Source organism: Rhinopithecus roxellana, chromosome 4 (genome assembly GCF_007565055.1).
Source record: "Rhinopithecus roxellana isolate Shanxi Qingling chromosome 4, ASM756505v1, whole genome shotgun sequence".
In the NCBI taxonomy this organism is placed as follows: Eukaryota; Metazoa; Chordata; class Mammalia; order Primates; family Cercopithecidae; genus Rhinopithecus; species Rhinopithecus roxellana.
Genome location: NC_044552.1, coordinates 7,935,917 through 8,008,005, shown reverse-complemented (window position 1 = coordinate 8,008,005; position 72,089 = coordinate 7,935,917). Strand labels below are relative to the sequence as shown.

The window sequence follows — 72,089 nt, the reverse complement described above, 5'->3', positions numbered from 1 at the left end:
CACTCCAATTCAGCATAGTGTTGGAAATTTTGGCCAGGGCAATCAGGCAAGAGAAAGAAATAAAGGTATTCAAATAGGAAGAGAGGAAGTCAAATTGTCCCTGTTTGCAGATGACATGATTGTATATTTAGAAAACCCCATCTTCTCAGCCCAAAATCTCCTTAAGCTGATAAGCAACTTCAGCGAAGTCTCAGGGTAGAAAATCAATGTGCAAAAATCATAAGAATTCCTATACACCAATAATAGACAGAGAGCCAAATCATGAGTGAATTCCCATTCATAATTGCTACAAAGAGAATAAAATAACTAGGAATACAACTTACAAGGGATGTGAAGGACCTCCTCAAAGAGAACTACAAATCACTGCTTGAGGAAATAAGAGAGGGCAGAAACAAATGGGAAAACATTTCGTGCTCATGGACAGGAAGAATTAATATCGCAAAAATGGCCATACTGCCCAAAGTAATTTATAGAGTCAATGCTATCCCCATCAAGCTACCATTAACTTTCTTCACAGAGTTAGAAAAAACTACTTTAAATTTCATATGGAACCAGAAAAGAGCTCATATAGCAAAGAGAATCCTAAGCCAAAAGAACAAAACTAGAGGCATCATGCTACCTGACTTCAAACTATGCTACAAAGCTACAGTAACCAAAACAGCTTGGTACTAGTGCCAAAACAGATATATAGACCAATGGAACAGAACAGAGGCCTCAGAAATAACACCACACATCTACAACCATCTGATCTTTGACGAACCTGACAAAAACAAGCAATAAGGAAAGGATTCCCTATTTAGTAAATGGTGTTGGGAAAACTGGCTAGCCATATGCAGAAGACTGAAACTGGGCCCCTTCCTTATACCTTATACAAAAATTAACTCAAGGTGGATTAAAGGCTTAAATGTAAGACATAAAACCATAAAATCCCTAGAAGAAAACTTAGGTAATACCATTCAGGACATAGGCATGGGCAAAGACTTCATGACTAAAACACCAAAAGCAATGGCAACAAAAGCCAAAATTGACAAATGGGACCTGATTAAACTTAAGAGCTTCTGCACAGCAAAAGAAACTATCACCAGAGTGAACAGGCAACCTACAGAATGGGAGTAAATTTTTGCAATCTGTCTATCTAACAAAGGGCTAATATCCAGAATCTACAGGGAACTTAAACAAATGTATAAGAAAAATCAAACAACCCCATCCAAAAGTGGGTGAAGGGTATGAACAGACACTTCTCGAAAGAAGACATTTATGTGGCCAAAAAACATATAAAAAAAAAAGATCATCATCACTGGTCATTAGAAAAATGCAAATTAAAACCACAATGAGATACCATCTCACACCTCACATTCTAACATTCAGTTAGAATGGTGATCATTAAAAAGTCAGGAAACAACAGTTGCTGGAGAGGATGTGGAGAAATGGGAACAATTTTACACTGTTGGAGGGAGTGTAAATTAGTTCAACCATTGTGGAAGACAGTGTGGCGATTCCTCAAGGATCTAGAACCAGAAATACCATCTGACCTGGCAATCCCATTACTGGGTATATATCCAAAGATTTATAAATCGTTCTACTATAAAGACACATGTACACGTATGTTTATTGCAGCACTATTCACAATAGCAAAGACTTAGAACCAACCCAAATGCCCATCAAAGATAGACTGGATAAAGAAAATGTAGCACATATACACCATGGAATACTATGCAGCCATAAAGAAGGATGAGTTCATTTCCTTTGCAGGACATGGATGAAGCTGGAAACCATCATTCTCAGCAAACTAACACAGGAACAGAAAACCAGCACGTTCTGACTCATAAGTGGAAGTTGAACAATGATAACACATGGACACAGGGAGGGGAATATCACACACTAGGGTCTGTCAGGGAGTGGGGATCTAGGGGAGAGAGAGCATTAGGAGATATACCTAATGTAGATGAAGGGTTGATGGGTGCAGCAAACTGCCATGGCACGTAACATGTAACAAAACTGCAGGTTCTGCATATGTGTCCTAGAACTTAAAGTATAATAAAAAAAATTAGGTCAGGCACGGTGGCTCAAGCCTGTAATCCCAGCACTCTGGGAGGCTGAGACGGGTGGATCACGAGGTCAGGAGATCGAGACCATCCTGGCTAACACGGTGAAACCCCGTCTCTACTAAAAAAAAAATACAAAAAACTAGCCGGGCGAGGTGGTGGGCGCCTGTAGTCCCAGCTACTCGGGAGGCTGAGGCGGGAGAATGGCGTAAACCTGGGAGGCAGAGCTTGCAGTGAGCTGAGATCTGGCCACTGCACACAAGCCGGGGCAACAGAACGAGACTCCATCTCAAAAAAAAAAAAAAAAAAAAAAAAAATTTGAAAATTAAAAAAATGCCCCCAGCATCTCCCAAACTACCTGTCCCCCAAGATCTCTGCCCTCTCTAGTGGCTTCTCACAGCATCCCAGGCTGCTCCATCAAAGCCCACGCCTCATGAATTGTTTTTCCCTATTTGAGCGTCTGTTTCCAAGTCAGTTTCATGAGAGCCCAGACTATGCTCCTCTCTTTCTCAGTTTCATCTCCAGTTTTAGCACATTTTCTGGCAGTGTCAATGCTCAATAAATATTTGTTGAATCTGTGATCAAAAGATTAAAGTATACAGTAATGAATAAACAAACAGGAGCCCAAGATCTCTGCCATTAAAATCATTTCTATGGGTTAAGACACTGTTTCATGTATAAATGCAAAAAGACCTGGGAGAGAATGACAAAAATATTATCACAGCATCTCAAACTGCTTTTTAGAGCCATGAAATAAGAAAGTTTTAAAGGGAGACTGGGAGAGGGGAATCAGGGTGGGGGGGGATGCTGCCATGTTTGTGTTTGTTGGGCAGAGTGGAGAAAAGTGGCTCTCAATAGGAAACCCGCAGGTATCCCAAATAATATCCCATTACTTCTCACTTTGTCAGAAGCTGGCACTACTTGAAGCCATTTCACCATCAAGAACGGTTTTCTTCACTACTGATTAGTCATACAGACACATGAGAATTAGGGTTGTGCCTTCTTTCCCACTGTCAATGAAAACAATTAAAACTGTCCATTAAAAACCATTCCTATTATCAATTAAAACTCTCTGGAGAAATCATCACATCCTTTACTTTGTTTGGTTTCTTTGTACCTTTGCGAGACTAGAGGCAGAAGATACTATCTTCTTGCCTGAAAACTGAGGTGGGGAGCTGGTCTTCAGCCTCATAATCCTGTGCTCTAAACCACTAAAGAAAACTGTAACTTTCTTCCATTTGTTAAGACTAATGCTAACATTTTAAAAATATATTTTTATTTATTGCAGGCAAATTTTTTTTGGAAAATAGTTCCAATTTTTATTGATGAAGGCGTACACTATAACAATCCTACAAATCTATCTTGCAATCTAAATTGTTGCTGTAAAAATGTAACTGTCATTATGGCAAAATTCCCCAGAGGGGCTAAACAGAAGAGGGAAAAAGGTGAAGCCATACATGGAATTTCATGATGTCAATATCACACTGCCAGTGCCTACACAGTTTATATTTTCTTTCTAAAGTGAAAATTATATCTTTACCAAATAGATAAATAACAGAAGAGTAATATTAGAGTGAGAATACCATATTTGTTGCTGCCTTTCTGTTTTACTTGTGTAAGTTGTATTTCTTTACTTTTTGTTTGCAGTGACCTAGATATTTGTGACAGATGTGTACAGCTCCCATCATTTTATATAAACTAGCTGTTATTTTTAAATGTTAAGTCCTGGGATGACTCTGTCACCATCAACTCCCTCCCTCCACCCCACCATGCAACAGATGAAAGACATTATGAAAGGTTAGAAGATGGACAGAGTTGGAAACAGCCTTTCCTCGAAGATATTTTTTTTCAAGATCAAAATCAGAACCCAACCTTTTAAAGAACAGTCCTGCATTTAATTTCCTTCCCTTTGTTCTTATTTTAATTTCCCCCCAAACTGCACTTGAGCTTCCAATGATCTTCTTTCCTATCTAATGCCAGTAATTTGTACTTCTGTCATCCTTTTCATCTGGGGAATCATAAGGACATCTGAAACTTTCTCTTGTGAACTTCAGAGAGCTGCCCTAACAGGTAAGTCCTTTGGTAACATTTTCAGAATGTGTAGTGAGACTAAACTTTGCAGTACAGTTGAGTATTCCTCATCTGAAATGCTTAGAACCAGACATACTTTGAATTTTTATTTGTTTTTCAGATTTTGGAATATTTCCATATATATAGTGAGATATCTTGGGGATAGGACCCAAGAAAAATTCACTTATGCTTTAGATAGCCTGAAGGTAATTTTATATAATATGTTTAATAATTTTGTGCATAAAAGAAAGTTTTAACTGCATTTTGACGTGATCTATCACATGAGGTCGGGTGTGGAATTTTCCACTTGTGGCATCATTTTGGGGTTCAAACAGTTTCAGATTTGGGAGCATTTTGGATTTTGAATTTGGGGATTGGAGATGATCAACTGTAATGAAAATTCCTTCTGGAGCCCAGCGTAGGTGATATGAAATGGTGACTGCGCTTTAGTGGATGGAGGTAGTCACATGGGATGTGGGTATTGCATGCACTTATGGCAGAGTTCATGAAGACTTATGTGCCTGCAATGGCACAATCCCATCTTTAAGGAAATGGCCCTAAATCCTTTGATCTTCCTCAGTAGACCCTGTGACTTGCACAGGCTGCTGAGTTTGGGAGGTAAAATCAGTTATCATGTTTACTCTGGACATAACAGATTGGAATTGGAAAAGAACTGCTATCCTACCCAGCGCCACTGGGCTAGAGAGAGATTTACCCCTTATAGGCAGGCATTGACTAGCCAATGGAAATGCTTGGCAATGAGGTCATCTTATCTGATTATTTCTTTTGGAAAGGGTAAGTGTTAGCTGAACACAAAAAGATCTAGTCACTTGAGCTCGAGTTCGTTTCCTAAGGGACCCTGAGATTTTTTTCTTGGTAGAATCAAAAATATGTCACAGATTCCAGGACAAGAAGGTCTAAAATCCAAGGTGATGGTGAGATGAAAAACAATCCTCCTACTCCACATTTTCATAAACACTTAAAATCAATTTTCATTTTACAGTTACATGATCTGTAGGTGCATTGTCCTCACAACCCCGAAGAATTTGACTGGCAGGACCAATTCTGTTGAGAAAGAACTAAGGAATGCAATCATTTCACAGGTTCAGGCTATGTGGGCACAGATCTGGGGCAGCCTCCTGGAAAACCTGCAGCTAAGGAAAAACCGGCCCTTAGCTCTCCAGTGAGTAAAGCAAGCTTGAAGCCCTAAATGACCAATGTGAATGGTGTTGTCCTTTTATTACATATACACTTGAAAAACAAACTATTGTATTGCAACCCTTTATCAATGTGGCTCGCGACTTCTGGTGTCTGTCCCCCACGTCTGTGGCTGTCCTTGTCAAATAACCTTTGGCTAGGCAATGAGCCACCAACAGAACAGAAAATAAGACTTGAGGGTTCTGGTTTCCACCTTTCACTCTTAATTTCAGACTACTGCCTCTAATACCAAACGACATACAGCAAGAACATTCTAGGTTAACATTAGTTGGGGTGAAGGAGAGTAGTAGAGGTACATTCCTCCCTCCCCAAACATAGATCATTCCTCATATTGGAGAGTCACTCCTATTCTGTTTCAGTTGCCCTAGGGAGGAAAAAATTAAACAGTGGAAATTCAGTGGCCGCTATCTGTTCTGCAGATAGTACATAGAGATGCTGTTACAAGCGCAGTGTTTCCTGGTCCTACAAGAATCCTCCAATGTCTCAGAGGGAGAATGTTTTAAAACACATGACCACCTGTAAGTTCCCTGGCACCATATTCCAGGGCTCCATCTGCACTTTGCATCTAGGCCCTCCAGGGCCCTGATGGTAGATCTCCTCAATGGCATGGCCAACTCACAGGTACTACATCCTCAGTCACTTACAACCTCCCTTCAGGTAGATGGGCTGGTGTCTTCTTTCAGATGGCATTCTTTCTTCTTAGGAACAGTTCCTGGAAGCCACCCTTGCATTCTAATTAGGGGTGATGGCTCATTTGTCAGCTCTCAAACTACAATCAATGATGATGACAGGTGATATGGTTTGACTGTGTCCCCACCCAAATCTCATCTTGAATTAATTATAGCTCCCATAATCCCCACGTGTCATGGGAGGGACCCAGTGGGAGGTAATTGAATTATGGGGGCAGGTTTTCCCATGCTATTCTCATGATAGTGAATAAGTGTCACAAGATTTGACGTTTGTGTAAAGGGAAGATCCCCTGTACATGGTGTCTTGCCTGCTGCCATGTAAGACATGCCTCTGCTCCTCCTTTGCCTTTCGCCATGATTGTGAGGCCTCCCCAGCCATGTGGAACTGTGAGTTCATTAAACCTCTTTTTCTTTATAAATTACCCAGTCTTGGGTATTTCTTCATAGCTGTATGAAAATGAACTGATATAAAAGGCCAGATTGTGGTACATGGATCAACTTATATTTCACCCCATCTGCTCATGGCTCAGGGGCTTCTATGAACAGCTTTTCCAGGCACAGAGTCTATGTGACCACTCTCAGAGAAACATGGCCCTCTCTCTATTGGAGCTCTTTTTCTTTATTTTATTATTTTATTTTCTCTTACTACAAGACATAATTGGTGCACTGCTTTCAAGGAGCAGTTGTGAAAAGGGACTTTCTGGAATTCACCTGAAATAGACCCGACCACAAAGGGGTGGTTTGAGTTTAGAGATGAGCAAGAAGAACAACTTGAGCTTTGTTAGATGACACTTTCTTTTAGGTTTGCTACTGAACTAGATAAGGCAGTGCAAAAGCAAATGTACATAGTTAGTGACACAGCAAGTGAACACAGCTCCTTGATGCTGCTGTGAATTTTCAGAGACCTATCCAGTAGTCAAGGTAGCCCCTGGGAAGTAAAGAAGCTGTTGCATCAAAGATCCCCAGAGCTGTGGGCTGTTTAAGCTAAAGGATGTAGTTGAAACTCCATCCATACCCAAGGGTCTCCTATTACTATATAAGGACATCTTCACGGCCTCTCAGGATTACATACTTCCGTGTCATACCCTCTGTGCGTCATTGGACTCCTGCAGTGCTGCAAGTGGAATATTCTAAATTCTTTACTTAAGTCCTAGTGTCTGACTTCCTACCAAGTGAAAAACTTAATACAAATTCTGGCTAAAATCAGGAGACATATGTTCTAGCCCTGGCTCTGTCCCTAATTCACCAGGCATACAATCTTATGCAAATCACATCATCTCCCCGGACTTTGGTTTCCTTACCTGCAAAACAAGCATTAGGTGGACTCTCGAGTCCCTTCTAGGCCAAAAATTCTGCAAGCATGATTCAATGTCTCTCTCAGATACATACATGGTAGGATTATATCCTACAGACTTCTTGGCCAGATGTAGGGAATGGATAATGTGCTTTTGAAATAAATCATAAAACTGGCACACAAAAGCAAGAAATAGAAGTGAGTGATCATGGACTCTGCATCGAGATACCGATTCTGAATCTCATTCAGCAAAAATGAAGAGTACTGAAGAAATTCTAGACTGACTCTCAATCATTTCATGTCCTAGATAGTAAGTGGGGGAGGTAATCTAGATCTGATATAGATTTAGAGAAATTCACCAGGGAACTGAATTCAATGGGCACTTCAGGAAAAAGTAAATTTTCAGTACCAGGGTAGCACATGGTCAAGTGGCAGACAGGCTTTAAATGTCTAAGGAAAACACTGCAGTGTCTCATCTGCATGGTATACTAAAAGGGCAAAGCATTCAGGAGCTTGAGTGGGCATCCTAGACTTTTTTCATCTGATTATACCATCACAATAGACACTAAATAGTGAGATAAACAGAAACATAGGGAAATAATTGTAATTACATAGAAAATTCTCAAAAGAATCCAAATGTAATAAAATACTGTGTAACTTAAAAACCAATAATTTATTTCCTGTCTCAGTAAATGTACAGCCATCTATCTAACTGACAGAGCCAGAACTAAGGAGAACTATCCTATAATCTTGTTTTTTACTTCCATCTCATTTAATCAATTGCCCAAACCTTTCCATTCCTACGTGTATTTCATAGCTAAATACATCTCATTTTCATCTCCACTTCTGCTGCCTTAGTTCAGTTCTATGCTTTGTGTCTCTTAGTTTATTGCAGAAACCTCATAATTTACACCCTTACACCATTCTCCAAATTCCTTCTAGAGAGATCTATTTAACCCACAAATTTGATTATGTCACTTTCCTACTTGAAACTAGTCGTCAGATCCCCACTGTGTATAGAAGAATTCTAAACTCTAAAGCATGGTATAAAAAGCAATTATCTGGCTTTATTTCTAGGCATGCTCATTCCCAAATGGGCCTCCAGCCAAAACAAACTCTTTGAAACTCCCACAGGCACTGTCTGAGTATGCCAACCTCATGTGTCTACCTCCACATCTTACTGAAGTCACCATCTGCCTTCCTGGATATTCACCCTGAACAAGGTGCTCCTCTGAGTTTCTACAGAACCCCAAACATATCTCCACAACATCATGTTTGTTTTTGTTGCAAACCCCAGTTAACTTTTTTATCTTCTTGACTAGAATATAAACTCTTTGATAGTTCTATCAACAAGGCCCAGGGCCATGGTTAGATAACCTCCCGCATACACATCATAGCGTGTATGTTGGCCTGTATCCCACACAAATCACACACTAACACCCACCAAATACTCTCAGAGACCCACACCCACAGCACGTGTTCTCTCATCTTTAAGCAAGATGTCAACATCGCACCCAAATGTGGTATTAACATCACCCATACAGTGGGGTATACATGACAACATCCCTCATAGACGGAATGTCAGTGTCACTCACAGACAGTGTCAACATCCTACACAGACTTAATTTTTGTCCATATTTATCCCCAGTGTCTCTCAGTGCATATGACATAGTAGATGTTTAATAAAGGCACATTGAATGAAGAGCTACGGGCTACTGCAGGAGGAATGGATTTGTATGAGGGTTTGATGTCTGAGCTAAGCAAAAGGTGCATATAGTTTATTAATGAGCATCGGTAGGTCTGCTGGCCAAGGGGAGTAACATCCCAGGAGATGGCGAGAAAACTGACTGCAGAGTCATCTCAACCCACTGTCAGTGTTCTTAGGGGAATAAACTAAGGGCACAGAAAAAAACATGAGGAATTCAGAAGAGATAGGTACTATGGTTTTCAATACAGACTGGTTAGATTCATGCCAACCTCAGAAATAACGATAATAACATTTTGTAACTATTTAGTAAAAGGTAGTTGTTTTCACCAGGAATACTGGAATCTCACTTCTTGTGGGACAGGTTAATTAGTCTATTGAATCGGAAAAATGAGACAGGCTCCATGTACATAGACTTTAGTGGTCCATTTGACAAGGTCTACACAACTCTGTTCTAAATGAGGTGAGCACAGAAAAGCAAGAGGATGTTGTCTTGGTGCCAGTTAGCGGGAAATGCAAATAGGTTTCTAGTGGTTAGTCCTAGAGTTTTGTTCTCAACCTTGTCCTATTTAATAATTTTTCCAACACTTGAATGAAGATCCAGGAGGCACATGGAGTGGATTCATATATAACACCTGTCATCAAAACACTTTGCAAGCCAATATAAGGAACCTGAGAGGATTCAAAAATAAGAGAAAATGGTATGCATGTTGTCAGATGAAATTTGACAAGAATAAAATATAAGGCTCTGTAACATCTTCTCAAACAACATCTGTGTGTAGGTTGAGGGAACTTGTGGCTCCCCACACTATAAGTTAACAGTGTGATTTAAGGCTTCCCTAAAGGAAGTAAGGAACAGATAATGAAGGAAATGGTAGTCCCTTTTTCTGCATGCTGACGGATCACACTTGGAATATTGCTTTTGACTCAGGTAGGTACCAGACTTTCTAGGTGGAACAAAGGTAGAAAAGAGCAAGTGGAGTATTTAAGAGTCCTGTAACCATATCTGAGGAGAAATAGTGGAAGGATCTGGGATGAACAGCATGCAGAAGGGATGGTCCAAGGGCCAAGGCAGTCGTCCTACATATCAGAAGGGCTGTTACATGGAAGTGAGATCTTGTTGGTCTGTGTGACTGGTCCCACAGGTAGAACTGAGACCAACAACTGCAAGTTGTGTGGTTATAGTCACATTTTTTATTATAAGCAAGGGACTTATAATAGTCATAGCAATAGTTAGAAAGACATTTACCAATACGTCGTTGGTTCAATCTTCAGATGGGAGATCAGCCTGAATGAACTTCTAATGTGTATTCTTCCCTCCATGTAAAAAATATGCCATTAGCCTTGTATGGTCGATTGTGAAAATAACCCCAAATGCGTCCCATACCTTTATGCACACTCCTTTGCAATGTGATGTGGTAGCATCTCCCAGCAAGAGTTTATTTCTCAGTGTCTTGAATCTCGGCTTGGCCCTGTGACTTTGTTTTTTGGCTAATGCGGCATCAACAAATGTGACTCATTTGTGAAGTAGATGCTTCAAAAGTATTTGTGTATCAGGGCTTTCCCTAATACTGCCCCTGGGAATCGTGAAACTACCGTGAACCTAGACTAGCTGGCTGGAGACTCTTAACTCAGCCAGCTGTCTCACTCTAGTTAACAACCAACACCAACAGCCAAACATGTGAGTAAGGACATTGTAAACCAAGCCGATCCCAGATGACTGACCCACTGACCACAGGTGGATGAGTGAGCCCAGGCAAGACCAGCAGAACTGCTCTGCTAAGCCCAGTTCCAATGCTGTATCAGAATAATTAACTAATAAATGATTGTTATTTTCAGCCACCATGCTTTGGGGTAGTTTATAACACAGCAAAAATGGATACATCATAGGCAATGCTCTGTTTGTCCCAAAATATATCCAGGTTGTTTTCTTTCACATACTCTTTTCAAGGGGGAATTTGAGCATTTTTCTTTTCCTAGTTAAGACAGAATCTACTCTTAATACTACAGCAAACCAATGTGGTGGGTTGACATGGCAGAAAAGTGGTGGAAAATATGGCAAAACCAGAAAGACTTCTGTTGGCCTAAGAGTTTTTTAAAAGGTTTACAGACATGGATAATTGATTACATGGTTGACTGTACAACTGATGGCATGAATGAAAACAACTGCCAAAGCCATGAGCCGACAGACAATATGGGGCTGCAGATTTGGGCTTCTCTACTAACGGTAGAGACAAATTGAGACTCTTCATTACCAGGTCTTCACATGTCTTCGTATTCTTGATGTTAATAACTCTACTTTGTATAGCACATTTTGGTTCAAAAAACATTTTTGACACCCATTCTTTCATGTATTTATTTATAGTTAGCATTTCACACTCAAAATATTAGAGGTATGTACAACAGATGCATTTAGTTGGGGTATGCAGAGAGTCAGGTTCTTGCATCAATTTTTCTGCAGCAGTACAGAACGAGAATGGAGGAGAAGGGGGCGCAGGGTTAATAGGTTAAGGGAAAGCCCCCTCTCACCCCCTTAGCACCGCCTTGCTGAGGAAATAAGCTGTTCTCCCTATTCCATTGCCTGCAGCAGGCAGGCTGAAGATGTCTCATACCGCTGTAGTTCAAAAGACCAATACTCAACACATCATTTCTTCTATTTGCTTTCCTTGGTGTGATAGCCTCTTGAGGAAATGTTATTTATTTATTTATTTACATATTTCTTTATTTTTAGGAACATTTCTGGTCTGTTTTGAAGCTGCTACATCTACTTTGAAAGAAGCCACGTAACCTTTGCTGCTTCTTCATTTCAAGTTTTCCTTTGAATTTTCTATTTCCTGAGCTGGGAGAAATGAGAGGATGCACCTTACCTTTCTACCAGGTTAGACCAGACAGAGGCCTAAAAATGGCGTCTCTGGGTTTTATCAAAGCCTTGAACTTCTGGCAGGAGCTTCCACCTTTCATGCTGTGCCGGCTTTCTTCATGACTTTGCTTCACATCTTCTTTGTCCTGCTATTACAAAGGAGCTGTTCGTGTTTTCTCCACTCTCTTGGGGAGTATATGTATTCCTTGTTTATTCCTCCTCTAAATAAGAGTCTTATAAATATTCAGAAGTACTGGACAGCAAAGAGACTTGGAGTCAGGATTCCTGGGTTGGTAGGTTTTATTTTTTCCAATTCAAGCTTTTGGACATGTGTTCCTCCAGGAAACTTGGAGCCTTATCCTACTGCAGACCTCCAGATCCTCTGAGGCCAACTGGCTGGCTAATTAATTAATGGACTGGCTGATTTAGCAAATGGCCTTACAGAGGTGTTACTAAAACACTAAAAAACAGAACAATTTCACTTACAACCTCATCATTCCACAAGTCAAACGGGGTTCATCTTCCCGTAGGGAAGGTAAGGCTCTGTGATGGTTGTTTCTCAGGACTAAATATTGTTAGAGATCAAATGTAGTTATGTATATTTGTGTGTGTGTGTCTCTCTCTCTATATATATGGATGTATATATATGTGCGTGTGTTTATATAGATATATACATAGACATTTATGTATATATGTCTAAGGATCTAACACTCCAAAAAAGCTTAGCATAGAAAACACTTTGAACTTATAAATAAGCCGTTTTCACTTAAAGATTCCCCTTCTTTCACTAGAAACCTTTTACACTTTGTTTCCCCTCCCCACCTCAACACCCTGCTAGCTTCCCTCCTACCCCCCACCCTGGAACAACAGATTGGGTTAGTGCTAGAAAATGTCTTTTATGGGCAACTTAGGCAACATTCCATTGTCAGTACAATCAACAGAAGTCAGAAATGTCAATATTAGGCAACAGTCAAAAAATTCAAATGCGTTTCTGGAAGTTGTTCCATTTCAGCCCCCTAGTAATTTCTGAGTAATTCCTTTACTTGCCTTCCAAACATTTGGCACAAGATTATCTTCAGGGCACAAGCTATGCCCATTAAGCAAATTTATCCAGGCAAAATTGTGCAGCAAAAAGTGGTTTAACATATTCCAAGGTTCAATGTCTCTTTTTTAAGGCAGCTGCTCCTCTCAGCAAAAATAGAATTTAGGGGAGTGCCAACCACAGCATCCTGGGGACTGAAACATCTTTACACATAGTTGTTCTATTTTCAAATAAGTATATATATATATATATATATATATATACACACATATATACATATATAGAGATGGTGTTTAAACACTGCGAAGCTTAAAGGCATGCACAGAGAGATTAATTGTCATGTGTGTGACTATAAGTAACACAAGGCTGAGATTAATAATCTGCTCAGAGAATTATTTTTCATGCGACACACAGAATTTTATTGTGTGTATTTCATTATTGCTATCTGATGGTCCCAAGGGCTCATTGTGTTTATATAAAGATTCCTTGCCTCTTTCCAGAGCCTGGAATGTTTATATTTTAGCACATAATCTTCAAAGACTCTAGTGTGAAAAGTAGAATTTGTTTTTAAAAACCTGTTGTATATTTTTCAGTTATTTACCAAAAAAATTTTTTTTTATTGAATTTGCATCGATCAGTAGTTCTCAACCAGAGGTGACTTTGCTTCCCAGGGGACATTTGGCAATGACTGGAGATATCTGTGGTTGTCACGACTAGCATTGAGTGGGCAGAAGCCAGGAGTGCTTCAAAACCTCCTACCATGCACAGGACAGGCCCCACAGCAAAGAATTACCCAGCCTCAAATTTCAATAATGCCAAGGCTGAAAGACCCTGGTATAGAGCATCTATCTTGGTTATACATGACAACACTACAGTTTGTTCCATTCAGTAGAGAATGTCGCCCATAATATACCCAGGGCAGCCACCAGTGGCCTTTGCATTTATAACCCTGTTGGTCTGAGAATACATATCCCCCATTTCTGTGCATGTCTAGTCAGGGAACTGACCACCAAGTTGGAAGTGAGAGATACTAGTTCATTTTACTTGTGGCTTAAATAGCTCAATATGTTAAAGAGAATTTGGCGCTATTCTTGTTAGTCATGGCAAATTTCCTGACTGCCTATAGAGAAAAGAGGCAAAGAAATCGATTCTCAGTGGATATGATGGGAAAAGAATTTGATATCTTAAAAAAAAAAAAAACTTAGTATTTACCACTGATTTGCAGCATGACCTTGGGGAACTCCCTGGCTTAGAAACATAATGACTCATGAGTTCTCCATGATCTGTGACATATTGAGAGCACATGGTGTTGCCTCTCTCAGTTTATTCTTCTAATTCGTTAAAGAATCAACTACGATTTCTTGAAAAAAAAAAAATATATATATATATATATGGTATGTGTGTGTGGTGTGTCAGGCTACCCTTTTCCTCCATCAACAGGGAGGGTTTGATTTGGGGATGAACCCCAAATGCTACTACTGCCTACTCCAACAGATCCTATTTTCACTGTTTCTATATTCATCTTACCTTCAGGGCCCATAAAAGAAGTGTTTTGCTTGAAGTGTAGTCAGGGAGAGTGCTCATAAGGATGTAACTATTCAAGTGTTTCTCCCTGTTTTTACCGTAGATAGAACTTGCAGATGTACATTTATCAATTTATTATTAATCATTAGTGTTATGAACATCAAAATTTCAAGGTAGCAGCTATCCAACTTTCCAAAGTAAAATCAAAATGCTTTATATTTTGCACCAAGTATAGTCTTAATCATGGCCTTCAGGTATATTTCCTTACTCCAAACATAATTCAGTGGAAAGACCAGGCAGTGACCTGGGGCATTTGTTTTTATCTCTCTGAACCTTATTTGCAAATTGGAGATAATAATCATATTTTATAGAGTTCTTGTGAGTTGAAAATGTTAGAAGTCTTAATACTGAAAATATCCACTAAGGATTAAGCAGGTGGATGGAAAAAACTCACCCCTGGATTCAAATTGATGAACTCTTAGAATTCCACAGAATAAATAGAAAAGCCTAAAAACTTGCTAAGAGAAGGAAGACCATTGGCCACATGGCAAGGGATGCAAATCAAATTGGTGTCAGACATTTCATTAGCAACAGAAGACACTAGTAGGTAGAGTGGTAAAGCTTCAAAGTTTTGAAGAAAAACAAATTTGGTCCTTGCATTCTATACCCAAACAATCATAAAGCACATGGTCAAATTCAAACATCTCCTGACATGCAGTAACTCAAAAAGTACATCACCCCTATATCCCATGTGAAAGTATTCCCCGGGGGCTTTCTTACTTCCAAAATAAAGCAATTTTCAAAAGAACGTGAGACATAAGAGAGCGTGACAATGAAGTGTGACCAAGAAGAGGTGAGGAAAGCTGCAAACAAAGTTAAAAAGAATTAAATAGATACTAATTGGACATTTTCCTTGGAGCAGCAAAAGTTTGTGGCACAGGATCATATTACTCTTTTATGGATTCCTTTATGATTAATGTTTCTATAATTATAATAGTCTAATACCCCTTCAGAGTAAATATCTAAGGACAAAACATGGAAGGCAGTTACAAGTGGCTAGTTGAATTTAAACATCATAAACGTTAGCAATAAATGATAATACGACTAACCAAAACTGGGAAACAGGTTGGAATAGAGGGAAAGAGAAAGAAGATAGTGTATTTAAGCAAAAGTCTTAATTTGTCCTAGTAGAAGTCAACAGACACTGTCTGAAATAGATAATCACACAGTAGAGAACTACAGGACTTGATACAGATGTCCTTTATAGCTCTTACTCTTACATTTCCCTGGAAGTATTCAACAATGCAATTTGATAAGATAAATACATTAGAGGTATGAAATTGGCAAGAGTAGGAAAAATGATCACTATTTGTAGATAACATGCTTATGTAAGTGTAAAATCACAGAGAATTTTCCAAAACATTTGCAAGCAATAAATTAGATCAATAAGTTAGTAGAACATGTCAGAAATCAATAGCCTTAATAAAGTGTAAAAAATGACCAAAAATAGCAGTTCAGGTAAGTTACCAAGAAAAAAACTTAACTAAGGTATATAACCTTTATGAGGAAAATTTTAAATCGTTTCTGATGGATACAAAAGTAACAACTAGCAAATGGAAAAATTTAATGTGGTAAATTAGAAGACTCCATCTCATGAAGATGTCAATTTCTCCTAAGTTATTTTATAAACGTAACATGTTCCAAACAAAGTACCAGCTACAGAAAACTGATAAAGAAGAGCAGTTATTATTTACACTAGATAGTAAAATATGCTATAAAACCTCAATAATTTAAACAGTGTGGCATTGTGGCATGAATATAGACAGACAAGAGGAAAAGAATAGAAAGCCCATGCATCATCCAAAATGGTCTCTAAAATTAACAGAGAGTAAAGATGACATCTCAAGTCAGTGGAGTGAAGGAGGACTTTTTAACAAACATTTTGGGGACTACCAAGCAGTGATGAAATAATATAAAAGAGGATATCTACCTCTCACTGTATTCCAGATAAACTTCAAAAAATTCTAGAAAAGAAATGTGGTTTTTAAAAATTCCATTAAAGCATAATACTAAAAGAAAACATAGACAATGTCCTTTAGCACTTTCTAACTGACTCAAAATCCAGACATCAAAAAAACAAAAAAGAAGTATCATTTCAAATATATAAAAATGAGCATATTTTCAGAGCAAAACATCCTGAGCAAGTCACAAGACAAATGGCAAACTGGGAAAAATATTTCTTTCTTTCTTTTTTTTTTTTTTTTTTTTTTTTTTGAGACAGAGTCTCGCTCTGCCACCCAGGCTGGAGTGCAGTGGCCAGATCTCAGCTCACTGCAAGCTCCGCCTCCCGGGTTCACTCCATTCTCCTGCCTCAGCCTCCTGAGTAGCTGGGACTACAGGTGCCTGCCACCTCGCCCGGCTAGTTTTTTGTATTTTTTAGTAGAGACGGGGTTTCACCGTGTTAGCCAGGATGGACTCGATCTCCTGACCTCGTGATCCTCCCGTCTCGGCCTCCCAAAGTGCTGGGATTACAGGCTTGAGTGGGAAAAATATTTCTAACTCATTTTACAGACAAACAGCTCACCTCTTAAGTGTATAGGGAATTCCTAGATGGTGCTTAGGAAACAGTCAGTAACCAGAAGAAAAAAAAATGGGCAGAGGATATTAACAGAAAATTCACAGAAAAATAAGACAAATAGACTTTAAGTGTTTGAAAAGTTGCTTAGCCTCACTTATAATAAGAGAAATGCATGTTAAAATTATGCTAAGATATGAGATTTTATCTAGCAGATAGCAAAAATCTGAAATCCGTGATAAAAATGTGACATGACAGAAACTCATTCATTACCAATAAATAGTGTAAATTTTCACATCCCCCATGGAAAGCAATTTAACAATATTGACCAAACGTAAAAATACATTTACTCTTTGATTCAGTAATACAATTCTAAGGAACTAACCTAAACATATACCTCATATTTACATAATTATATGTGTGCAATATTCTTTATGAAGATACTTACGTTATAGCAAAAGATTAAAACAATGGCATTCAGTAAATGAATAGTTAATTAAACTATGGCACAGCCACTGAGTGAAATACTATGTAGCTACCAAAAAAGATAGAAAAAAGAATGAAAACATGCTCTCTGCATACTGATATGGAAATATCTTCAGAAAAATGTTGCTGATGGTATATCAATCCAATGTGCTATTTTTTGGATAAGAAAGGGAGAAATAAGTACATATGCTTGCTTTTGCTCTCTCTTCATAAAGAATCACTAAAAACATAAACTAATAAAAGTGGCTACCTATGCACAAGAAGCTATATAGTAAACAATAAACTAATAAAAGTATCTATGTTCCTAGAAAAATTAAACATAGAATTAGCATATGGTCCATCAATTCCACTTCTACATATATACACAAAAGAACTAAAAGCAGGGACTTGAACAGATATTTATTTATACACCAGCATTCACAGCATCTTTCTTCACAATAAACAAAAGATGAAAAGGACTCCAATGTCAAACAATAAATGAATGGTTAAACAAAATATGATACATACACACAATGGAATATTATTCAGCCTTGAAAAGGAATGAAATTCTGATACATGGTACAGTACAGATAAATCTTAAAAACATGCCAAGTGAAATAAGTTAGACACAAAGGGACAAATATTGTGTGATTCCACTTACATGAGGTACCTAGGACAGTCAAATTCATAGAAACAAAGTAGAATAGAGGTTACCAAGGGCTGACGGAGAAGTAATGGAAGTTATTGTTTAATGGGTACAGCTTTTCTATTTGTGGTGATGAAAAGTCTTGGGAATGGATGATAGTGACGGTTGCACTTCAGCGTGAATGTACTTAATACCACTGAACTATACCCTAGAATATTAAATTTGTAAATTTTATGTTATGTATATTTAGCACAATAAAAAAAGACTGGGACCTATAGAGTCAGGAATTGGAGGTAGAATCTGCAGGAGTGACACTACTCAACATATACCTTTGGAAATATGTAAATATATGACTCTATTACCTAATAAGAACAACAAATCAATTCTTATGAAAGATCTGGATTTTTCTCTTTGATCATTTCTTTAATTTGATTTTTTCTATATGCAAAATAGTGCTTTATTTTGTTTCAGTGTTCTAAGTACCTTCATCAATATTAGATTGTTTGGATAAACATCTCCATACCAGAATACTAAGCAGCAGTGATGAAGAATCAAGTGGATCTCGATTTCCTTCATTGCAATGTACACACTCACAGGCTCTGACCTTCAGGCAGTACTCTCAATTCTGATCTTTGCAGGGCTGGTTAACTGAATGCACTGCATCTGCCTTGCAATCTCAGCCATCTACGTCAGGGGAGGGTGAGAAAGGAGAGAGTGGAGGGCTTTACTTTGTGCCTCGCACTCCAAGACCACCTGTTAGGGCAACCCTGCCTTGGGCATAATGGAGTCTTTCCTTTGCCCCTCATTTCATCGGGCTCCTTTCACTTGCATGAGTCCTACCTGTGGCAGGGGAACTGAAGGCCAGGGGATTAACAGCAGTGGGAACAGGGTTCCAGATTTCACAGTCTCTGTCTGCAGCTTCCCAGCCTCCTCCTGAACATTTCCACCTAGTGGGGGCACCCACCGTGGTGGTACCCATTCCACTGGTTCATGGCTCCACTGGCAGAAATTTATCTCTTGGATAATTGCTACCCATTGGTCCTGACTTTATTTTCTGGAATAAAAAAAGTAAATATAATTCCTCTTCCGCATATAACTTCAGATATTTGAAAACCATTAACATGTTCCTCCCACCCAATGCATCGCCTCTCTAGGTCCTCAAGGTTCTCTGTAGAACTGCATCTTTTTAATGTCTAGAATCCCAGTAACTCCTGAACCCGTCCAGCTCTCCTCTCTCAATGTTTCCTGGATCTATAGCCCATTTCCATGGATACACTTTTGATTTCATTCCTACTTCACCTATTTCTTACAGATCTCTTTTCCCCCTTTAGAAATTGAATACAAATGTGAGCCCAAATGAAACACATCTGTGTGAAGGTTGGTGTGGTAGGCAGTCTCTAGAATGTTCCTCAATGGTCTTCACGCCCTGTAGAATCTTCTCCCCTTGAATGTGGGCTGTGCCTAGTGACTTGCCTCTAATGAATGAAATATAGCAAAAGTGATAGAATGCCACTTTGAGGAGGTTATAAAGCATGACGACTTCAGTCTTGCTAACATCTTTTAGGCCCTTCTCACTTGCTCTGAGGAGTCCGGCTCTCAAGTGAGCTGCCCTGATGGAGAGGCCCACGTGTCCAGAATGAAGGGTATCTCCTGCCAACAGCCATCAAGGAACTGAATCCTTCTGACAATCACGTGGGCAACATTTGAAGCAAATCTTCCCCCAGCCAAGCTTTGAGATGACTACAGCCCCAGTGGACACCTCGATTGCAGTTTTATAAGACCTGAGACAGAGGACCCAGCTAAACCATGGGCCAGCCAGGATTTCCTGACCTATAGGAACTGTGAAATAGAGTAATGTTGTTGTTTTAAGTCACTACATTTCTGAGTAATTTGACATGCAGCAATAGATAACTAATTTCAGGAACAAGGACAAAGAGTGAGAACTAATCATGGCCCATCTGAACCATTCACGTACTAAGCAGAGCCAGTCAGAAGAGCGAGGATTGACATCCTGATTCCCAGAACTTTGGGAGGCTGAGGCGGGCAATAGGAGTTCGAGACCAGCCTGACTAATATGGTGATACTCTGTGTCTACTAAAAATACAAAAATTAGGCAGGTGCGGTGGTGGGTGCCTGTAATCCCAGCTGCTTGGGAGGCTGAGACAGGAGAATTGCTTGAACCTGGGAGGCAGAGGTTTCATTGAGCCAAGATCATACCACTGCACTCCAGCCTGAGTGATAGAGCATGACTCCATCTAAAAAAAAAAAAAAAAAAAAATACCACTTCAACCTTTTTTTTTTTTCCCAAAAGAACTTCACTCATGGAAGAAAAACTTTAATTGCTGTTTCAAAAAAATATTTGTGTGAAGCAGAAATTGGTTTCAATAACGTTAGTAAAGAATACATCCTGGAAAGTAGATGAAACTGGATGTAAAATTCTGGCAGCAATTTAATTGGACAGTCCCAGATGGTTAGGCTGAGGATAAAAGTTTTGTCTATGGGGAATTTTGGACGATACCTGGAGAAAGATTACACTGTGCCTAAATCAAATTGAGTTGCTTTCACAAGTGTTGTAAAGTTTCATATAGTAAAAGATTTTTTCTACATGCACTTCAATTTCACAGTAAGAATGGCAAAGAATATCTAAACGCAGAAGAAAGCATTCCTGCAATATATCTAACTCCTTGATATAATAACACATACAATTCAAAAATGATTACACTCTCATTATATCTGGGGTTTCTGAAACTACAAGGTAGTAGTTATGGAAAGCATGGCCCCTGGTTTCAACATCTAAAAAGCAGCCACCTCTTTCTATGAGTGTTCTTCTTTTGTGATATTTTCTTCATTTTTCTTAGTCAATGGTGCCGTTGCTGCTTCTTAACAAAACTGGTACAAACAAAATTATAATCATTGAACATAACCCTCTGACAATCAAGACACTTAAAACCTTCAATCATCTGGGGCAAAAAAGCACTGTGTAGAACTCTGATTAACAAAGTGGGCTGGGCTTGGTGACTCACGCCTGTAATCCCAACACTTTGAGATGCCGAGGCGGGCAGATCAATTGAGGTCAGGAGTTCAAGACCAGCCTGGCCAACATGGCAAAACTCCGTCTCTACGAAAAATACAATAATAAGCCGGGGATGATGGTGGGCGCCTGTAATCTCAGCTACTTAGGAGGCTGAGGCAGGAGAATCGCTTGAACCCAGGAGGCAGAAGTTGCAGTGAGCCAAGATCATGCCACTGCACTCCGGCCTGGGCAACAGCAAGACTCTGTCTCAAAAAAAAATAAATAAAATAAAAACATAAGAAACATTAAAAAAATGAAGTGGTCATCAGTTTCCTGGCTTGAGGACTTCCACAACTTTCCTGATCAGGTCAGCACAGGAGGTGTGATTTAAGTTGGTTTCAAAGCTAATGTACAAAAATTCTGGTTCTGGAGTGATGTGAATAGTTCCATAAGTGCCATCTGATTTCGTTCCTTTCATTAACAGCCCAGAAGGATTGAACAGTGTGGCATCAATGACAGAACCTGGTGTCAGGGCACCAATTCCAGTCTAAGTGACATCCTTTGTAGTGACACAGTCTTTCATGAGAAAAAATCTTCCCTTAACTGCTTGGTCACACTCTCTCATCAGCATTTCCAGGGTTTGATCTGGCTTACTACCCCACTCTCTGGGAAATCTGAAATATGTAAGTACCAACAGTCAGAATTTACATGTCTCATACAATACACTGCTCCATTTGGAAAAATTGCATTAAGAAACTCAATTTCTTTCTGAAAATCCCAGGTACCTTTAGTGGGAAGGCTTCATGAAATCCTTAGGAAAATAAAGGAAGCTTTGAATTGAGTCAAATCCATTGTCATCCCTAGCAAGCTTCAAAAGGAGAACCAGTGCTTTCAGCAAGAGGGTGGTACCACATGTCTTCATAATGAAACATCTCTACCGGGCACGGTGGCTCAGGCCTGTAATGTCAGCACTTTGAGAGGTCAAGGCGGCAGGAACACTTGAGTCCAGGAGTTCGAGGCTACAGTGAGCTATGATTGGGCCACTGTACTCCAGCTGGGGTGACAGAGCAAGACTTTCTTCCCAAAACAAACAAACAAAATGTATGCCCCCATTCAGATCTCAGAATGGTATGAAAAGCCCCAGATCCTTGGTTTGCATTGAGTTGCTTCCAGGAGAACCAGACCTCTAGCAGCTTCTCGGTCTCTTAGGAAAAATGTGCAGCTCCCAGTGAACAAACCAACAGCCACAGAAAATCAACTAAATTAAACCTCTTCTCCTGCCATAGCTGCCACTGCTGCTGCAGATGGTTTCAGCTGTGTTACTAAAGTTCAGATTTTTTTTTTTTTGCTCCAGTTTTATATTAATTTTTTTTTTTTTTTTAAAAAAGGACTCATGAAATTTTCCCAGCTTTTTGTGAGCCCAAGTTGAATGTGAGTCTCTTGGAAATAGAGGCAGATACAGTTTAGTCTCTGGTAATCCACTGCTTTCCCATTAGAGAGAGTAGGATAAGCACTAGCTAATGTTTCTGGCCATATAATGTAAGCCCATCTGAACCATTTTTAAGCATGCAGTTTAGTAGTGTTAAGGGTATTCACATTGCTGTGAAACTGATCTCCAGAACATTTTTATCTTGCAAAACTGATACGTTATACCTGTCAAACAATTCCCCATTTCTCTCTCCCAGCCCCTGTCAACCACCATTGTATTTTCTGTTTCCGTGAATTTTAGGTACTTAATACAGATGGGATTCTACAGTATTTGTCTTTTTGTAACTAGCCTATTTCACTTACCATATGTCTTCAAGATTTATCCATAATGCAGCATGTGACAAGATTTCCTTCTTTTTGAAGGCTGAATAATATTCCACTGTAGGTGTAGAATATTTCTTGTTTATCCCTTCATCTGGCAATGGACATTCGAGTTGTTCCCACCTTTGGTTATTGTGAATAATGGTGCTCTAAACATGGGTGTGCAAATATTTCTTCAATGTTCTGCTTTCAATTCTTTTCGATATTTACCCAGAAATTGAAATGCCAAATCATGTGGTAGTTCTATTTTTAATTTTCTGAGAAATCTCCATAGAGTTTTAAATAGCAGCTGCACCATTTGTTCTCCCACCAACAGGGCAGATAGGTTCCAATTTCCCCTTATTCTCACCAACACTTGTTATTTTCTATGTGTGTGTTTTTTATTATGGTAGCCATCCTGATGGATGTGAAGCAATATCCCGTTGTGTCTTTCATTTGCATTCTCTAATGATTGGTGATATTGAACATCTTTTTATATGTTTGCTGTCTATTTGTATATCTTCTTTGGAGAAATGTCTATTCAAATCCCTTGCTCATTTGGATTTTTTGTTGTTGAGTTGTAAGAGTTATTTACAGATTCTGAATATTAAACCCTTATCCACTATGTAATCTGCAAATATTTTCTGCATTCCATAGGTTGCCTTTCCACTCTGCTGATTGTTTCCTTTGATACACAGAAACATTTCTTGGGTATGACACCAAAAGCACAGGCGACAAAAGTAAAGATAAACAAATGGGACTAGAGGTGACTTAAGAAAAGAATCTACCCAGTCATCAGCCTATGCACACTATCAGTCTCTCTATTGATCTACTCCCCCACTCTGCCTCACACAAACAATCCATTGGTTCTGACAACCTCTAGTCTCTAAATTACAGCGAGCTGACTTACCACCCCCTTTCTTCATTGCTACCATCTGAGAAATTGGGGCTTTCCAGAGCCAGCTTTGGAGACAGTTCCTAAGAAGTTGCCTGGTTTGAGTTATCCTTTGCCTAATCTCTTGTATCCGGCCTACACAACCAGAAACATTTTCTCTCTTGCAGTGGCACAGAACTGCTTTTTTGTGTGAAACAGTTGCTTGAAACTCAACAATTAATGTGTGTCACCCTGCTCTGAGTACAACACTCTTTCTTATTTTACTACTATCAGGAGACACATTCATTTAATATTGAAATTTATGATATACTTAGAAAAACAGCACAGTACACTTTTGGATCTTTTTAACTTTTTCTGTTAGAGTATTGGCTGCAGCAGATTTTTGTCAGCATTTAAATTAGTCTTTAAAATATTCTATTCTAAAATGAATTATCTCTCATGATATTTACCTAAATTTATCAAACATACCAAAATATGCAACTTCAGCAACAAATGTTGTGTTCCAGTCCCATTCCTCACATTTGTAGGGACTAAGAATACAAACAGAAGTTCACATACCATATGACTATTTAAAATTATAAAGCAAGTTAACACACTATTGTATGAAATATGTACAATCGATTTGCATTATTCTCAAATTCTGTATTTGCTAATTTGCTTACTAGCTAAAATTCATTTGGAATCCCAAAATCAGCTCTTGAGTCACTGTTGCGGACATTCACAGACTGTAAGGAAGGCAAACATTTTGAGTTGCCAATGCGATGTTCCCAGCTGAACTGAACAAGGCGAAGCTCTGCTTCCTCCTTTCAGCTGTTACCTAGTAAATGGGTGTCCTTTTTATGATCTATTTAGTGTCACATGTTTCAAGTTTTAGTGCTTTTTTTTTTGGTAGTTTTGCTGTTTAGAATGACCCCAAGTGTTGTGCTGAAGTGCCAGACAGCAGGGTACTGGTCCACCGCCTGTTAGGAACCGGGCCTCACAGCAGGCAGTGAGTGGCCAGTGAGTCAGCAAAGCTTCATCTGTACTTATGGTCACTCCCCATCGTTCGCATTACCGCCTGAACTCTGCCTCCTGTCAGCTCAGTAATGGCATCAGAGTCTCATAGGAGCACAAACCCTAGGGTTCACCCTATGGTGAACTGTACATGCGAGGGATGTAGGTTGTATGCTCCTTATGATAATCTAATGCCTGATGATCTGTCACTGTCTCCCATCACTCCCAGATGGGACTGTCTAGTTGCAGGAAAACAAGCTCATGGCTCCTACGGATTCTGCGTTATGATGAGTTATATAATTATTTCATTATCTATTACAATGTAATTATAACAGAAATAAAGTGCACAATAAATGTAATGGGCTTGAATCATCCTGAAACCATTCTCCATCCCCCAGTCTGTGAAAAAATTATCTTCCATTCAACCAGTCCCTGGTGCCAAAAAGGTAGGGGGTCGTTGCCATACAGTGCCCCTAACTGCAGGGAGGCTGTGATGAGCTTTATGGAGAACATACAATGGGCATCGCTCAGACATGAGTGATAGTGCTGTTAACCCTGAGTTCCACATTAATGAAATCAACAATGTATGTTAAATAAGGTGTCTTTGAACAGGAACAGTTTATGAACTCATCAGTTGATAAAAATGCTGTGACCAGGAACTAACCATGCATTTCCACAGGGCAATTGTCTAGGATTTGATAATTCAGTGTTCCCTGTGACTTTATAGGACACAACTACCAAAATAAAAAGAACCAACTGTACTGGCCTCCTACCATAAGAAACACACATTCATAAAGACACAAGAAAAGAAAATGTGCAAAGTCATAGTTTTTCGATGACTAAAAATTATCTTCTAAAATATCAAAAGAAATATCAAAGAAAATAGGCTTTAATTATCATCACGGATGTCCTGGTGTCCTGTGAACAGGTTGGCCATGTCTGGATGAACTGTAAAGAGACACATAGTCCGTCCGGGCGCGGTGGCTCACGCCTGTCATCCCAGCACTTTGGGAGGCCGAGACGGGTGGATCATGAGGTCAGGAGATCAAGACCATCCTGGCTAACACAGTGAAACCCCGTCTCTACTAAAAAAAAACTTGCTGGGTGTGGTGGCGGGTGCCTGTAGTCCCAGCTACTCGGGGAGGCTGAGTCAGGAGAGTGGTGTGAACCCGGGAGGCGGAGTTTGCAGTGAGCCGAGATCGCGCCACTGCACTCCAGCCTGGGCGACAGAGCGAGACTCCTTCTCAAAAAAAAAAGACACACAGTTCTTGAGGTATTGTGTATATACTCCATATTTTTTTTCTTGCCTTCATTTCAGCAAAGACACTAATAATGTTGTGATAGTAAAGATTTCCATTTTCACGATATTGATTCTTCCTATCCATGAGCATGGTATGTTCTTCCATTTGTTTGTGTCCGCTTTTATTTCACTGAGCAGTGGTTTGTAGTTCTCCTTGAAGAGGTCCTTTACATCCCTTGTAAGTTGGATTCCTAGGTATTTTATTCTCTTTGAAGCAATTGTGAATGGAAGTTCATTCATGATTTGGCTCTCTGTTTGTCTGTTACTGGTGTATAAGAATGCTTGTGATTTTTGCACATTAATTTTGTATCCTGAGACTTTGCTGAAGTTGCTTATCAGCTTAAGGAGATTTTGGGCTGAGACAATGGGGTTTTCTAAATATACAATCATGTCATCTGTAAACAGGGACAATTTGACTTCTTCTTTTCCTAACTGAATACCCTTGATTTCTTTCTCTTGCCTGATTGCCCTAGCCAGAACTTCCAACACTATGTTGAATAGGAGTGGTGAGAGAGGGCATCCCTGTCTTGTGCCAGTTTTCAAAGGGAATTTTTCCAGTTTTTGCCCATTCAGTATGATATTGGCTGTGGGTTTGTCATAAATAGCTCTTATTATTTTGAGGTACGTTCCATCAATACCGAATTTATTGAGCATTTTTAGCATGAAGGGCTGTTGAATTTTGTCAAAAGCCTTTTCTGCATCTATTGAGATAATCATGTGGTTCTTGTCTTTGGTTCTGTTTATATGCTGGATTACATTTATTGATTTACGTATGTTGAACCAGCCTTGCATCCCAGGGATGAAGCCCACTTGATCATGGTGGATAAGCTTTTTGATGTGCTGCTGAATCTGGTTTGCCAGTATTTTATTGAGGATTTTTGCATCGATGTTCATCAGGGATATTGGTCTAAAATTCTCTTTTTTTGTTGTGTCTCTGCCAAGCTTTGGTATCAGGATGATGTTGGCCTCATAAAATGAGTTAGGGAGGATTCCCTCTTTTTCTATTGATTGGAATAGTTTCAGAAGGAATGGTACCAGCTCCTCCTTGTACCTCTGGTAGAATTCAGCTGTGAATCCATCTGGTCCTGGAGGCTATTAATTATTGTCTCAATTTCAGAGCCTGATTATTTATAGATTCAATGCCATCCCCATCAAGCTACCAATGAGTTTCTTCACAGAATTGGAAAAAACTGCTTTAAAGTTCATATGGAACCAAAAAAGAGCCCGCATTGCCAAGACAATCCGAAGTCAAAAGGACAAAGCTGGAGGCGTCACGCTACCTGACTTCAAACTATACTACAAGGCTACAGTAACCAAAACAGCATGGTACTGGTACCAAAACAGAGATATAGACCAATGGAACAGAACAGAGTCCTCAGAAATAATACCACACATCTACAGCCATCTGATCTTTGACAAACCTGAGAGAAACAAGAAATGGGGAAAGGATTCCCTATTTAATAAATGGTGCTGGGAAAATTGGCTAGCCATAAGTAGAAAGCTGAAACTGGATCCTTTCCTTACTCCTTATACGAAGATTAATTCAAGATGAATTAGAGACTTAAATGTTAGACCTAATACCATAAAAACCCTAGAAGAAAACCTAGGTAGCACCATTCAGGACATAGGCATGGGCAAGGGCTTCATGTCTAAAACACCAAAAGCAATGGCAGCAAAAGCCAAAATTGACAAATGGGATCTAATTAAACTAAAGAGCTTCTGCACAGCAAAAGAAACTACCATCAGAGTGAACAGGCAACCTACAGAATGGGAGAAAATTTTTGCAATCTACCCATTTGACAAAGGGCTAATATCCAGAATCTACAAAGACCTCAAACAAACATACAAGAAAAAAACAAACAACCCCATCAAAAAGTGGGGAAAGGATATGAACAGACATTTCTCAAAAGAAGACATTCATACAGCCAACAGACACATGAAAAAATGCTCATCATCACTCACCATCAGAGAAATGCAAATCAAAACCACAATGAGATACCATCTCACACCAGTTAGAATGGCAATCATTAAAAAGTCAGGAAACAACGGGTGTTGGAGAGGATGTGGAGAAATAGGAACACTTTTACACTGTTGGTGGGATTGTAAACTAGTTCAACCATTATGGAAAACAGTATGGCAATTCCTCAAGGATCTAGAACTAGATGTACCATATGACCCAGCCATCCCACTACTGGGTATATACCCAAAGGATTATAAATCATGCTGCTATAAAGACACATGCACACGTATGTTTATTGCAGCACTATTCACAATAGCAAAGACTTGGAATCAACCCAAACGTCCATCTGTGGCAGACTGGATTAAGAAAATGTGGCACATATACACCATGGAATACTATGCAGCCATAAAAAAGGATGAGTTTGCGTCCTTTGTAGGGACATGGATGCAGCTGGAAACCATCATTCTTAGCAAACTATCACAAGAACAGAAAACCAAACACCGCATGTTCTCACTCATAGGTGGGAACTGAACAATGAGATCACTTGGACTTGGGAAGGGGAACATCACACACCGGGGCCTATCATGGGGAGGGGGGAGGGGGGAGGGATTACATTGGGAGTTATACCTGATATAAATGATGAATTGATGGGTGCTGACGGGTTGATGGGTGCAGCACACCAACATGGCACAAGTATACATATGTAACAAACCTGCACGTTATGCACATGTACCCTAGAACTTAAAGTATAAAAAAAAAAAAAAAAAAAAAGATTTCCACATAGTTTGTTCTATGGTTAGGAATAAACCAAAGAATTAAAAATGTGATTGTGTGCAATATATACAAAATATAAATATATTTTTATCTAAGAGCAAATTTAAATAAATACTAAAATTGAAAATTTTAAATTATTTATTTTTTAATGTTATCTTTCTTCCAAAATAGTGAGTTTTCTATTGAAACTAAGAGAAAAAATAGAAATTGTGTTACATGAAGTCAAAATGTATAATAAAAGTTGTTACATAGAAATTATGATTAATAAATATGAACTTTTAAAATAAAACGTATTTAAATGAATTAACATTTTAAACTTATTAAGTGTTTTAATAAAGCTCTTCACAATTCTAGCTTTCAATATTTCATCTAGTTGCCAACATAAAGCATTGGTATCACTCAAGTAACCTCTAGATCCACATATAAATTTAAAATAATATGATTGTTTAACATAGTAAAATGCCTCCTAGCTACTATGTGCAACTATTGAAAATACCTTGCTAATTCCCAAGTACCTCCAGAACCATAAACAGGAGGAGAAGCAGGAAATGAATGCTGGGCAACACCGAGAAACAGTATTTTGTTGTGCAAGAGTAGAAGTATTGGGCCAGGCGCGGTGGCTCATGCCTGTAATCCCAGCACTTTGGGAGGCCAAGGTGGGTGGATCATTTGAGGTCAGGAGTTCAAGACCAGCCTGGCCAACATGACGAAACCCCATCTCTACTAAAAATATAAAAATTAGCCAGGCGTGTTGGTGGGCGCCTGTAATCCCAGCCACTCGGGAAGCTGAGGCAGGAGAACTGCTTGAGTCTGGGAAGTGGAGGTTACAGTGAGCCAAGATCGGGCCACTGAACTCCAGTCTAGGTGACAGAGAGAGACCCTGTATCAGAAAAATCAATCAATCAATTAATAAAAAAGAATAGAAGGATTTGACACATTAATTAATTTACCTTCTCTGTCTCCCAAATGATCTCATCACTTAAATTTTCCCAATACTCTGGAGTCGTGCTTTTGTCTGTGCTGACAGCAGGGATGCAACCCCCAAATTTCCATAGCATTCAGATGCAGTCATTTACTGTTTCAAGGACATTAGACAAAAATGTTGAGAAGCGTATCCCTGGGCCATAAACAATGTTAGTTATTAAAAGGGATATTTGAGATTGAGCTGTGGCAGATCTGGGCCCTGATTCTGAGCCCAGTGTCTAAGAAGGTGCTGAGTACTCCTAATAAGGGTAAGAGGGGCTGCATTGAGAAGGAAGGTCTTTGCAAGCATTCCCGATCTCACTGGATCATGGTGCACATTAGGCCATTGGCTGGACACAGCTACATGGACGCCTGGTGACCGTGGCACGGTGCACTGCATCCAAAGTACCTGCCTGGGTTGGCTACAGCTCTGATCTGAATTAAACCCTTTCTCCTGGCTGAAGCTGAGTTTCCTGCTATCAGCATAGCAGAAGCCACTTGCAGCCTTAAGTATAAAATGAGGTAATATTGTGAAATGTTTAATGTTGTCCATGTGATTCCTGGAGAGCATCTAACTATGGATTCCTATTCCGTTGACTGGCCAAGATCTACTGAGTTAAAGAAACCTTTTGAATTAAAGAAACACTTTTATTTACTTTTTTAGTAACTGACTGACTCCTTCTACCTTAGACAACCAATTTGTCTTTGTTTTCTAAATGTAGCAACATACACTCTTTCCTAGGGCTCATCACATTAATGGCAGCAAGAACAACAATAAAGGCGAGCGTTTCTGGAATGCTTCCTAAGTGCCAGGTACTGTTTGAAACACTTTAAATGTGTGCACAACTTTGTCCTTATAGCAAGCCCAATAGATGGGGACAATTTTACCAAAGAGGAAACTGAGGCACAGAGGAGTTGAAGGGACCTGTCAGAGTAAGGTTACACAGGCGGTCTAACTCCAGTCCATGTTCTTCTGCAATTTGCTACATGATAGTATGGGAAATGAAGAAATGGTACTTTTTACGTGCCATAGACATGCTTGGCTTATTTTACGGAAAAAATAGATTTTCCTGCAAATGGGTTGAAAATAATACATATCAGAAAAAGCACTGTTATGTGTTCACTCATTGCTTTTCCTTCTGGGAGATGATGCTGTTGTCGATACCATTAATACCAGAAGTGTTCTTCTATTTAGAACTCCTTACTGGCATTTTTTAAATAAAAGGCCTCAGGTGTTCATGTAGAAAAGGGAACAGAAGAAAGAACTCCACGCAACCCATGACTGCTCAAAAATCTGCAAAGAACCTACAAACCTCAGGAATGTGTTTGCAATGCCCCAAGTGTCACATTTCACTGGGCAGGAAACAGTTAAATAATTTCCCCCAAGGTCACCCCTAATGTCAGTAGAAGAGCTGGGCATGGAGCCCAGGTCTCTGGCTCCCCTCCCTGAATTTCGGGAGGCAAACTACACTCTGACATTTAATCAGTGAGACATTTTGTTTGTGTTTAAGCATTCCCTCTCAATATTTGCAACCCAAACCTTGTAGCATGGAGTCAGTGCCTGAGAAACTGGGAAGAAAATCTGACCCAAAGCCAAACTGCCAGTCCTAGATGCGGGAAGAATATAGTTAAATCTAGCCATGTTCTATAAATGATGCCATTCAAAAATCATCTCTTAAGACTTTCTCCTAATTCCCAATGTGAACACAGGTCAAATTACATTATGGTAGATGTGGTCATTATAATAAGATTCCTGATCCTCAGCCAATGGCCCTCTCTCTATTTCAAGCAATATTCCTTGCAACCAAATTCTAGGACATTCTCTGAGAATTTGCTACAGTGGGATTTGATCTGTACCCTAAAAGGGTACCATTACACATCTCAAAGAGTGGAAGGCATGTGATGGATGGCAACCGTCTATTAACAGGAGGTTGTACTGCACGGTCTATTTTTCAGAGCTCTGAGCACTGAGCCAAGATTAAAGCAAGAGAGCTGTCATGAAGGATTGGTGTTTTAGGCCTGAGGCTACTTTGGTTTCATCTTGTCTACAATTATGGAAAGGCCTACATCTTGCTTTTTCTGGGTGGAAGAACAGACTGAAAAACGTTTACGTGCTTTACAAAACATCTCCATTTCCCTCTTGTTTTTCACCCCCCGGCCCCCATCCTGGCTTCACCTTGGAGATGATCCTGTCAATTCAGTCCTGAAAAAGAACTTTCTTTCGGAACAGCTTCTTCCTGGTGCTCTCCCTCCTTGACACTGGCTAAGGGTCCTCTTTGCCTCCAGAGAATGGGTCCATCTTCCCCCACCAAGGAGACCGTGAGAAGAAACATGGAGACACAGGAGGCTTCAGGTAATCTCATATTGGAGTCTTCTTGTTGCATCTCTTTGTTTTCACATAGACTGTCTGCCAGGTTTCTGACTCTTTGTATCCCAGGAACCTTATCTGGAGTCTTCATCACTGCCTGACTTGCCTTTGGGCCCCAGGATACACCTTCCTGGGTCTATGGAAACTCACTGAGCCCTGAAAGACTGGTGGACTTTCTCATTCATCTGATTCAGAGTGAATGCATCTTGTGTATGTGAAGTCCCAGACTGGGCCACTCTTGGTATATGCTGTCCAATCTTAACACAGTATTAGTGAGCAGGAACCACCCATATTAGAACATAACGAGAAATCCCGTCATGGGCTCGATGATCTCCCTGTCAATGTGTGACCGTCACTCTGTGCCAGACTCCTCTGCCTGACACCGCAGAGCCCACTAATGTGTGCTCCATTGTATGGAAAGCATGCTTTAGACTGTCCCTTCAAAGCTCCTTTGTAGTCCTTTAGAGATTGTTTGAGTGGCCTTCCCTGGAGTGTTCTAGTTTGATTCTCTGTGTCTTCTCTGTTGGATGGAAGGTCAGTCTGTAAGTCTCCAGAAGCATATGCTGTGTTTTTCATTTGAATTTTCTATTAACAACACAGCTCAGACAATTTGCTGCCCAAACATGATAGAATTAAGTAAAAGTTTAATGTTTCCTATTAGCCATATGATTCTCATCTACTAAAAAAGATACCTATATTAGTCCTTTTTCACACTGCTGATAAAGACATACCCGAGACTGGGCAACTTACCAAAGAAAGAGGTTTAATTGGATTTACAGTTCCAGTGGCTGGGGAAGCCTCACAATCATGGCGGGAGGCAAGGAGGAGCAAGTTCCGTCTCACATGGATGGCAGCAGGCAAAGAGAGGGAACTTGTGCAGGCAAACTCCTATTTTTAAAGCCATCAGATCTCATGAGACTCATTCACTATCACGAGAACAGCACAGGGAAGACTCACCGCCATAATTCAATCACCCCCCCACCAGGCACCTCCCACAACATGTGGGAATTATGGGAGCTACAAGGTGAGATTTGGGTGGGGACACAGAACCAAACCATATCAATACCCAAATTGTTCATTCTGGGAATCTCTCTGTGGTGCCCTTGTGTGTATCCTTCCCTCCCTCCCTCCCTCCCTCCCTCCCTCCTTCCCTTCCTTCCTTCCTTCCTTCCTTCCTTCCTTCCTTCCTTCCTTCCTTCCTTCCTTCCTTCCTCCCTCCCTTCTATCCTCCCTTCCTTCCTTCCTTCCTTCCTTCCTCCCTCCCTTCTATCCTCCCTTCCTTCCTTCCTTCCTTCCTTCCTTCCTTCCTTCCTTCCTTCCTTCCTTCCTCCCTTCTATCCTCCCTTCCTTCCTTTTCACAAATTGAATGTCACCTACTAGTCAAGTACTGAGAGAAGAGTCATTTATGATACTAGGCAATGAATGCTATAATAGGAGCAAATATGTGGTTATATTTGAAAGACCTCATACTTTTTAACTTAAAAAAAATTAATGTTAATTTCATAAGAAAACATAATTACTTGTTTAAATCATGATAAATAATTTATCTTAGATAATTCACATTCTCTGTTATGTTTATTAAGTATGCTCATGGGCTGATTGAATTAAAAGTTGCTATATTACAGGCCAACCTATTGCTCAGTAACAACTGAAAGTAATACATTCATGTACATATGTGTATATCCTAATAATTTATACAATTTTATGTCTACAGACTATGTTTATCTATTTATATATACATATGTCTTTACCCTAATATTTAGAAAGAAACCAAACCATCGTTAAACCACACATATATAAAGATAATTATAAATAGGTAGATACATAATGTTCCTTTGAAGGTCACTACCATAGCCTCAGTAATCATTAAAATGATTCAGTTAATGCTATTTGTTAAATGCTCCTGATTCTGACAGCACATCCAAAGTGCACTCATCAGTAATCAGAAGTTCTGGATGACTTTGCCAAGGTGGTGTCGTGGTATGTGGCGACATGGATGGTGGAATTTGACTCTCAGTCTTCTGTGTTGATCAATAAGCTAGAAAAAGGGTATATATATATTTATTTATCTAAATAAGGACATGTTATATATATTTGTACATATAATTTATTTATATTTGTGTTTCTATATGTGTGTGGTTTTAGTGACTTTTCTTTTATTGTTGCTATTATTTGCTTTGTTTTTTTTTAAATTATACTTTAAGTTCTAGGGTACATGTGCACAACATGCAGATTTGTTACATATGTATACATGTGCCATGTTGGTGTGCTGCACCCGTTAACTCGTCATTTACATTACGTATATCTCCTAATGCTATCCCTCGCCACTCCCCCTACCCCACGACAGGCCCTGGTGTGCGATGTTCCCCTTCCTGTGCTTTGTTTTAAATAAAGTTCATTCATGAGCTAAGCAGTGCATCCAAGATTGACTCACCTAAATGATGTTGTAACTTTCAGCCAAAAGAGCAGTCTTTACATTTTCCGAATTCATTTTCTTGTTTTTCTTCAATGTGTGGGGTTTTTTTGGAGGCCAGGGTAAATAATAGCAAATTGAAACTTTGTATTTATTTGTAACTTTGTATTTGCATTTATTCCTCATAAATACATTATTTTAAAAAATCTAAGCATCCAGTAAACATTGGAAATAGTTCAATATTATCATTATAAATGTGGGATTTATAAGAAAAGAAAATGTAATTACTTATTTAAATCATCATACATAATTTATCTATTTATTATAGATGATTTATAATTTACTATATGAATTACACTTAAAGCAATCTTTAGCAATTTTTAATAGTCTAGCAGTTGTAATACTTCATGATATCTAATTTTATATTTCATAGAATAAATAGCATTAATCATCTGAAAGTATTTAAGAAGAAAAGTTAAAAAGAATTTGAAGAGAAATGTAGTACTTTCTGAATAAAGGGTTTATTTAATGTTTCCTTTTTTCCTTTTTTCATGATTTTTTACTATTATCAAGGTAGTATGCTGTACACAAATATTAATATATTTTATAATGAAAACGTTTCCAACTCCACTCTTCCCCACACCCTCAGAGAACATTCATATTGCTAAATAACATATTTTCTCCATAATTTCTTGATTTATCACTTTTAGGCCATTTTCTCTTGACTTTCTATTACAGTAGATCAGGACCTGGCTGTCTTACATAACCATCACCTTCCCTCCACTCTTCTCATTTCCCAATAAAGATAAAACAAAATGTTTGTTTAATCAATATTCAGCAATTACAGTATCTTGCTTCTGTAAATACTGCTTATTTCTGAGCTAAGATTATATTTTCTTACTCAGACCACTTTTGGGGATTTTTTTTCTAATGGTGGTGATAATCACCTTACACTTTTATTGCTTAGTTTTCTGTGTACCTAATTCTTCACCAGGGCTCTAACAGATTCAACCATTTGTTCATTCAACAAATATACTACTAATGTCTCTATGTTGGGCACCATTCTAGGGTCTACAGATTCATCTGCAGACGAAAGAAACAAAAACCTCTGCTTTTTGACAGTTTACATTCTAGTGGGGGAAACGTCAACAATTTAAAGTAACATAATGACTTAGTATTATTATTTTTAGAATATGAAATGTCCTCTGGGAAGATGTCACACAGGTTACGGATGGAGACCAGGGCAAGTCAATGACTCCAATGTTCATACTCAGTAGGGGTGGGAAAACCAGGAGTGCTGAGGGAGGGGCTACAATTTTAAATGGGTTGGCAGTATGGGCCTCATTGAGGATGAAAGTGAAAAGAGTTAAAGGAAGTGAAGAAGTGAGCCAGGTAAGTGTCAAGGGCCGAGGCAGGAGGATCGCAGGAGGCCAAGAGTTTGAGACCAGCCTGGGACACACAGTCAGATTCCATTTTTACAAAAAAAAAAAAAAAGAGAGAGGAAAGAAAGAAAGAAAGAAAGAAAGAAAGAAAGAAAGAAAGAAAGAAAGAAAGAAAGAAAGAAAGAAAGAAAGAAAGAAAGAAAGAAAGAATTGCAAAAAAGAATGGCAGCATGGTCCCATATCCAGGGAATATCTATCTAGGGCAATGTGGGCCCTGAGGAAAGGGCATGCTAGGGTGTTCAAGAACCCACAAAGGGGCAATGATTGCCCAGACAGAGTGAGGGAGAGCGTCTGGGGTCCATTTTGTCAGTCTTTATAAAGACTTTAATTTTTATCGTGAGAGGCTGAAAGGTTTTGTTTTAGCTTCAAACAAAAGTCGTTTCATCTGAAGACAATGAAATCTGCCTTTTATCTTAACAGATTATAGCTGCATCCAGTGGGTTTAATGGATAGATAATAACCAGTCTATATTAAAAGTGGCCCAAAGCCCCAAAAGTTCCAGTGTATGCCATACACGAGATAAGTAGCTCCAGTGGGAATAGCTGAATCATTCACCCATGCATGTCTTTCCATACTGAAGTTGACATCCCAGTTCCCAGTTATCTACCCTAAGTGCATGGCCTCCAATCTGATGTCAACATCACATACGTCATTTCTCTCCTGTCTTTCTGGAGGATGCAGTCCCAGACATATGTACAGTTATTTTCTTTTCAGCGCTGACCCTGAACTTACTCTTCATGATGGAACTCATCAAAGCCAAATCATACCCTTCAAGAAGCAACAGTGATGAAATGTGTTTCAGACTGCCCTTTAGAACAAAACAAAAGCTGCTTCTCTTAATGAGGTAAACCTTTCTCCAGCTCCCTTGCTTTAATTAGTGCTACTACACATATTAAAAGCTGTTTGAACAGGACGTAGAGTCAGTGTCACATAAATATAGAATCAGGACGAGACCAGCAGAAAGGTATAGCAGCAAAAATATTTGCCTTCTAACTTTTCAACATTTTGGTTAATTCAACAAGGAATCTTTGCAGGGTATTGTCAGAAAAATGCCAAGACTCCATCAAATGCTACCTCCATCTCTGCCACTCCAGTTAACCCCTACAATCCTGTGACCACCCACTCATGATTTGTAGATCAATTACTCCAGCTTTCAGAAGATTAATATAGGTTGGTTTCACAAAAGTAAGTATGTGACAAGGTGGGCTGCAACAAGAATCAGCAGTTCTGGTTCTAACCCTTGCTCTGCTAAGGAACGGAGCCCTCTTTCCATCTAGAAAGCAGGGTATGGTTGACTACCCTCCCTCCAAGCCCACAAAAGGACAATCCAATTGTTTGCCCTGAATACTATGAGCTTCTGTGACCACACTCTCAGGGACAAGCTTAGGACTTTATGTTTTCAAAACAATTAGTCCCATTGACTCCTGGGAAAGAGGTTATTTGTGAGGCGATTTGCAGAAAGGAAAGATTTGTTCAAAATCAGTAGTATGACAAAGCACACTGAATGCTACAACTCAAATAATCATATTACTTATTTCAAACAGAAGGCATTTCAGTGGCACTATACATTGTCCCTGGATAACCAGGAGCTTGCTTGTCTAGTGCTCTGAGGTACTGACAGAATTCTTGATTATAGTTCAGTCAGAAATAACTTGTTCTTTCCCAAGGCCAAGACAGGATGTATACACACAATTATTTCATCCAGCCAAACCTTGTGGAATTCTGTGCTAACAAGCCTTCCTTTGCAGTTCCCATGTCGCCAGGTGTACCACGAGGACCTTTGCTGTTAGTATTCGCTCCCTAATGACTTTCGAAAAGTTGTAGCTTTAAGAGACTTTGTCCTTTAATTGAGGCACAATTATCTTCTAGTATTAGACCTAAAAAAAAAAAAAAAAAAAAATACCTGACAATGAATTGAAGTGAAGGTGGTCACATCTTGGGCTGATTGCTGATGTTTTAAAGGGAGATCAGAAGTGCTGTATACTTATGCCAATTCTGCTTTGTTGGAGGCTCCATAATTTTACATGTTATCTGTTCTAGAATCCTTATTATAGTTTTGATCCAAAACCAAAAAAAAAAAAAAAAGAAAAGTAAAAGAAAAAGAAAGGAAGGAAGGAGGGGGGGGAGGGGTAGAGAGAAGGAAGAAACGAAGGCAGGAAAGTGAGAAAGAAAGAAAGAAAGAGAAAGAAAGAAGGAAGGAAGGAAGGAAGGAAGGAAAGAAAAAGAAAGAAAGAAAGAAAAAAAAAGAAAGAAGAAAGAAAGAAAGAAAGAAGACGAAGGAATGAAAGGAGGACGGAAGGAAGGAAGGACCTCCCTTCCTCCTTCTTCCTCCTTACTTCCACCTCCCGCTTCCTTCTTTCTCCGCCTCTCCGAGAGAGAGAGAAAGAAAGAAGGAAAGAAAAGGAGATTGATTTAGAAACCAGAGCAGACTGACCATTAATATGTAAGAGACTCTCCCCGATGTTTCTCCGGGTATCTATCACAGGGTCAGTGGAAGGCAAGGTAGTGTTGGCCCCTGTCCAGAGAACTCATTCCTGCGAATCTTGGAAAATATGTTGTTATAACAAACTTATTGTATATCAGAAACCCCACTATGAAGGGTTAATTCAACAGTCCTTTTACAGAGGAAAATACTTGAGGGCAATTTGTAAATCCTATAATGTCTCAAAAAGGAGGGTACCCAGCAAAAAATTTTGCAGTCCCTGTGTTTTAGAAATAATGTGATTCTCAAAGGTAGCCCATAATAGAAACCACCAAACAAGAGTTGTCCAGCTCCCCAGGGCTTAGGGTGATGGGGCAGAACCGTTTAATTCAGAAATCCCACTCCACAATTCAGCAGAAAAACACAGACATGTGTCCTAAGAAATAAACGAAGGACATGAGGAAATCTCTGGTTCTCTTGTCTACCCTAAAAGGTTCAGATATTTGGGGGTTTTAGCACAGCCTAGTTTCATAAATAGTAGACTAGGAAGGTTTGCTCAACCACTGAAGACTACCTACCGTGCCTCTCTCTGATTACCGTGGATTTGATGTTAAATGTTTCATGGGATTACCAACTGAAAAACTCTTGACTTCAGAATCACCCAAAGCTTTCACTTCCCGTCTCAAGTCCCAAAACGCGTCATGAACTCAACCCTGAACCCAGGTGACAGGCTGCATCAGAGAATTTTGAGGACGTTTCTCTCTAAACACAGGCGGATTAGAAAGCAGAGCACCTGCAAATAGATTAATGAACCTCGGCATTGCCGGAGTTGTCAAGACCAACTGTTGAGAATTCCCGTGGAGTGAAGGAGGATGTGAATCCGGCTCTGAGTAGATATCATCACCTATGCTGTCTGACTTCCTGCTCACAGGTTTTGCAGCACACTTGGGCTTTTACCCTTCAGCTCAACTGTTTGGTGGCAGTTGGATTGGGGGTGGTTGAGAGTATTGTTTAAAATGCCTCTCTTCGTGGGCAGAGGCCTTGGTGTGTATTCTCGGAGCTGTCTTAGCCATAGAGTGCTTTTTGAAAAATTCATCACACTCGATTCATGTTTATGTACCAGGAAAGGAAGCAGTCGGCTTATGTTCTCAGAAAAAGAACTGGAACTGGTCACTTACAGCATGGCATTTTGGTGTTTAATAGTCATGAGACATAGCAAAGAAGAAAAACAGTAATAACATCTTGTGCTCTAAATGCAGAACCTCTTAGGTCCAAACTCTCAAATCCTTGCTATCCTGATGACCTGCATGAAGAACATTTTCAGTGTATTCTAGTGTCAACCTCTGATTGAAATGTATGATACAAACAGAAAGTGCATGTATTGTAAGTGTACACTCCGTACATCCTTATGAAGTGAACGCACCCATGTAACCATAATAAAGACCAAAAACCAGGACACTATCAGCACCCAGAAACACCACTCATGCCTTTTCCAGTCTAGCCCCTCAGGAGTAACCACTACTCTGGCTTCTAACACCTGGGATTCTTTTTGTTTGTTTTGAACGCTACACAACTGGAATCACACAATATATACTCTTTTTGCATCTGGCTTTTCTCAAGTATGTAGAGATTGTACAAATATGTCCATATTAACAAGCCTTTTACATCATTGTCCTGTTGACAAGGAAATCGTTCATCTGCAACAGTTTGCTAGTGCAGTTTGCTCTCTTCACAGTGAGTAAAGACATTCACATGGGAAATAAATGTATACATGGCTGCGTTATATGCTTCAGCCTGCCAATAAGCACGTCCGGTTTTTAACAGGGGGAAAGGAACTTGCACGGTGCCTTTTCCAAAGGAGTAAGATAACATGAGCTTTGCTATGCAACGACAACAAAAAGCTGAACAGCAGGAGGATGAGTTGGGAAATTTCACTGTCTGAGCTAAAGCATAAAGCTAGTGACATGCACAAGAAAGTCAGATTTAGTGGTTGAATGTTGATGTTTCAGAATGGAAAATTAGAGCTTGATGTATAATTGCAGGGAGAGCTGTTTCCTACCACTTTATTTTAGTGTATTCCCAATAAACAGGCTACTCCAGGTGATATCTTACTTCCTGCAGTTTGTAGCTGGCTTAATCAGACAAGTGACTTTTTTAGCCTCTGGTCAAGGAAGGGACAAGCATCATCATCATCATAATAAAATCATCTTTCATGCCTGAGCTGAACTAAAACAGTACAACTTTGTCACTAATGATAAAGCAAGGCAAAGGATTTAGAACAGTCAGAGTCATAATTGCAAGTTGCAAAATAATTAAATGTTATTGTGGTGTGCAAAAAATATTTAGGAGCCAGCTTTACAGCAAATGAATTATGGGATTTTCCAATCACATGCACATGAACAACATATGTAATTGTAGATTTTTTTGACCATGCATCAAGCCTAACAACTTGGTTCCAAGTGAATCAAGCACTTGTTTGAAAGAAATATAATCAAATATGGATTATTTCAACAACAGCCAAAGAGTTTCTTCCTGAGTTCCCTGCCGGCAAAAAGCAGGGGATTTATGCCACTCATTTCTGAGCAAACCACATTCCTTCAACGTGGCTGATCCCTCCCAGTCTAAACATTATTTTTTAATGTGAAACCCTGCAATTAAATCTTCCTCCCTGAAAAAAAGGAAAGTTCACTGAGCAGAGAAACCAACTGCATACCCCATTGAGAAGACTGTGATGGTAGGGAGGAGTGTTTTCTGTGGGAAGACCCACTGATGGGACGAAAACAGAAGTACATTTTGGGGGGAAGAGAAGAAGAAAATGCTTGTGCACATCTGGGGATTTCATGTATTCAAACATACACTCAAGGGTGTGTGTGTCTGTGTGTGTGTGTGTGTGTGTGCATGAACTTGTGCCTGAGAAACAGAAAACACTGCTAATACTCAAAATGTTTTTTATGACAAGGATCAAACTTAAATAAGCTTCGCTGTTGATCATATTCCTTTTACTCATGTTTCGCCTTGCTAAGGAGAGGCTTTACTAAGGAAAGCAATGGATTTATTAGTGAAATAATGAAGTGATTCATTGAATTGAAAATGGTGTTTCACAAATAATGTTTCACAAATAAGATTTTCCCTTCTTGAGAATCTTATTTCCTTCACATTGAGCCAGGGTGGCTGTCTCACAGAGGGTCACTTTGGAAGAGGTCCAGAAATGCACTTTTGCTCCTGCCCATTGCATTGATAATAGCCAGGGGATGCTTGGGAACAAGGCCTACCCATTAGAATGTAGTAAGTCTCATAAATATTATACATGTTTATGTCACCTCCCAAAAATATGCCCTCATTATCTTACTAATTTAGGGGGCCTAATTCCTCAAATTAGGGTAATTTAAGACAAACTATCTCCAGAATATCCCACAGTTGAAATATGTGCATTTTTCTCCCACTAGACATTTATTAGGCCACCAGGTATATATGGGGCCAAGTACAAGGGAAAGGAAGAGAATGCATCAATTGAGTCAGCCACAGTCTCACCTCCGGGAAGTCTTTTTAGCTGGGAAGTGACCTGATTTTGTATGTTAGAAAAATCACCATAGTGGCAACTTAGAGGCTAACTGGGGGTTAGGAGAGGTGAAACATGGAGATTTGGAAAGCTATTGTAAGAGTCCAGGCATGTGAGGATGAAGGCCTTGTCTCAGGTAGTGTATTAGTCTGGTTTATGCTGCTGATAATACATACCCGAGACTGGGCACTTTACAAGAGAAAGAGGTTTGATTGGACTCACAGTTCCACATGGCTGGGGAGGCCTCACAATCATACAGAAAGCAAGGAGGAACAAGTCACATCTTACATGGATGGTGGCAGGCAAAGAGAGAGCTTATGCAGGGAAACTCCCATTCTTAAAACCATCAGAACTCATGAGACTTATTCACTATCACGAGAACAACATGGGAAAGATCTACCCCCATGATTCAACCATCTCCCACTGGGTGTCTCCACAACACGTGGGAATTATGGGAGCTACAAGATGCAATCTGGGTGGGAACACAGAGCCAAACCATATCAGGAGTAATTATTGGAATAGGGGCTAAGGTAAGGATTTGTGACATTCTATAGCCTACACTGTTCATTATGGTAGCTACTAGCCACATGTGCCTACTTAAATTTAAAATTTTAATTTTAATTCATTAAAATTGAATATTAAATATATTAATAGCATAAAAATTTCATAGTCACACTAGTCATATTTCAAGGACTCAATAGTCAAACTTAACTAGTGGCAACTTCATTGGACTGTGCAAATATAGTATGTGTCTGCATTTGCAGAACATTCCATCTACAAAGGCTATGTAGAGTTGCATTCTTTCAGAAATTTATGATTAACTGTGAAGGTTGATGACATTAAAATTTGTAATATTAAAAAGGCATGAATTTGAAACATACTGTGGATTGATACGTGGGAGATAGTTACTTGGCTACTGGTGAGCCATGCTGTCCCTGCCCCCACCAGAATTTTCATATCAATGATACTCTGTGATGATCAAATCATTCTGCATAATGCATGTGTCTGTGTACATAGTGCTACATATTATATAGTATGATGTATTATATATCTATATGTCCATCTATTTAATGTATCTATTCCTATAACTAGGTCTAGATGTATAAAGTACTTGGTGGTTGTGTCACCAGCTGACGGTGCCAGCTCAGATCCTCTGAAAATTAGATGCCAAGGTGAGATTAGGTTTGCATGAGGTACAAGTCTATGAAGAAGAAAGGGAGGAGAGCAGCAGAGGAGGCAGGTAGAAACTTTGGACCACGGAACAGTCATGACACCTGTGAAGGCGAGGAGGGGGATGGACATCCATTGAGTAGGAAGAGTCTTAGAATGTTCCAAGAAAGTGTCAGGAAAATTCCACAAACAGTTTGCCAGGCTCATTTGGAGTCTTCGAGTCAAAGTCACCAAGTAGAGTAGTCCTGAGTATCTCAGAAATGGTCTGCATTCATTTCGTGGTTTGGCTCTGTGATCTATCCAGATCTCATCTGTGTTATAATCCCTACAATCTCCACATGTAGAGGGAGAGACCTGATGGGAGATCCTTGGATCATGGGGATTTCCCCCATGCTGTTCTTGTGACAGTGAGTGAGTTCTCACAAGATCTAATGATTTTATAAGGCAGTTTCCCCTGCTCTTGCTCATGCTCTCCTGCTGCCATGCAAGACACGCCTGCAATCAAGTTGGTTTTATCCCTGGGATGCAAGGTTGGTTCAACATATGCAAATCAACAAACGTAATCCATCATATGAACAGAACCAAAGACAAAAACCACATGATTATCTCAATAGATGCAGAAAAGGCCTTCAACAAAATTCAACAGCCCTTCATGCTAAAAACTCTCAACAAACTAGGTATTGATGGGACATATCTCAAAATAATAAGAGCTATTTGTGACAAACCCACAGCCAATATCATACTGAATGGGCAAAAACTGGAAGCATTCCCTTTGAAAACTGGCACAAGACAGGATGCTCTCTCTCACCACTCCTATTCAACATAGTGTTGGAAGTTCTGGCCAGGGCAATCAGGTAAGAGAAAGAAATAAAGGGTATTCAATTAGGAAAAGAGGAAGTCAAATTGTCCCTGTTTGCAGATGACATGATTGTATATTTAGAAAACCCCATCGTCTCAGCCCAAAATCTCCTTAAGCTGATAAGCAACTTCAGCAAAGCCTCAGGATACAAAATCAATGTGCAAAAATCACAAGCATTCCTATACACCAATAATAGACAAACAAAGAACTAAATCATGAGTGAACTCCCATTCACAATTGCTTCAAAGAGAATAAAATACTTAGGAATCCAACTTACAAGGGATGTGAAGGACCTCTTCAAGGAGAGCTACAAACCACTGCTCAGTGAAATAAAAGAGGACACAAACAAATGGAAGAACGTTCCATGCTCATGGATAGGAAGAATCAATATCGTGAAAATGGCCATACTGCCCAAGGTAATTTACAGATTCAATGTCATCCCCATCAAGCTACCAACGACTTTCTTCACAGAATTGGAAAATAATACTTTAAAGTTTATATGGAATCAAAAAAGAGCCCACATTTCCAAGACAATCCTAAGCCAAAAGAACAAAGCTGGAGGCATTAAGCTACCTGACTTCAAACTATACTACAAGGCTACAGTAACCAAAACAGCATGGTACTGGTACCAAAACAGAGATATAGACCAATGAAACAGAACAGAGCCCCCTGGAAACAATACCACACATCTATAACCATCTGAAGAAACGGGGAAAGGATTCACTACTTAATAAATGGCGCTGGGAAAACTGGCTAGCCATATGTAGAAAGCTGAAACTGAATCCCTTCCTTACACCTTATATAAAATTTAATTCAAGATGGATTAAAGACTTAAATGTTAGATCTAAAACCATAAACATCCTAGAAGAAAACCTAGGCAATACCATTCAGGACACAGGCATGGGCAAGGGCTTCATGACTAAAACACCAAAAGCAAAGGCAAAAAAAATTAAAATAGACAAATGGGATCTAATTAAATTAAAGAGCTTCTGCACAGCAAAAGAAATTACCATCAGAGTAAACAGACAACCTACAGCGTGGGAGAAAAACTTTGCAATCTACCCATCTGACAAAGGGCTAATATCCAGAATCTTCAAAGAACTTAAACAAATTACAAGAAAAAATCAAACAATCCCATCAAAAAGTGGGTGAAGGATATGAACAGACACTTCTCAAAAGAAGACATTTATGCAGCCAACAGACACATGAAAAAATGTTCATCATCACTGGCCATCAGAGAAATACAAATCACAACCACAATGAGATACCATCTCACACCAGTTAGAATAGTGATCACTAAAAAGTCAGGAAACAACAGGTGCTGGAAAGGATATGGAGAAATAGAAATACTTTTACACTGTTGGTGGGAGTGTAAACTAGTTCAACCATTGTGGAAAACAGTGTGGCGATTCCTCAAGGATCTAGAACTAGATGTAGAACCATTTGACCCAGTGATCCCATTACTGGGTATATACCCAAAGAATTATAAATCATGCTACTATAAAGACACATGTACATGTATGCTTTTGCAGCACTCTTCACAATAGCAAAGACTAGTAACCAATCCAAATGTCCATCAATGATAGACTGGATTAAGAAAATGTGGCACGTATACACCACGGAATACTCTGCAGTCATAAAAAAGGATGAGTTCATGTCCTTCGTAGGGACATGGATGAAGCTGGAAACCATAATTCTGAGCAAATTATCGCAAGGACAGAAAACCAAACACCACATGTTCTCACTCATAGGTGGGAATTGAACAAAGAGAACACTTGGACACAGGGTGGTGAACATCACACACCGGGGCCTGTCGTGGGGTAGGAGGAGTGGGGAGGGAGAGCATTAGGAAAAATACCTAATGTAAATGACGAGTTAATGGGTGCAGCACACCAGCATGGCACATGCATACATAAGTAACAAACCTGCACATTGTGTACATGTACCCTAGAACTTAAAGTATAATTAAAAAATAAATAAATAATAATAATAATTTTAAAAAAGACATGCCTGCTTCCCCTTCTGCCATCATTTTAAGTTTCCTGAGTCTTCCCCAACCATACACAACTGTGAGCCAAGGCTCTTTTCTTTATAAAATACCCGGTCTCTAGCAGTCCTTTACAGCAGTGTGAAAACAGACTAAAACAATTAGTATCCCCATTGTGCTGGGAGTAGCCCATGGGAAGCACGGCCTTGGAGTGTATGTAATGGTGAATCCAGTGGGTGACAGCTGGGGCCATCAAACACTATTCTCATCATGGGAAAGACCTGAACAGCACTCAAGGGCTTCCAAAATAGTATATTTTGTATTGCTAGCACTTTATGTATATGTAATACATGATAATATATATTTATAATATTTTGTGTATATAATACATGATACTATAAAATAATTGAAATATAATTTATAATATGCTGCATTTATAATTCTTATGTATTCAAGAATTGGGGAATTCTTACTTGATAACCCAACACTTATGAAAATCAATAATATTTTGTAATTAGGTAGTAGAATCAAAACAACTTAATGGGGACATCTCTACTTACAGAAAGATGGAGTAGAAAATTTTTTTCTATACCTTCCACTAAGAACAGCTAAATTGCTCCCTGACCCTGGGCATTATACATGAAACAAACCTGAGAAGTCTCTGAAAGGTGGAAAGAAGGCAGATTAGCTAGGAACCTCAGAACCTTAAAAACGATATGACAGCGAGTTCTCTAGGTTTTCTATTTTCCCCATATATCCTGAATCAGGTATAAAAAAGCCAATAACCTTGTAATGTCCACAAACGCAGACCAAACAAAGCCCAACAAAATCCTTCTGTCTTGAGCCAAAGGATCAGAAATGGAACAGTCTAGCAAGAAGGAAAGTTTTTAGAAAAGTAAACACTACATTGTAGCCAAGCACCACAGTGGGGTTAAAAGACCCTGTGGCCACATTCCCACTTACACCAGCGAAGGCTAAGTTGAGAACCTAGACTTCCATCCTTATCAAACTGTAAAAAGGCTCCCCAATCTCTTTGCCAGGTTGAGTAGAGAGCCCAGACTTCCATTCCCAATGAGCAGTAACGAGTGTCTGCCTTGAGGTGTCAGTGTAGACCATGTGGGAGCCTAGTCTTCCACCCCAATCAAGGGGGTGGAAGTCCAGGCACATCTCCTTCCTGATGAGGTGGTGCCTGCGAGACCTTGTGAAGAGTTGAGAATTTCACCACCACCAGTAGTAATGAGCCAACCCTCCATCATGGTGTCAGTAGGGATCACATGGTGAGTGGTATTGAGGCACTCCTATGCCTCCCAGCCAGTATATCAAAGAGGTATATCTGGAGGCCCAGGGGAAGCCAGAACTCCCATCACCATGGCAGTAATAAGGCATCAACAGAGGCAGAGTGGTGAGCCTGGATATCTGTTCCCACCTGCAGTAACAAGGGTATATCTCTCTTCTCCTCCCAAAGTGGTAGCAGAACAAGACCACTAAAATACAAAGTTTAATAAGACCTACAGTTTCATAAAATAAGGCTCAATATGACCAGTTTCAATCTAAATCACTCATACCACTACTCCTTTAAAAAATACAAATAATAGATGCCGACACTGAAATGAATGGGGTATTAGAATTGTTTGACAAAAAATTTAAAGTAGCTGTCATAAAAATCCTTTCAACACACAATTAAGAATATACTTAAAACAAATTTAAAAATAGAGTCTCAGCAAAGAAATAGGAAATATGAAGTAGAACCAAATGGAAATTTTAGGACTGAATATACAATAACTGAAAATTTTTAAATGCTGTAGATGAACTTAATAGGAGGGAAGAGAGGAAAGATTCGGTGAATCTGAAGATAGATAGAAATTACTCAATGGTATCAACAGAGTAAAAATAAACTAGAAAAAATGAAAAACGAAAGGAGCTTCAGGGACACATGGGACTATTATAAGAAATCTAACATTTGTTTCATTAGAGTCCTAGAAAGAGAGGAGAAAAGAGGTTGTGATTGAAAAATATTCAAAGAAATAATGACTGAAAACTTTCCATTTTGATCAAAGACATAAATCTACAGCTCAAGGAGCTGAGCAAAACCTAAACAAGATAAACCCAAAGTAATCCACACTCAGTTATACAGTCAAACTTCTGAAAACTAAAGACAAAGAAAAAATGCTGGAAGCACTGTGAGAGAAACAACTCCTTATTTATAGGAGGAGAACAATTTGAATAATAATGGATTTCTCAACATAAACCAAGGAAGCCAGAAAGAATTGGTGCATTTTTCGAGTGCTGAAAGTAAAGAACCATCAACCCAGAATCCTATATCCAGTAAAAATATCTTTAAGGAATGAAGAGGAAATCAAGACATTTTCACCTGAAGAAAAGCTAAGTGAATTTCATGTTACCAACAGACGTATTCAGAAAGAATGTCTAAAAGAAGCTCTTTAAACAGAGAGGGAACAACATAAAACAATCATGCAATTCAGGAATGAAAAAAGAACATAAGAAAAAATGTGGGTAAATACAATGTATTTTTCCTCTTCTCTTGAATCCTCTAAATCATGCTTGAGGATTGAAAGAAAAAATATGGCAGTGTTTGCTATGGTGCTCAATATATGTAAAGAAAATATTTAAGATAATTGTGTTATAATGGGGGAGGGTAAAGGGACATAAGAGAAAGTAAGGTTCTTATACTTCACTTAAACGGAGAAATGGTGATACAGTAAACTATAACTTACGTATATAGAATGTTATACCTTGAGTAACCCCTAAAAAATATTTACAAAGAGATATATTCATGAACACTATAAATAAATCAAAATTGAATTCTAAAAAATGTTCAAATAACCCACAGGAAGACAGGAACAAGTAAATAAATGAAAACTGGAACACATAGAAAACAAAAACAAAGATGGCTGACTAACATAACAATAATTACATTAAATTTAAATGATGTAAACCTTCCAATTAAACAATAGAGACTGGCAGAATAAATTTTAAGACATGACCCAACTATATGCTTTTTGTAATAATATCACTTTAAATGTAATAATACAATCATATTGAAAGAAAAAGGATAAAAAAATCATGCAAACACTAATCAAAAGAAAGGAGGAGTGCCTATATTAGTGTCAGATAAAGTAGACTGTAAAGAAAATTACCAGAAACATAAAGGGACATTTATTAATAAAAATTTCAATTAACCAAGAAGATATAACAATCTGATATGTGTATACATCAAATAACAGAGCTGCAAAATATGTAAAGCCAAAACTGATCGAATTTAATGGAGAAAGAGATAAATCCACCATTATAAGATCTTGGCACCCTTATCTGAAAAATTAATAGAATGATTAGACGGGAAAGCAGTATGGATATTGAAGAACTCATCACCATCAACTAACAAAATCTAATTGACATCTATAGAACACTTCGCCTAGCATCAGCAGAACGTAAGTGCCCACAGGACATAGACCAAGATAGACCGCATCCTGAGCCATTAAACAAATTCCCCAAAATTGAAAATAATTGAGATGTAGCAAGACCTAAAATAAAGGCTCAATATTGTGTGCTGCCTTGATAGCTGGTAAAATGGAAAGAGCCTCATTTGGCCTAGTCGCAAGTTCCCCTCCCTACTCTGCTATTGTGGATAAGGTCCCCTTAGTCAAACAACCCTCCTATGAAGAGGAACAGATGTAGTTCCTGCACATGCCTGAGTAGCAAGTTACCCTTGCAGCTATGGAATTATTCAAACATGCCAATCGCATATGCCTGTGGAAATCAGGGGATGCCCTATCCTCTTAACCCTACAAAGCCTGCCTCACACAACCCCCAGTTGTACACTCTGTTCCCAAGTATGACACCTGTATGGCCCTGGATGGCGTGCAGCGCCCTCCTATTGCAGGCTATGGGTATATGTAACTGATAAACTGCTGTCAAGCTTATCAGTACAACATTGAGTGTCTTAAGTTTAGCCATCCCAGGAACCCTAGAGTAGAAATTTCTCCCTTGCCAATGGGATAAATAGAAGACAATAAAAACATGAAATTATTCAGAGCTGTGTTCTCCAACCACAAGGGAATCAACCAAAAATGAATAATAGGAAGACCAAAACAATCTCCTAACACCAAAAAATTAAGCAAGAAGCTTTTAATAATCTGTGAGTAAAAGAGAAAATCTGAAGGGAAGTAAAAAAGACTTGATGAGTAACCAAAGATGAAAAATAATGAGAGAGACAAAGGGTTTAAAGAGGATTTGAAGTTTAGATGATGAGAGAAGACAAGCTAGCCATCATAGATCGTCTTAAGAAATCAATGCAGGCTGGGCGCGGTGGCTCACACCTATAATCTCAGCCCTTTGGGAGGCCAAGGCAGGTGGATCACCAGAGGTTAGGAGTTCGAGACCAGCCCAGCCAACATGACGAAACCCCGTCTGTACTGAAAATACAAAAATTAGCCCGGCATGTTGGTGGCAGACTGTAATCCCAGTCACTTGGGAGGCTGAGTCAGGAGAATCACTGGAACCCAAGAGGCAGAGGTTGCAGTGAGCCGAGATCGCACCACTGCACTCCGGCCTGGGCAGCTAAGCAAGATTCTGTCTCAAAAAACAAAAAACTCAATGCAGATTTGTGAATTGCATCAACTAGTTAGCTAACTTGGAAAGTAGAAGCAGGTACAGGGTTCCAAGAGAAAAGACTTATAGGTGGAAGATAGAAAGAGAAAGCTGAAGCTAAACTATGGAATATTGACCAGAAACAGACCCTAGTGAGTTGCCTTCACAGGACACAGCAATAAGTCCATGGAAGAAGGTGGGAAACAGCTGAGGTTGCTGTGTGACACTAAAACATTCTTTCCTTTTCTCTGATGTCCAGTATCTGATTGTTTAGCTCTTTTTGGTTGGAATTCTGACAAGGAACATGGACACTTTAAGTTTAATACTATGATGGAAGTTCTCTGCAAAGTGGTCCACTCTGGGCAAACACAAGTTATTCTTACTATCTTTCCTTTACCTTCATGGGAGCTTAGGTCCTCTTACCTGTTTAGAACTTACAGATATTTGGGGGATTATTTTGCAATTGTAACTACAAAGATATGAGCAGAGGCCAAAAAAAAAAAAAAAAAAAAAAAAAACTCCATAGTTTAATTTGCATTTTTCATTATTTTATAATTTAGTGCTTCACTCAGTCTATTCAACTTGACTTTTTATATTCTCATTAAGTAACCTTTGCTCAAGCCAGACCAAATATTTTCCTGTTCATGAGTAAGCCAAGCTCATTTCTTTTTTTTTTTTCGAGACAGAGTCTCTCTCTGTCGCCCAGGCTGGTGTGCAGTGGCACAATCTCGGCTCACTGCAAGCTCCGCCTCCCAGGTTCATGCCATTCTCCTGCCTCAGCCTCCCGAGTAACTGGGACTACAGGCGCCCGCCACCACACCTGGCTAATTTTTGTATTTTTAGTAGAGATGGGGTTTCACCTTGTTAGCCAGGATGGTCTCTATCTCCTGACTTCATGATCCACCCGCCTCCCAAAGTGCTGGGATTACAGGCACGAGCCACCAGGCCCGGCTTGCCAAGCTCATTTCTATTCCCAAATTTCTGAAAGTTAATCAGTTTTATTCTCTGACAGGGTAGCAATGACTAACTTTTAAAAGTCAGAGTAGTGTAATTGAAATAGCACTAATTATATGTAACACATATTACATAATACATATATAATTATATGTATAATTATCTCTTTAAATATGCATAAACCTATATCTAGATATAGGCACTGGTTTAAATATTTGTAATATTTATATGTTTAAAACTGAAAGGATAATTATAGAATGTGATTAATACTCATCTCTGGGTTATGGCCTACATGTTAATGCCAAAGGCAAGAAAGAATTTAGTCACCAATTGCTACACACATAGCATTCAAATCAATTAGTGCAGGAATGCCCATGGGCGTGTGTGCACACACACATACAAGCATACATAATTCATTTCAATTCTCTTTCCAGTTTTCTTATAAACCTCTCCATCTGCAAAAAATTCTAAAAATTTTTACAAAGTATGACACACCAGTTAGGAAATCATAATGTTCATTATTCATAACATCATGCACCATGACCAAATTATGATCTAAGTGCTTAGGGGTAATGGAGAAATATTCATAACCTCAAGGAGGATTATTTTATGGCTAATCTTTCTGTTATCCTTTCTATGCCATTCTAAGAATAGGTAAAATAATTTCACCCACTTTTCTGTAACTTTTCTGGTGTCTAATTGGGGTACAGAACATCAAAAATTATTGCAGAAAAATCACCCTCCACTAATTCTCCATTTTTATGTTTATTTTTTACATTATATTTTTCCTTTATAGCATATACAAAGCAATTTAACACAAAAACACAACTTAAAACATCTAAGCTGTGGAAAGGAGAATGTACGTGGTATAGTCAATAGGTAAATACTGTATTTATAAATGTGCATGTGCACAATCTTCGGTGACTACCAATTACTCTCAAATATTTTGGAAGTGCTTTGGTAGCTTAAAAAGAAGAAAGTGAAGGAGAGTGAAGGAAGACATAACTTAAAAAAAATGTCCCATGTATTAAAAATGCTGACGATACAATTCATTTAAAATGTGTAATACAAAATTGTATAAAAACAAAGGAATTGTAAGATCACAGTTATGCGAATCTAGGCATATAATAAATAGCAAGAACACTAGAAGGAAATACATCAAAATATTATTTGTTAGAGGTAGAAATGAGTGAATATTTTTCCTTAGCCTATTCTCTTGGAGTTTCAAAGTTTTTTTATGATGAACTTATCTTCCTTCTGTCTAACAAAAAAGATTGTCTTCATATAAGGTAAAGTAAAACTGGCCTCAAGAGTTAAGATTGTTAAGTTAAAAAAGGAACATTGTCTGTTTAAATCTTAATTGGAGATAATTTCTTCTAGAAGAGATGTCGAACCTTGAGAAAACAATTTCTGGTGTAAGCCAATATTTTTGTACTCTAAGTTCTGTAACTAAAGCAATTTTATATTTAATCCTGTGGTAGAACTGGTTGCTAGGGTACTAAATTACCAGTTTATATAAGAAGACCCAGCTAAGGCATTGATTAGAAATGAGGCAAAAATTTGGGGAGTGCTTTCTAAAAAAGGGCAAAAAAGAAAAGCCTTCATAGAAAAGGCTCATAAACTTTCAGAGATGAACATGACCATGATGAGATATTTTTGTATAATCAAAACAAAGTCACAGCGATTGCACAAAGGAGTAACACGAGACAGTATAAATAACATAGACATTAGAGTCAGACAAGCCAATGCTCAAATCCCTCTCTACTCTTTGCCATGATTTTCTACAAGTTATTTATCCTATCAAGCCTTAGCTTTCTCATCTATAAATGGCAAAGAATCATAACTGCCTCGTGATATTGTTGGGAAGATTACATATAGCAAAATAGATATATATGCCTGATATGAGGTAGATATTGAGGAAATCGCTTCCTTCTTGCACAACCAATGATAAGTTTTCAAGAAGTTATCTCTTTGCCTATTTCTTTACATAAACCTTTTACCTTTTCTTCTCTTATAAGTTAGGAATACATTTGTCTTCAACTAACAGAAGAACCAGCCTCAAAATTGGCTCATGTAACAAGATATATGATGAAGATGATTATCAGCACTGGCTCAGTTGCTTATTAATGCCATCAAAGGCCAAGTTCTTTCCACATTTTCTCTCCACTATCCTTAGTGGGGTGGCTTTCATTCTCATTCTTCTTGCCTCAGGGCTAAAAGATGACCACTGAAGCTTCAGATATCACATAAAAATTGAAGATGGAACAAAAACACAGAGGCAAAAGTCCTTTCATCTAAAGTTTTATCTTTTTATTTAACAAGAAATTTCTAGTTACACCTTATTAACCAATACCTAGTAAAATGACTGGGCAAGGAGAATGAGGACCTTGAAATATTTCTTCACAGTCTTATTGAGATATCACTCTCATATCATCCAATTCACTCATTTTAAGTGTACAGCTTAATGTTTTTAGTGTATTAACAAAATTGAGCAACCATTGCCACAGTTAATTTTAGAACATTTTCTTCACCCCCAAAAGAAACCCTGTACCCATTAGCTGTCACTCTCCATTGTCTCCCAACTTACCCAGACCTGGGCAATGACTAATCTACTTTCAATCTCTATAGATTTGCCTATTCTGAACATTTTATATAAATAGAATAATATAGCCTATGATCTTCTGTGACTGTCTTATTTTATTTACATAACATTTTCAAGGCTTATTCATGTTGTAACATATATCATTACTTTAAATGTTTTTGCCAAATAATATTTCATCATATGGATATAGCACATGGGACTTATCCATTTATCAATTCATGAATATTTGGGTTGTTTTCACTTTTTAGTTATTATAAATATAGCTTCTATAGATATTTATGTGTAAGTTTTATATAAATGTATGTTTTCATTTCTCTTGCATCTATGCCTAGGAGTAGAATTCTTAAGTCATATGGTAATTTGATAACCCTATATTTAACCTTTTGAGGGACTTATAGGCTGTATTCCAAAATGGCTGCACCATTTTACATTTTCACAAGCAATGGTATATATATCCTGGAAAATGTTCCATGTGTGCTTCTGAGGAATTTATATTATGCTCTTAATTGAGTGGGGTATTAAAATCTCCAGCTATTTTGTTGGATTGTCTATTTCTCCCTTCAATTCTGTCAGTTTTTGCTTCATATATTTTGGGGCTCTGCTGTTAGGTGCATCTATGTTTGTGATTGTTATATCTCTATAATATAATGTGATAGATTGACCCTTTTATCAGATAAAAAGCTCTGTTATCTCTAGTAATATTACAGATAGTCCCCAAGTTATGAAGTTTAACTTAATTTTTCAGCTTTACAATGATGCCAAAGCAATACACATTGAGTACATTTCTTAACTTACAATGGGGATATGTCTGGACAAACTGATCTTAAGTTGAAAATATCATAAATCAACTCTCACAATATTTTCAACTTACAACGGGTTTATTAGTTTTTAACCCCATCATAAGTCAAGGAGCATCTGTATTTGTTTTCAAGTCTACTTTATCTGTTAGCACATTCACTCCAGCTCTCCTTTGATTGCTGTTTGAATGATACTTTCAACCTATTTTTACCTTTGAATTGAATATATGTCTCCTGTGTATAAAATAGAGTTGAATCTTGTTATTTTTTCAATTCGATCTGACAATCTCTTCATTTGATTGGATTGTTTAATCCATTCACCACTTAATGTCATGATTTATATTTACATTTTGCTGTATTTACATCTGCCATTTTACTTTTTCTTTTTTCTATTACTTATCTTTCCCATTTCGTTCCTCTCTTACTGCTTTCTTTTGCATTGAGTATTTTCTAGTGTAACATTTTAATTAATTCCTTTAGTGATTTTTCACTATAGTTTTTGGTTATTTTCTTAATGGTTGCTCTAGGCTTGCAACATACATTTTAATTTATCAGAATGTACCTTCGATTTCTCCTAGCTTAATTCCAGTGAAATGTAGAAATGTTTCTCCTATAAAATTCTATTCCTTCTTCTCTTGTTCTTGCTGTCATTAATTATAAATAGATTATTTTTCATTTCAGCTATCACACATTTCAACTCCAAATTTCCATTATCCTTTTTAATAATTTCTATCTCTTATTTTTATTCTCCACATGATGATATTGTCATCATATCTTGTTTTACTTCTTTAAGTATTGTTTTCTTTAGTTTTTTTTAACATATCTATAACACCTGCTTTGAAATCATTGACATCTCATAAAACATTACTTTTTTCTCCTCCACTCCAACCCTACACAGGTTGCACTTTTCCCATTTCTTTGTGTGTCTTATAGGTTTTTTTTGAAAACTGGACAGTTTAGATAATACACTGTGGTGACACTTGATATTGTCCTTCTCCCAGAAGTATTGTTGTTTTGTTTGCTTGATTATTCATTTGACTGGGCTACTTCAGTAAAATGTATTTACCTTGTAGTGTGTAGCCTCCAATATTTCTCCTCAGATGGCACAGACCTGAGTATGCACATGATTACCTTGGGAGGACAGTGGTTTTACCAGAATTATATTCGAATGTCTCCTCCCCATGATCTCTCTGTTAAGCTTCTAGCTCCTCTGCCTCTATTAGTATCACAACGGCAGTTAACCTCCCCTAATATCCAGCTGATTTCTCTGTTGTCTTCCACAAAATCACGCTTCATACATTTCTCCACAGTCTGATTCAGGCCCCTTTGCAGAAATATTCTTTGAGGCTGGGCAGTGAGGTTTTTTCCGACCCCAGAAGGGCTCTTCTTAGCTGATTCTTTCCCTGGTTCCCTCTGTTAAACTTCTAGCTAGTCTACAGTTTAGCTTGTTGCTATCATGAAGCTCTCCTCATAATTGTTTACCACCAAAATCACCATTAATTTAAACATCACCCTTAAATTTGAACCTCCCCATGTCTGTTCTTAGGCCTCCCTGTCCCCTGAACAAAACCTCTGCACCACAGCTCTTATGCTAGAGGTAGAGACAATGGCACCCTTCTCTTAGAGTGGCACTCCTGATTTACAAGTGGGATACTGAATGCGGGAGGTAGCTCTCATGGCTTACATTAGGGTCACCTTTGGTGTTGTGCATTCTAAGGATTTGAGCAAATGTACAATGACATGTATGTACCATGATAGTATTATCCAGAATAGTTTCACTGCCCTGAAATCCTGTGTGCCTTACCTATGTATATTTCCTCCACTCAGCACCTGGCAGTCACTGATATTTTTACTTTCTGCATAGTTTTGCCCTTTCCAGAATATCATATAGTTTAAATTACAGTATGCAGCCTTTCAGATTGGCCTCTTTCAGTTAGTGATAGGTATTTAAGTTTCCTCCATGACTTTTCTGGCTTCGTAGCTCATTCTTTTTAGTACTAAATGATACTCCTTAGTCTGGATGTATCAGTTTATCTACCCATCCACCTACTAACGGATATCTTGATTGCTTCCAAGTTTTAGCAATTATGAATAAAGCTGCTATAAACACCTGTGTGCAGGTTTTTGTGTAAACATAAGTTAAAATCTTTTTTGGATAAATACCAAGGAGCATGATTGCTGGGTCATATGTCAAGAGTTTCTTTAGTTCTGTAAGAAACCACTAAACTATCTTCCAATATAACTGTACCATTTTGCATTCCTACCAGCAATACATGAGAATTCCTGTTGCTCCACATCTTCACCAGCGTTTGTTGTTGTCAGTGCTTCAGAGTTTTGTCATTCTAATAGGTATACAGTATTATCCCATTTTTGGTTTTAATTTGCACTTCCCTAATAATATGTGATGTAAAGCATCTTTTCATATGCTTATTTGCCTTCTGTCTGTCTTCTTTGGTGAGGTATCCGTTAAGGTCTTTGACCCATTTTTTCATTTGGGTTTGTGCTCTTATTGTTGAGTTTTATGGTTCTTTGTATACTTTGAATGATAGTCCTTTATCAGATATGTATTTTGCAAATATTTTATCCCATTCTGTGGCTTATCTTCTCATTCTCTTGATATTGTCTTTTGCAGAAAAGAAGCTTTTTTTTTTTTTTTTTTTTTTTTTTTTTTGATGGAGTCTCCCTCTGTCACCCAGGCTGGAGTGCAGTAGCGCGATCTCAGCTCACTGCAAGCTCCGCCTCCCGGGTTCATGCCATTCTCCTGCCTCGGCCTCCCGAGTAGCTGGGACTACAGGAGCCAGCCATCACGCCTGGCTAATTTTTTTTATTTTTTGTAGAGACGGGGTTTCACCGGGTTAGCCAGGATGGTCTCGATCTCCTGACCATGTGATCCGCCTGCCTTGGCCTCCGAAAGTGCTGGGATTACAGGCGTGAGCCACCGCGCCCGGCCAGAAGCTTTTAATTTTAATGGAGTCTTGTTTATGAATTATTTCTTTCATGGATTCTGCCGTTACTGCTGTATCTAAAAAGTCATCTTTATATCCAAACTCATTTAGTTTTTCTCCCATCTTGTTTTCTAGAAGTTTATAGTTTTGTGTTTTATACGTTGGCATACAGTTCATTTTGAGTTGATTTTCATGAAGAGTATGAGGCCTGTGTCTTTTTTTTTTTCTTTGCCTGTGGATGTCCAGTTTTTGAGCACCATTTGTTGAAAAGACTATCTCTGCTTTGTTATATTGCCTCTACTTCTTTGTCCAAGATTAGGTAACTATATTTATGTGAGTCTATTTCTGATCTATCTTTTTCCATTGATCTATTTGTCTACTTTTTGCCAATACCACAGTGTCTTGATTATTGTAGCTTTACAGTAAGTATTAAAATTGGATAGTGTCACTCCTCCAACTTTGTTCTTATCCTTTAGTATTGTGTTAGCTATTCTGTGTCTTTTACCTGTCTATGTAAATGTTAGAGCAAGTTTGTTAATATCCACAAAATAACTTACTGGGATTTTGATTGGGATTGCACTGAATCTATAGATCAAGTTGGGAAGAAAGAGAATTTTGACAATATTGAATCTTCTTTTCTATGAACATGTCATCTCTATTAGTTCCTCTTTGATTTTATTCATCAGAGTTTTGTACTTGTTATAGATCTTGCACATATTTTGTTAAATTTATACCCAAGCCTTTTATTTTGGGGGGCTGCTAGTATAAATGGTATTGTGTTTTTAATTTCAAATTCCCCTGTTTATGACTGGTATATAAAAACATGATTGACTTTCGTATATTAATCTTGTATCCTGCAACCTTGCTATAATAGCTTGTTAGTTTCTGGAATTTTTTGGTGGTGATTATTATTGTAGTTGTTTATTCTTTTGGATTTTCTAGAGACTATTATGTCATCTGTGAAGAAAGATAGTTTTATTTTTTCTTTCTCAATCTGCGTACATTTTATTTCCTTTCCTCGTCTCATTGCATTAGCAAGGACTTCCAGTACAATGTTGAAAAAGCGTGATGAGAAAGGACATCCTCACCTTTTTTCTAATTTTAGCAGGCAAGCTTCTGGTTTCTCACAATGTTAGCTGTGGGGTTATTTGTAGATTTTTTAAATCATATTGATGAAGTTTCCCTCTGTATCTAGTTTGCTCAAAGTTTTTATTATGAATGGGTATTGGACTTTGACAAATGTTTTTTCTGTATCCACTGATACGTCCATATGAATTTTCTTCTTTAGCCTGTTTATGTGATAAATTACAGTTTTCAAATGTTGAATCAGCCTTGTATATCTGGGATAAATCCCACGTGGTAATGTTATATAGTTATTTTTATAAATTGCAATTTAATTTACTAACATTTTGTTGAGGATACTTGCATCTATGTTCACTAGAGATATTGGTCTGTATTTTTTTTGTAATGTCTTCATTTGGTTTTAATATTAGCATAATACTGGCCTCGTAGAATGAGTTAGAAAGTGTTCCCTTTGCGTGTGTCCTCTGAAAGAGATCACAGAAAATTGATATAATTTCTTTTTTAAATATTTGATAGAATTCACCAGAACGTCTTCGGATTTGTTATTTTCTGTTTTGGAGGTTAGTATTACTTATTATTGACTTAATTTCTTTAATAGATATAAATCTATTTGGACTGTTTCTTCTTGTATAAGTTTTGGTAGATTATGTCTTTCAAAGAACTGATCCATTTCATGCAGGTTATCAAATTTGTGGGCATAAAGTTATACATAGCATTCCTTTATTATAATTCCTTATTATCCTTACAGTGTCCCTGGGATCAGTAGTGATATTCTCTCCTTCCTTTCTGATATTAGTAATTTGTGTCCACTCTTTTTTTTTTAATTAGTCTGGCAAATGGCTCCTTAATTTTATTGATCTTTTCACATAACTAGTTTTTTGTTTCATTGATTTTCTGGTTTCCATTTTATTGATTTCTGCTGTAATTTTTATTATTTCTTTTTTTTTTTTTTTTTTTTTTTGAGACGGAGTCTCGCTCTGTCGCCCAGGCTGGAGTGCAGTGGCCGGATCTCAGCTCACTGCAAGCTCCGCCTCCCGGGTTCACGCCATTCTCCTGCCTCAGCCTCCCAAGTAGCTGGGACTACAGGCACCCGCCAACTCGCCCGGCTAGTTTTTTGTATTTTTTAGTAGAGACGGGGTTTCGCCGTGTTAGCCAGGATGGTCTCGATCTCCTGACCTCGCGATCCACCCGTCTCGGCCTCCCAAAGTGCTGGGATTACAGGCTTGAGCCACCGCGCCCGGCCTATTTCTTTTATTCTTACCTTGAACTTAACTTCCTCTTTTTTTCTAGTTTCTTAAAGTGGAAGCTGAGATTATTGATTTAGATTTTTTTTTATAATACGTGCATTCAATCTTATAAGTTTCTCTGTAAGCACTACTTTTGCTGCATGCCACAAGTTTTGGTAAGTGTGTTTTCATTTTTATTTAGTTCAAAAATTTTTTTTTTTTTTTGAGACGGAATCTGGCTGTGTTGCCCAGGCTGGAGTGCAGTGGCACGATCTGGGCTCACTGCAAGCTCCACCTCCCGGGTTCATGCCATTCTCCCGCCTCAGCCTCCGAGTAGCTGGGACTACGGGCGCCCGCCACCACGCCCGGCTAATTTTTTGTATTTTTAGTAGAGACGGGGTTTCACCGTGTTAGCCAAGATGGTCTCGATCTCCTGACCTCGTGATCCGCCCGCCTTGGCCTCCCAAAGTGCTGAGATTTAGTTCAAAATATTTTTAAATTTAAGATTTCTCTTTTGACCCATGTGTTACTTAGAAGTATTATTTAATTTTCATGTATTTCAAGATTTTGTAGTTATCTCTCTGTTGTTGGTGCCCAGTTTAATTTCATTGTGGTCTGAAGGCAGACATTGTATGATTTCTATTCTTTTAGATTTTTAAGGTGTGTTTTATGGCCCAGAATGTGATCTATCTTAGTGAATGTTTCCTGTGAGCCTGAGAAGAATATGTACACTGCTTTTGTTGGATAAACTAGTTTATAGATATCAATGATGTCCAGTTGATTGATAGTGCCCTTGAGTTAAACTATGTCCTTACTAATTTCCTATCTGTTGAATCTGCCTATTTCTGATCTAAGGTTGTTGAAGTCTCCAACGATCATAGTAGATTCAACTATTTCTCCCTGTACTTCTATCAGATTTTGCTCCACATAGTTTGATGCTCTGTTGTCAGGCACATACATTTGAAGAATTGTTATGTCTTCTTTGAGAAGTTACCCTTGGAGACTATAATAATTTTATCATCATATAATGCCCTTCCTTATCTCTAATAATTTCTTTTATGTTATATTGTCTCTGTCTGAAATTAACATAAATACTCCTGCTTTCTTTTGATTAATGTTAGCATATTATATCTTTCTCCATCCATTTACTTTTAATCTAGACGTGTCTTTATATTTAATGTGGGCTTCCTGCAGACAGCATGATTTTGGGTCTAGTTTTTTGATCCCCTCTGACAATCTCTGTATTTTAAGTGGTCTTCTTAGACCATTGATATTCAAAGTAATTAATATAATTGGATTAATATCTCACATTTATTACTATTTTCTATTTGCAGCCCTTGTTTGTTTCCTTTTTTGTCTTCCATTATTTTTCTTTTTATGATTTTAATTGTGCTTTTTATATGATTATGTTCTCTTTTTTTGGCGTATCAGTTATACTTCTTTTTTTATTTTACTTTTTTTAGTAAGTGCCTTAGAGTTTGCAGTGTACATTTACAATTCATCCAAGTCTACTTTCAAATGACAGTATATACACCACTTTACAGTGGTGAGTGTGAGTTCCTTATACTAACCAAACAATCCTAATTTCACCCCGTTGTCCATTGCATCATTGTTGTCATTCATTTCACTTATATATAAGCACACATAAGCAAATACATATTTGAATAAATTGCTATTACTATTTTGAACACACTGTTATCTGTTAGATCAATTAAGAATAAGAAAAATCAAAGTTTTCATTTTATCTTGACTTATTCCATCTTTAATGTTCTTTCTTTCTTTTTTTTTTTTTGAGACAGAGTCTCGCTCTGTCACCCAGGCTGGAGTGCAGTGGCATGATCTTGGCTCACTGCAACCTCCACCTCCCCAGTTCAAGCAATTTTCCTGCCTCAGCCTCCCAAGTAGCTAGGACTACAGGTGCATGCCACCATGCCTGGCTAATTTTTTGTATTTTTAGTTGAGATGGGGTTTCACCATGTTAGCCAGGATGGTCTTGATCTCTTGACCTTGTGGGAGGCCCACCTCAGCCTCCCAAAGTGCTGGTTCTTTCTTTATTTATGTAGATCTGAGTTTCTGACCTGTATGGTTTACCTTTTCTATAAAATATTTTTTACTTACAATGTTATTTTGTTTTTTGCTTATTATAAGTTTTATATTTTTGTCTAAATAGATTTTATTTGCATAAATTTACAGGGTACAAGTGCACATTTGTTACATGACTATGTTGTGTAGTGATGAAAGAAAATAGACGTTTCTTGCAAAGCAGGTTTACTGTCAACAAATTCCTTCAATTTTTGTTTGTCTAAGAAAGTATTTCTCCTTCCCTTTTGAAGGAGAATCTTACAGGGTACAAAATTCTAGGCTGGTGGGTTTTTTCCTCTGAACTCTGAATATTTTGCTCCATTCTCTTCTTGCTTGGATGGTTTCTGAGGACAACTCAGCTGTCATTCTTATTTTCTTTTCTCTATAGGTAAGGTATTTTTTCCTCTCTGGCTTCCTTCAGAATTTTTTTCTTCATCTTTGATTTTTCTACAGTTTGAAAAATCTGTAGAAAATGGTATGCCTAAGTGTGTTTTTTTGGCCTTTATCCTGCTTCTTATTCTGTTCACTTCCTGAAGCTGTGGTTTGGTGTTTGACACTAATTTGGGGAAATTCTCAGTCATTTTTATATCCAATATTTCTTCCATTTATTTCCCTTTCTTCTCCTTCTGATATTCCCGTTACATATATGTTACTCCTTTTGTGGTTGTCCCACAGTCCCTGGATATTCTGTTTTTTTTTCTTGCAGTCTTTTTTCTCTTTGCTTTTCACTTTTGGTGGTTTCCAGTGATATGTCCTCAAACTCAGAGATCCTCTCCTCGGCTAGTGCAGTCTACTAGTAAGCCCATCAAAGGCATTCTTCGTTCCTCTTACGGTGTTTTTGATCTCTAACATTTATTTTTGGTCTTATCTTGGGATTTCCATTTCTCTGCTCACATTGTCCATCTGTTCTTGCATGTTATTTACTTTATCCATTACAGCCCTTAGTGTATCAATTACAATTGTTTTAAATGTCTGGTCTGATGATTCCAAAATCCTTTCCAGGTCTGGTTCTGAGGCTTCCTTGGTCTCTTCAAAGTGTGAGCGTGTGTGTGTGTGTGTGTGTATGTGTGTGTGTGTGTTTTCTGGGGGGGATGGGGGAGGGATGTTCTGCCTTTTAATATGCACTGTAATTTTTTACTGATATGATGTACTGGGTAAAAGGAACTGCTATAAATAAGCTTTATTAATGTGTTGGGACAGGGAAAGTGTTCTATTATAGTCTTATGATTAAGTTTCAGTCTTTCACTCAACCTGTGTCTCAACTGTGAACTTCTCAAGTTTTTCTCAGTTTTTTTTTTTTTTTTTTTTTTTTTTCTCCCCTCTTAGGTGGGAGAGAATGGATGGAGTGAGCTGGAATTGGGTGTTTTCCTTCTTTCACATGGAAGGTTAGAGTTGACCAGAGTTGGGTATGTCCCTTCCCCCAAGTCAGTTAGACTCTGACAATACCCCAGCAGGTGAGGCTCTAGTTAACTAGTTTCTCCCCAGGGTAACCCTCATTAAGAAGAACAGATTGCTCTGGCATAGTTTTAAATGGTTCCTTTTGCTCACCCCCTGCTGAAAGCATGAAGAGATTCTTCTCTGATATTTTCTGTAAGAATCTGATCAAGCTCCTGGAGGTGAAACTCACAAATATTTGGTAGTCACTCTAGACTGGGTTGCTCTGGAGTTTTTAACTCTCAGGCTTGTTCACCCTGATCCTCCAGCAATTTGTAAATTAGAGCTCAGTTTTTTCTGCCCCAGCACTGGTCCCCGCAGTGGTTTCCACGGGTGAGCCTCTGCTCTGGAAAAACTGTGACTCCCTGCACTTGCCTGTCTGTCTCTCCAGTCGTGGGAATAACATCCTCACCTCTCTTTCAGATCCTAGAAGAGTTGTTAATGTTTCAGTAAGCTCAGCTTTTAACATGCTGTTAGGGCAGACGGGCAACTTCCAAGCTTCTTATCTTACATGCAAAACTGAAAACCCTAACTTGCTTTTTCTGGTTTGATAGGTTTTTGGTTTTCAGTACTTTAAAAATGTCGGTGCACTGTATTCTGGATTACATGGTTTCTGATAAGAATTCAGTCGTTCTTATCTTGGTTGCTCTGTACATAATGTCTTTTTTCTCTGTCTGCTTTTATGATTTTTCTCTGTCACTGTGTTTTAGTAATTGCATATCATGTTCTTAGTGTCATTATTTTTATGTTTATTCTACTTAAGATTTTAGGGGCTTTTTTATATCTGTAGGTTTATAGTTTTCATCAAATTTGTAACATTTCTGACAATTCTTTGTTTAAATATTTTGACATCCTCCCCTCTGTGGCCCTGCTCTTCCAAGACCCCAAATATACATATGTTAGAATGCTTTATATCTTTCCGAAAGTCACTAAGTGTCTATTAGTTTTTTCAAATGTTTTTTTCTCTCTGTGATTGAGTTTGGATGGTTTCTGTTGCTATGTTTTCAAGTTCACTGATTTTTTTTTTTAGGGGAAGGACAAGTTTAATTAGTTCCTTCCAGTGAATTTTTTAAGATGAAGTTATATGTGTGTGTATATATATATATATTCCATTTGGACCTTTTTTAAAAAGTTCGTGTCTACTAATTCCATCAATTCTGTCATTTCTTGGGCTGATTTTATTGTGTTTTATTGTTTTGGAGCTTTTGTGTTGTTCTGGGTCATACTTTCTTGGTTCATTGCATGCCTCTTAAGTTTTGGTTAGATGTTAGACATTTTAGATTTTTACATTTTTGAGTTTCAGATTTTGTTTTATTTCTGTAAAGGGTGCTAGATTTTGCTGTGGCATGTTGTTAAAACTTTTTGCACATCTGTTCTGTTTATGTTCTTTATAAGCAAATTTTGGGTCGAATATGGAGCAACTTTTACTCTAGGGCTAATTAAGTCATTGTACTAAGACATGACTCCTCTGAAAACTTTAACAAATAACCCTTACATTATGAGGTCTCTACTTTCTGGGTGGTGATAATGCAGTGTTTTCCCAACCTTGTGTGAATGAACTCCGGGAAGCATTTGGCTTACTGTTTTCTAGTGGTTCCTTTCCTTGGCCTCATGGAGTTTGAACACCACCCAGGTGTTGGCTGGAACTCAATGAGAGACTCCAGCGCAATGCTCTGCAGATTCTCTGGAGATGCTCATGTGTGTAGTTCTTCTTCTTGATACTCAGACTCACAAATTCTACTCACCTCAGCCTTCTGGAACACTGAGTTCTGCCTCCTCCACTCACTGTAACTGGCTGGTTTTGTTGGGGTTTCCCCTCTATGCAGTGAAGTTACATACACTTACAAAACTTAACTTCTATCCTATTGACTAGAGTTTAATAATGTGAAAAAACCTAGGTGTATAAAAGGCCAAGAAATGTAGTTTTTATTTTGGGTGGGCCCAGCTCAGCTAAAACTCAACAGGTCTAGTTTTGAGAAACAAAGGAAAAACAAATACTTACAGATTAACAGCAATATTTTACATAAAAATTTTCCACCCCAAGTGAAATAAGTGAAAATAAGCAGCAGTTCCGCCATATCAAAGTCTTTAGACTATTTTGTTTCCTAGAAATGTATTTATTTTCATTAATAGATTATTAGATCTGACCTCCAACTCAGATAAAGCCATTGGAATTCATTTCTTATTATTCCTATGAGTTCTATCCTAAGAACATGAAATAATTCAATATTCCATTAAGTCAGGCACAAATTACACTTTAATTATATTAGTGTTCTATCATCAACAGTCTTCAGAGTGAAAAGGAAAATACATGAATGTGTAATAAAAGCCAAGAAAATGTAAAACTATTCATTCTGGGTAGGAGTTGGAGGCTTCCCTGAGTTCACAGATATTGATGTAAGATGTGCTTAGAAGACCAGTATCTTTTTAAGCTTTGCATGCCGTGACATATTAATAGTAAACTTTAAAAGAGACTCAGTAATCAGCAAAATGACTTACATGAGAATGTTCACAGCTTTTTTCATACGAACCGAAACCCGGAAATGGTCCAGGATGGATCCATAGGTGAATGGGTTAGTTGTAATATATGCACACAAGGGTATGTGCATACTCATCAATAAAAAGAAAAACTATTGATACATGCAACAACATGGATATGTCTCAAAAGCATTATGCTGGATGAAACATGTTTTATACAAACGGTACGTGCTGGCCTTACTAATATTAGTGGCTGATTCCACTAATAATAAACTCTAGAAATAGCAAAATTAATTTATGGTGGAAAAAAGGTAAAACAGTCTCTGCAGGTGGGGGAAGGAATTGGAAGAGACATGAGGAAACTCTAAGGGGAGATGGTAATGTTTTGTATCCTTTTTTTTTTTTTTTTTCTTTTTTTGAGACAGAGTCTCGCTCTGCCCCCAGGCTGGAGTGCAGTGGCCGGATCTCAGCTCACTGCAAGCTCCGCCTCCCGGGTTCACACCATTCTCCTGCCTCAGCCTCCCGAGTAGCTGGGACTACAGGCGCCCGCCACCTCGCCCAGCTAATTTTTTTGTATTTTTAGTAGAGACGGGGGTTTCACCGTGTTAGCCAGGATGGTTTCGATCTCCTGACCTCGTGATTCGCCCGTCTCGGCCTCCCAAAGTGCTGGGATTACAGGCTTGAGCCACCGCGCCCGGCCAGTGTTTTGTATCTTAATCATAGTTTTGGTTATACAGGTGTGACCAGTGGTCAGAATTCAGTGATTGTACGTTTCAAACTTTGCATTTGATTGATTGATTGTTAATTTTATATCAAAAGAAGAAACTGTATATCAATATTGAACTGTAGTTAATATTATGTCTGCTGAAATACTTAGGAGGAAGTACATTTATGTCTACAATTTCCTTTAAAATGCATGAAAATAATGAGTTGGTTGGAGCACAGAGGGATGGATGAAGGAAAAAGGTGATAAAGCAAGTATAGTAAAATGTTAATAGTAGAGTCTTGGTGGTGTGTATACGAGTGTTCACTGTACAAGTCTTTTAATATTGCAGTTAAAAATTTTTATAATATATTGAGGGGAAAAAGTGAGTGTGATGGTATCTTTGAGGCAAATGTCCAGACAGAATTTTTAGCCAGAATAACTTCAGTAAAGTAGGATGGTATTTGTCTTCTTTGAAGTGTATGACTCTTTTAGCCTGGGGGAAAAATGGTATAGAAAGGTTTACACAGTCAAAACCACAGTTTAATATTTCCAGATTGAGAAGGATTCTGTGCATATTTAGTATTTCATATTGATGTAATGTTTAAGAGAATGTGGCCTAATGATAATCTCATAAATCCAATTTGAAACATGTAAATAAGTAACTGAGATAGACTTCTGTTTTTCTTTTTCAACTTTTATTTTAGGTTCGGGGTACATGTGAAGGTTTGTTACACAGGTAATTCGTGTCACGGAGGTTTATTGTACATATTATTTCATCACCTGGGTATTAAGCCCAGTACCTAATAGTTATCTTTTACGCTCCTCCCCCTCCTTCCACCTTCCACCCTCAAGTAGATCCCAGTTGTTACCTTCTTTGTGTCCATGAGTTCTCATCGTTTAGTTCCCACTTATAAGTGAGAACATACAGTATTTGTTTTTTTGTTCCTGGGTTAGTTTGCTGAGGATAATAGCCTCCAGCTCCATCCATGTTCCCGCAAAAGACATGATCTCATTTTTTATGGCTGCATAGTATTCCATGGTGTCTATGTACCACATTTTCTTTATCCAATCTGTCACTGATGGGTATTTAGGCTGATTCCATGACTTTGCTATTGTGAACAGTGCTGAAATGAACATTCACATGCATGTGTCTTTATAGTAGAATAATTCATATTCCTTTGGATATATAGCCAGTTACGAGATTGCTGGTTCAAATGGTAATTCTGCTTTTAGCTCTTTGAGGAATCAGCATGTTGCTTTCCACAATGGTTGAACTAATTCACACTCCCTCCAACAGTGCATAAGTGTTCCTTTTTCTCCACAACCTCACCAGCATCAGTTATTTTTTGGCTTTTTAGAAATAGCCATTCTGATTGGTGTGAGATGGTATCTCATTGTGATTTGGATTTGCATTTCTCTAATGATGAGTGCTATTGAGCTTTCTTCATATGCTTGCTGGCTGCATGTATGTCTTCTATTGAAAAGTGTCTGTTCATGTCCTTTGCCACTTTTTAATGGAGTTCTTTGTTTTATTCTCATGCATTTGTATAAGTTTCTTATAGATGTTGTCTATTAGACCTTTGTCAGATGTATAGCTTGCAAATATTGTACCCCATTCTAGTTCTTTGAAGAATGTTTTTGGTAGTTTGATAGGAATAGCATTGAATCTGTACATTGCTTTGAGCAATATGGCCATTTTAATGATATTGATTCTTCCTATCCATGAGCATCGGATGTTTTTCCATTTGTGTCTTCTCTGATTTATTTGAACAGTGTTTTGTAATTCTCATTGTAGACTTCTGATTTTAAACTAAAATCTTACTAAGTTTAGTTTAGTATTGGAAATTTTGCAATATATAAGACTTAAATGCTCAGAAAGATTTTATTGCTGTTGTTGAGAAAATTGAAATACATGTCCTATAAAACAAAATTAAACATGTCAAATTTATAAATAAAATTTTAAACATTTGAAGGTTTAAACATTTTAGTAAAATCTGTAAATATGACCAAACTGAATTTTAAAATCCCTTAAAAATAACTGATAAAATTTACTAGACTTAAAAATAGAATAAGATTTGTAAGCTAAATTGAAAGCCTATGCATTGCATTTTTTAAAAACTGCCTTCAAGTTTTTCATAAAGCTCATATCAGTAGAAAGAAGCTTCACTACCAAAATATTTTTTAGGGAATATTTTGGCTCACAGAGGTAGGCTGAAATAGCTAGCTTTCCAACAGATTTTTTAATGTTCATAGAAAATATCAACCCAATGATCAGCTAGCCTATCTTCTAAAGTATATAGGACTATATTTAATAAGCAAAATATTCCAGGACTCTTTTGAGGAGTTTAACAATATAGCTATCTTCAAAATCACTGCTACTCAATGCTAGCAAAAGTTCGGGGAAAGAAGCACTATTTACCAAATGTTGCCTAAAGTATGTGCAATCCATCCATTTCTCCAAGTAACCTAAACCTTCTTCAGAATTAAGCCAGACCATCAGAAAGCTGGACTCCATTCTCCTTGTCCTTCCCATTTAACACCATAGAACTTCTTTGAATAGAGTTTTTTTCAAGATTGTGGCATCAACTTGCATGCCTTGCATTGTGGGAAACAAATCTATGAAACTGGATGTTGGACACACTCTTGATTAACTGAGGACTCCATTCGCTGCATCACACAAGGTCTTCTTTCCAGAGACCCACAGGAGGAAATTTGTTGGGGACATAATACCAGGGAAAGTTGTGTCTTGACCTTAATTATTTTATGAATGAGATAAATAATCATTACATCATCTTTTTCTGTATTGGCTGCTAGAAAGCTCAGAGCTACATCCATGGACTTCTACAAACTATGGTGATTCTCATGGCCCACATATTATAGATTGATCTCTCCTTTGACTTGGCTTGACTTGACTCTTTCAACTTATTTTTATTTCACTAAATCACGTTTACTTATTTTTATCTTGTGTTATAATGTATTAATACGTATACATAAGCATATATGCTATAAGTCTGTAAATCACTCTTAGAATGATTAATAGAACATAGTAACTCCTAACTGTATTGTTCATTAGCAAAAGCAAAATTTCAAAACCAAAGGGAAGCAATGCAGACAGAGATGAGACAGAGGACCCTACATGACAGCTGAAAGTAGGTTAAAAAAAAAAAACCTATAAAAAAGATGCATTGTTTTTAATTGTCTTCTGAAAAAAGTTTGGAAGGTGGGAGGTTGGGGGAGCAAGGAATATGTGAAAATTCGATAAACTTCTCTTCTTTCACACAATAACCACTTATTATTCTGTGCACATTTCGTGCTTCAAAATATCTACAGAAATGCCAATTTATATTTTCTGGAGTTTGAGGTACAGGCAACCTTTAGTTATTATAAATCCTATCTCTTGCTAAATTTAAATTAATTTCACATTTGCTCAGGGAGGTCAAGACCAGGTCACAGTGCTGAGTCGTCAGCATATAATCCTTTGTTTCAGTCCTCACCTCTTTTGTGCAGGCAAAATCTGTGGTAGTTCTTGCTCTTTCAATATTCAGAAGTGTTTCAATATGTTCTAAAGCACACTCATTGCTACGAGAAAAAAAAATTCAGCACACATTATTTCTAGTGGACAGTCAAGGTTTTGTGTCCTGAGTAGACCACATATGTTGCACGCTGTTTGCTAAACAGACTTTCCTGTGAAAATCACAGCCATTCCCCGTCAGTTCATATGCTTCCAGATGGAGATGAGTCCTCTCCCAGCCCCAGTGATGGGATATCCCTGGCCTTTAAGCCAATTAGCAAACCTGATACCCCTGGCCATAGTGATTGGTTCATATTACACAGCCAATAATACATATTGGCAAGCCTGCTGGGAAAGATAGAAAGGAAAGTTTCTCTCTCTCTTGAGCTAGATTTAATGATGTGAGAATTTAACATTTGTAGCTGCTTTAACCATCTGGAGAAAGCCTGGATCTACTGGGAGCACTACATATAGCCTGGCTTACGGCTAACTCAAAAGAGAGAGGGGCTTGGGAGAGAACGAAGTGACATACTTAAAGCCTGAAGCACAGAGTACCTGAAGCTATGTTTGCCCATAAACAATTCCAGGTAATTGAGTCAATACATTTGTTTTTTGCTTAAACCAATTTTGAATGGGTATTTCTGCCAATAGTGTACTCCCTAAAGATATCCAGAGTTAAATTTAATTTTGCCTTCTTGCCTACTATTGGCAAATAGAAAAAAAAGTTTATTTTCTTTTTCTCTGTTTCTCTTCTATCAATGTGCATATACTATACTTGTGTGCATTATTTCCTTCATTCTTATATCTCCTACCCTTTCAAAAAGGTGAGCTGTAAGTATGCGATTTTTTTTTCTCTCAAGTAATTCTTGACAGTGAGATTCAGGCAGTTATTTGAAGGCTGCTAAGAACAGGTGAGGACTTATGCATGAGCCTGCTGGCTGAAAATAAAATAAAGAATGCTGAAGTCCATCTCACATTTCTTTCTTTCTTTTTTTTTTTTTTTTTTTTTTTTTGAGACAGAGTCTCACTGCATCACCCAGGCTGGGGTGCAGTGGCATGATCATGGCTCACTGTGGCCTTGACCTTCCAGGCTCAAACGATCTCACATTTCTTCAATTGCTCTTACCAAGGCTTTCAAAGTCCACCATATGGGAGACCATGATCCAGTCTGCAGCGAGTCTAGACCCCTATAGTTCAGAGTTAGCAAAGTGTGGTCCAAGGTTCCTTGGCATCAGCATCACTTGGGGTGCCTGTGACAAAGCAGTTCACCGGCTTTCTCCCAACCTAGAAACCCTAATCTGTAGGAGCCTGGCCTGCTAATCAGTTCTAATAAGCTCCCCAGGTGATTCCCATGCACAGTAATGTCAGAGAATTCCTACCTTAGCTTCATCCTGTCAAGAGGCAACATGAAAATTACTTTCGTAATAGTTTTCTATCACTGTGAAAAATCCATCCTCCTCATTTATGGGTAATGTAGCTGCTTTTAAACGTAAAAGTTATGTAAGTAATTACAGTAATGGGAGAATTTTAACTGGTTGGAATTGAATGAAATGCAAGGAAAACTGAAGGAATTTCAAAAACACTTTGCACCGAATCATTTATTTTAGATATCTTCCTTTATCTA

General features: G+C 38.2%; 1 pseudogene; it reads right to left on the bottom strand.

The window, feature by feature from the left end:
• Nucleotides 1-21,471: 21,471 nt before the first annotated feature.
• On the bottom strand, nt 21,472-71,855 carry LOC104657374 (annotated as a pseudogene).
• Between the last annotated feature and the right edge of the window lie 234 nt (nt 71,856-72,089).